The sequence below is a fragment of the Engystomops pustulosus genome, chromosome 7, assembly GCF_040894005.1.
Source record: "Engystomops pustulosus chromosome 7, aEngPut4.maternal, whole genome shotgun sequence".
Taxonomy (NCBI): domain Eukaryota; kingdom Metazoa; phylum Chordata; class Amphibia; order Anura; family Leptodactylidae; genus Engystomops; species Engystomops pustulosus.
The window spans coordinates 23215660-23287748 of NC_092417.1; the positions used below are offsets into that span (position 1 = coordinate 23215660).

Consider the following 72089-nt stretch of genomic DNA (forward strand, 5'->3'; position numbering starts at 1 on the left):
AAATTTTGGTTCATCTCAAAGATAATTTGGGGCTCCAAACAATATTATGCATTAGCGCCCCCTAGCTAATAGCTCCCCTCTGAATGGTAGAGCAGGAAGTTTATACTGTAGCATCTTGCTCTTCAACTTCTTAAAACTTTATTGTCGTACTGACGACATCAGTAATGGGCCTCCTGATCTTTGGGGCTTAAAGGAAACCTACCACCATGGATCTACCAATTAAGGTAGATCGGGTGGTAGGTGCCTCTATTGTACATGCGGATAGCCCTTTTAAGGGCTATTCCTCATGTCCCCTGTATCTTTTTCTAACTTTTATTGCTCTAATATGCTAATTTTCTAAAGAGGCTACTGGGACGTGGAGTAGCTGGAGCTGAGGATACACGGCGCGGCTACTCCACGCCCCAGTGGTCACTTTGATCCTCCTACCGGCATATCTTTGGTGGGCAGCTGTAAGGAGCTGTGCACCCTCGTCCGCGAAGCCGGAGCTCTGCGCATGCGCAGTAGCTCCGGAGCAGTGACCGTGCAGCTGCGGGCCTGGGTTCTGTGCATGTGCAGAATGCCGGCTTCGATGATGAGGGTGTACAGCTCCTCGTAGCTGCACACCGAAGATATGCCGATTGGAGGATCAAAGAGGTTACTGGAGCGTGAAGTAGCCGAGCCGTGTAGTCTCAGCTCCGGCTCCTTGTCGCCCCAGTAGTCTCTTTAGAAAATTTGCATATTATGACAATAAAAGTCAGAAAAAGATACAGGGGACGTGAGGATAAGCACTTAAAAGGGCTATCCTCACGTACAATAGAGGCACCCACCACCCGATCTACCTTAATAGGTAGATCCGTGGTAGTAGGTTTCCTTTAAAAGGGTTGGTCACTATCACAGAACTTTACTAGGGTAAGAATCAGAACTTAATAGGATCACCAGTACATGGTAAAGTTGGGACAACTTGATCCACATGTAGTAGAACTCAATGATAGGAAGTAGGACTCTCTATGACAGGAAGTAGGGCTTTCTACCACATTTTGTGTCCTGTTGCCTTCCATTGGACAGAGGGGGTGTGCAATTACTGTATGCACACCCCCTCTGGGATAAACACTTCCATATAAGAGGTTGGAGGGGTATGGGGGTATCCTTGGTCAACCATTGATATGGGAATGCGGAAACAGGGGCGAGCCTGAACTTTCTGCTGTCTGAGGTAAGCTATAGAACAGCATCCCCTCTACCCCATCCAGTAGTTCTGTTTTGTAATGGGTGACTGCTCCCCTAATGCTACAGCCATCTTGCTGCACAATGTGCCACCTAAGGCAAAAGGCTCAACTCGCCTCCATATCTTGTGAAGTCTTTTATATAATGTGATGACAGATAAACCCATTTTAACTAAGGTAAAGTAGGTCAGATCTATATAAACGACACAGATATTACAATGTTCCCTGTAACCTCAAGATAAATAGATTTGTTGTACATTATTTGTGTGGTTTTTACACTATTCTGGCCACTTTAAACCTGATTTTCTACAGTTGATGTCCAATGTAGAAATTTTTTACGGCACTTTATTCCAGAATAAAGTCAAAGAAGCTTTTTCATTTCTAGATTTTTCTTATATGCTGAGCGCAGAACTCTCTGGAGGTTTCTATACTTCTTCTATCTTCCTATCAATCTAAAAGACACAAAGTCAGAAATATTCCATTAAGATGAACACCACTTCACCTTATTAACATATTTCTACATTCATGTTTTTCACCCAAAACCGAATCTGTTCTGGCTTATTGTAGTAGTGAAGTAGTGATGGGTCAGTGATGTTTATATAGAGGTCATTATACAGGGAGGAGGAGATAAGCTGTGACATCATCTATTGTCAGTAGTGATGTAGTGATGGGTCAGTGATATCTATATAGAGGTCATTGTACAGGGAGGGGAAGGAGATAAGCTGTGACATCATCTATTGTCAGTAGTGATGTAATGATGGGTCAGTGTTATCTATATAGAGGTCATTGTACAGGGAGGGGGAGGAGATAAGCTGTGACATCATCGACTATCAGTAGTGATGTAGTGATGGGTCAGTGATATCTATATAAAGGTCATTGTGCAGGGAGGGGGAGGAGACATGCTGTGACATCATCTACTGTCAGTAGTGATGTAATGATGGGTCAGAGTTATCTATATAGAGCTTATTGTACAGAAAGGGGGAGGAGACACACTGTGACATCATCTACTATCAGTAGTGATGTAGTGGTGGGCCAGTGATATCAATATAGAGGTCATTGTACAGGGAGGGAGGAGGAGATAAGCTGTGGCATCATCTATTGTCAGTAGTGAAGTAATGATGGGTCAGTGTTATCTATATAGAGGTCATTGTACAGAGAGGGGGAGGGGATAAGCTGTGACATCATCTATTGTCAGAAGTGATGTAATGAAGGGACAGTGTTATCTACACTCACCAGCCACTTTATTAGGTACACCTGTCCAACTGCTGTTTAACACTTAATTTGTAATCAGCCAATCACATGGCGGCAACTCAGTGCATTTAGGCATGTAGACATGGTCAAGACAATCTCCTGCAGTTCAAACCGAGCATCAGTATGGGGAAGAAAGGTGATTTGAGGCCTTTGAACGTGGCATGGTTGTTGGTGCCAGAAGGGCTGGTCTGAGTATTTCAGAAACTGCTGTTCTACTGGGATTTTCACGCAGAACCATCTCTAGGGTTTACAGAGAATGGTCCGAAAAAGAAAAAACATCCAGTGAGCGGCAGTTCTGTGGGCGGAAATGCCTTGTTGATGCCAGAGGTCAGAGGAGAATGGGCAGACTGGTTTGAGCTGATAGAAAGGCAACAGTGACTCAAATCGCCACCCGTTACAACCAAGGTAGGCAGAAGAGCATCTCTGAACGCACAGTACGTCGAACTTTGAGGCAGATGGGCTACAGCAGCAGAAGACCACACCGGGTGCCACTCCTTTCAGCTAAGAACAGGAAACTGAGCCTACAATTTGCACAAGCTCATCGAAATTGGACAGTAGAAGATTGGAAAAACGTTGCCTGGTCTGATGAGTCTCGATTTCTGATGCGACATTCGGATGGTAGGGTCAGAATTTGGCGTCAACAACATGAAAGCATGGATCCATCCTGCCTTGTATCAACGGTTCAGGCTGGTGGTGGTGGTGTCATTTTTGGGGAATATTTTCTTGGCACTCTTTGGGCCCCTTGGTACCAATTGAGCATCGTTGCAACGCCACAGCCTACCTGAGTATTGTTGCTGACCATGTCCATCCCTTTATGAGCACAATGTACCCTGTAACATCTGATGGCTACTTTCAGCAGGATAATGCGCCATGTCATAAAGCTGGAATCATCTCAGACTGGTTTCTTGAACATGACAATGAGTTCACTGGACTCAAATGGCCTCCACAGTCACCAGATCTCAATCCAATAGAGCATCTTTGGGATGTGGTGGAACGGGAGATTCGCATCATGGATGTGCAGCCGACAAATCTGCGGCAACTGTGTGATGCCATCATGTCAATATGGACCAAAATCTCTGAGGAATGCTTCCAGCACCTTGTTGAATCTATGCCACGAAGAATTGAGGCAGTTCTGAAGGCAAAAGGGGGTCCAACCCGTTACTAGCATGATGTACCTAATAAAGTGGCCGGTGAGTGTATATTGAGGTCATTGTACAGGGAGGGGGAGGAGATAAGCTGTGACATCATCTATTGTCAGTATTGAAGTAATGATGGGTCAGTGATATCTATATAGAGGTCATTGTACAGGGAGGGGAGGAGATAAGCTGTGACATCATCTATTGTCAGTAGTGATGTAGTGATGGGTCAGTGATATCTATATAGAGGTCATTATACAGGGAGGAGGAGATAAGCTGTGACATCATCTATTGTCAGTAGTGATGTAATGATGGGTCAGTGTTATCTATATAGAGGTCATTATACAGGGAGGAGGAGATAAGCTGTGACATCATCTATTGTCAGTAGTGATGTAATGATGGGTCAGTGTTATCTATATAGAGGTCATTATACAGGGAGGAGGAGATAAGCTGTGACATCATCTATTGTCAGTAGTGATGTAATGATGGGTCAGTGTTATCTATATAGAGGTCATTGTACAGGGAGGGGGAGGAGATAAGCTGTGACATCATCTATTGTCAGTAGTGATGTAATGATGGGTCAGTGTTATTGGTATAGAGGTCATTGTACAGGGAGGGGGAGGGGACAAGCTGTGCCATCATCTATTGTCAGTAGTGATGTAATGAAGCCCTTTAATATTACATGATTACCTGGAGGCTTTTGCGCTGGTTTAGTTTTAGGCACTGATAAAGCATCTTTGTCCTTCTCGGTTGAGGATCCATTACCTACAGATTGGTTAAAGCCTATGTGAAATATAAAAAAATATATATACATGTTGTTATATCAAAAACAAACAACAATTTGTCAACTTTCTAGAACTTGGACCATGGCATTATATGATCTACTTTACATTGAGGAACATGGGCTGTGGAGACCCACTCAGGGGCAATGCTTTCTAATAGCAGTTTATGAAAAATAGATTTAGTGGGGGGGGGGGGGGGAATTGCCTAAATTGTCCCCTTCAAGATCCACTAAGGAAGAACATGCTGGAACCAGGAATTAGTACTCATCCTCTACTAATGAGAATCAGGTTACACCTTGAGATGTCTTGCAACCAAACCCAATGTAACAACAAAAACTGCAGCCCGAGTACATCTGAGATCAAGTTATCACTTTTCTGCCCTTAATAGTGGAAGAGGAGAGAATCGACCATCATGGAGTCAACACTGATTTCGGAGTTTTCTGGGATTTAGATATTGGGGGTCATTTACTAAGGGCCCGATTCGCGTTTTCCCTGTATTGTCCCAGGATTTTGGCGCACGCGATCGGATTGTGGCGCATCGGCGCTGGCATGCACGTGACGGAAATCGGGGGGCGTGGCCGAATGGAAAGCCCAACGGCTTCGGAAAAACCGCCGCATTTAACAAAAAAATAAGGTTGCGGGACTCGCGCTTACCTTCACCAGGAATAGGCCGGTGAACTTCAGTGCATTCCAGCGGGCCTCGGGGAACTTCAGCGCAGCAGCGCCACCTGGTGGACGTCGGAGGAACTACCTTAGTGAATCCCGGCCGGACCCGAATCCACCGCAGAGAACGCGCCGCTGGATCGCGAATGGACCGGGTAAGTAAATCTGCCCCATTGTCCTAGATTTAGGTGTCATCTATATAGAGGTCATGGTACAGGGAGTGGTAGTATATATATGATCTACTGACCTCATATATTATCGGTATATATGTAGAAATGAACCCCCCTTATATAATATGATTACCTGGAGGCTTCCGTGCTGGTTGGGTTTTTGGAATTGAAGTGGAATCTTTGTTCTTCTCTTTTGAGGGGGTATTACTTACAGTTTGGTAACAGCCTATGTGAAATATGAAAAAAAAATTAAAACCTGTGTTATTTGAAGGCCCGGTCCTTTATGTCAACTTTCTAGAAGTAAGGTTCACAGCAAGCCATGTTCTACTGGAGGGTGTTGTGCTACATTAGGAACATGGGTTGTGGGATTCCATTGAAGATCCATCTCAAGAAGAACTTTTTGAAACCTGAACCTCAACAAACTAAGGACCAGGTTACACCTGCAACCCAACCCAATGCAACAACTAGAACTCCAACCCGAGTACATCTGAGATCCAAGTTGTCAGTTATCTCTATTTTGCTTTTAGTAGTGGAATTGGATAGAGTCGTCCATCCTGGAGTCACCACTGATAAGACACCTGAGATCCATGTGGAGCTCATCCAAGGTCCTGTTCTGGACACCTTGACCAGTGATCAGGGGTGGCAGCATGACTATATAACACTGATATTACCGGCCCGTTTTTCTGTGAATCTCATCTTTTGGCGTGGTTCCTTGTAGGGCTTTCTATATGACGGGCAAAATTCTAAAAAAAAAAACCCAAAATGTTAATTTAAAAATATATATAATTTTAGCATTTTCATCAAGAAAAGACATCTTATAAAATATCCAAAATTCAGACCATGTCTATTGTTGTCTACGGAAGTCACATGGCTTATTTAATTCTTCAAATTCCACATTACACACTACTCACATAAAGTCAGGGATATTTGGTATGAGAGTAACATTTAAGGAAGAACCCCAAATGCCCTCTGCCCTTTACATGTGAAGTTAATGTGACCTTCTCTAAACTTGTGAATTCACATGTCTCACTGTTCACTGTTTCATTACTTTTTCTAATAAACAGCTTAACATAAAAATCACAACATGTGTTTGATCCATGAATCGCCAAATAGATTTCCTGGTTCATTTAAAATTGGCATTTAGACAGTCCTCCTCATCATGCTGTTTGCATTTTGACATCACAAGACCAAATGGCATCAAATATCTGACAATACGTCGCCATCGTAATGCTTCTGGATGTTCTCAGATGGAAGTGACCATGGAGCTTAGAGAATCAAGAGTGTCATCAGCAGACTGCAGAAGAAAGACTAGAAGAGTCACATAAAGACAGAGAAGTAGATGTCACTTGTCCACAAGCCCCTTTAATAAGAGATTTAGATATTATCCTAAATAAAGTGGTCATCTATATACAGTTGATTGTACAGGGAGGGGGAGGAGATAAGCTGTGACATCATCTATTGTCAGTAGTGATGTAATGATGGGTCAGTGTTATCTATATAGAGGTCATTGTACAGGGAGGGGGAGGAGATAAGCTATGACATCATCTATTGTCAGTAGTGATGTAATGATGGGTCAGTGTTATCTATGTAGAGGTCATTGTACAGGGAGGGGGAGGAGATAAGCTGTGACATCATCTATTGTCAGTAGTGATGTAATGATGGGTCAGTGTTATCTATATAGAGGTCATTGTACAGGGAGGGGGAAGAGATAAGCTGTGACATCATCTATTGTCAGTAGTGATGTAATGATGGGTCAGTGTTATCTATATAGAGGTCATTGTACAGGGATGGGGAGGAGATAAGCTGTGACATCATCTATTGTCAGTAGTGATGTAATGATGGGACAGTGTTATCTATATAGAGGTCATTGTACAGGGAGGGGGAGGAGATAAGCTGTGACATCATCTATTGTCTGTAGTGATGTAATGATGGGTCAGTGTTATCTATATAGAGGTCATTGTACAGGGAGGGAGGAGGAGATAAGCTGTGATATCATCTATTGTCAGTAGTGATGTAATGATGGGTCAGTGTTATCTATATAGAGGTCATTGTACAGGGAGGAGGAGATAAGCTGTGACATCATCTATGGTCAGTAGTAATGTAATGATGGGTCAGTGTTATCTATATAGAGGTCATTGTACAGGGAGGGGGAGGAGATAAGCTGTGACATCATCTATTATCAGTAGTGATGTAATGATGCCCATTAATATTACATGATTACCTGGTGGGTTTTGCGCTGATTTAGTTTTGGGCACTGGAGTGGAATCTTTGTCCTTCTCTGTTGAGGATGCATTACCTACGGATTGGTTACAGCCTATGTGAAGTATAAATAATAAAACATGTGAGTTATTTCTAGAACCTGCTACACTTTGTCAATATCTATAACTAGGACAATGACATTACAGGGTCTACCGTCATCAAGTGTCTTGTCTTATACATTGAGGAACACGGGTTGTCGAGTCCCATGTGAAAACATCTCAAGAAGAACATGTTGGAACCAGGACCTTGCACTGAGCGTGTGCAACTGTGCACCAAGTTACACCTTGTGTCTTGCAACCCAACCAAATTGAACAACAAGAACTGCAACCCAAGTAAATATGAGATCCAAGTCATCACTTATCACTTTCCCACCTTTAATAGTGGAAGGGGAGAGAGTCAACCATGGAGACAACACTCAGAAGACACCAGGGATCATCATGAGGGAAAAGGCTCCGCCACGGTCCTGTACTGTACATCTTGACCATGGATTTTGGGGGAAGGGGGGCAGTAAGACCATATATTAGTGATATTACCAGGCCTCTTTTCTGTGGCTTTGATCTTTCTTCCGGGTACATTATAGGGATTTCTATATGGACAGTCATTTTCTGGAAAAAAATTAAAGTTAATAAAATAAATATTTTGTCATTTTAAGAAAGTGAAGCCATAGTATAAAATATCCAAGGTCTGTGAAGACATAAGCATCATGGCGTCTGCTGTCAGAGGATGTCACATGAGTGTAGGATTTTTGAAAGTAAAACGAACACCTTCGATTTCCACCAGAAATATCTGAGAATCTGAAATTAAGTATCTTCTCCCTCCTGGTTTATGAGTCCAGTGGTCATTGTACAGGGAGGGGGAGGAGATAAGCTGTGACATCATCTATTGTCAGTAGTGATGTAATGATGGGTCAGTGTTATCTATATAGAGGTCATTGTACAGGGAGGGGGAGGGGATAAGCTGTGACATCATCTATTGTCAGTAGTGATGTAATGATAGGTCAGTGTTATCTATATAGAAGACATTGTACAGGAAGAGGGAGGAGATAAGCTGTGACATCATCTATTGTCAGTAGTGATGTAATGATGGGTCAGTGTTATCTATATAGAGGTCATTGTACAGGAAGAGGGAGGAGATAAGCTGTGACATCATCTATTGTCAGTAGTGATGTAATGATGGGTCAGTGTTATCTATACAGAGGTCATTGTACAGGATGGGGGGGGGGATAAGCTGTGACATCATCTAGTGTCAGTAGTGATGTTATGATGGGTCAGTGTTATCTATATAGAGGACATTCTACAGGGAGGGGGAGGAGATAAGCTGTGACATCATCTATTGTCAGTAGTGATGTAATGATGGGTCAGTGGTATCTATATAAATGTCATTGTACAGGGAGGGGGAGGAGATAAGCTGTGACATCATCTATTGTCAGTAGTGATGTAATGATGGGTCAGTGTTATCTATTTAAAAGACATTGTGCAGGGAGGGGGAGGAGATAAGCTGTGACATCATCTATTGTCAGTAGTGTTGTAATGATGGGTCTTTGTTATCTATATAGAGGTCATTGTACAGGGAGGGGAGGAGATAAGCTGTGACATCATCTATTGTCAGTAGTGATGTAATGATGGGTCAGTGTTATCTATATAGAGGTCATTGTACAGGGAGGGGGAGGATATAAGCTGTGACATCATCTATGGTCAGTAGTGATGTAATGATGGGTCAGTGTTATCTATATAGAGGCTATTTTACAGAGAGGGGAAGGAGATAAGCTGTGACATCATTTATTGTCAGTAGTGATGTAATGATGAGTCAGTGTTATCTATATAGAGGACATTGTACAGGGAGGGGGGAGATAAGCTGTGACATCATTTATTGTCAGTAGTGATGTAATGATGGGTCAGTGTTATCTATATAGAGGACATTGTACAGGGAGGGGGGGAGATAAGCTGTGACATCATTTATTGTCAGTAGTGATGTAATGATGAGTCAGTGTTATCTATATAGAGGACATTGTACAGGGAGGGGAGGAGATAAGCTGTGACATCATCTATTGTCAGTAGTGATGTATTGATGGGTCAGTGTTATCTATATAGAGGTCATTGTACAGGGAGGGGGGGAGATAAGCTGTGACATCATCTATTGTCAGTAGTGATGTAATGATGGGTCAGTGTTATCTATATAGAGGTCATTGTACAGGGAGGGGGGAGGAGATAAGCTGTGACATCATCTATTGTCAGTAGTGATGTAATGATGGGTCAGTGTTATCTATATAGAGGTCATTGTACAGGGAGGGGGAGGTGATAATCTGTGACATCATCTATTGTCAGTAGTGATGTAATGAAGCCCTTTAATATTACATGATTAGTATATATTTATATAACTATATGAAAGGTCCATAAAAAAGTAATGTGTAAAGTTGTTCCATATTTAATCAAATTAAAAAATGAGGGGGCACTGTCTCCTTCAGGAGAAAACAAGGTTTAATCACCAGAGGCGACAGGGCTTTTTTACTATGAGAACTGTCAATCTGTGGAATAGCCTGCCTCAGGCGCTGGTCACAGCAGGGACAGCAGAGAGCTTCAAGAAGAGTCTAGATGCCTTTTTACACCTAAATAACATTGATGGTTATGTTATATAGAATTGATTCACCTAAAACCCTTCCTCATCCAATCCCTTCCCTTCCTTGGTAGAACTTGATGGAGAGGTGTCTTTTTTCAACCGTATAAACTATGATACTTTATGATTACCTGGTGGGTTTTGCACTGGTTTAGTTTTGGGCACTGATAAGGAATCCTTGTCCTTCTCTGTTGAGGATGCATTACCTACGGAGTGGTTATAGCCTATGTGAAATACAAGAATAATGGTATTACATGATCTCCTCTTATAGAGGGTGTAACACATTACATTAAAGAGTAACAGTAAAGGTTTTTTATTTTTTACAAATCAATAGCTCTTGGGATGTAAAACAACTTTGCCTATTATCTTTATTATATATATATATATATATATATATATATATATATATATATATATATACAGTAGTTTCTTTGCTATAACCCTCAGATTACCTCAGTGCTGCTATGGCTACCTCCTCTCCATGTGTTAGTCTTATGAATCCGTAGTTTGTTTACACTTTGTTTCTGGACAGTTTCCTGGGAGGAGGGGAGGAGCTACTGCTCCCTGCTCACAGGGGAAGAGGTCAAGTAACAGTGGATGCAGCAGAGCTGGATGTGTATTCAGATGTCTGTCTCCTGCACAGAATAGTGAAGTACAAGATCTCCCTTGTTCCCTGTCAGTCCCTCCATCCCAGTATGTGATTCTACAGAACTTTGTCTGTCTCTGCTCTTCTCGCTGCTCACTCTCCCCACCTTGTCATCTGTACTTTGTGCTCTGTGTAGATAAGCTATCAACCCTTACTGCTCACACAGCACAGGCTATAGACCGCATGTACTGGATTTCTACCACTTATTACTGTTCCCTGCTCCTCCATGTGATGGAAGCTGCCAGGCTGTCACTATGTACATCCTGTATGTGCTCTGTACATTTCCCCTGCTCCTCCATGTCTCCATGTGACGGAATCTGCCAGTCTGTCACTATATACATCCTGTATGTGCACTATGCAGTGTTCACTGGATTTACTTTTGGGAAACTAAATGGATTTGCTGCTAACTTACTGGGAGCGAGAACACAAGGTATCATGGGATGTGTGGGCAAGCTAACTGGCCTCAGACTGAGGGCATAGACAGACAGAAAGACATTAGTCTCCGCCCACTTCACTTCTGGTAAGAAAGAGTTTTGTCAATCACTTTCAGAACAGAAAATGCCATTACTTGGGAAAGAAAAGTACAGGTAGCACAAAGTAGACATCAAAGTGGGAATCACAAACCATAATTTGGTAAAATCACTATAGCTTTACAGTTACATTTTAAGGAACTTAGGTTGTGGAGTCCCACCTAAAATCTATGATTATACAATAGTTATTTTACCAGTCCTCTTTTCTGTGGTTTTGAACTTTCGGTGGGGCTCATTATAGGGCTTTCTATATGTATTTTCTGGAATAAATAAAGGTAAATGTAATGTATACAGGCGGTCCCCTACTTAAGAACACTCGACTTACATACGACCCCAAGTTACAAACGGACCTCTGGATATTGGTAATTTACTGTGCTTTAGTCCTAGGCTACAATAAACAGCTATAACAGGTATCACAGGTGTCTGTAATGAAGCTTTATTGTTAATCCTGATTATTATGGCAACCCAACATTTTTAAAATCCAATTGTCACAGAGACCAAAAAAGTTCTGTCTGGGATTATAATGATAAAATATACAGTTCCGACTTACATACAAACTCAACTTAAGAACAAACCTACAGACCCTATCTTGTATGTAACCCGGGGACTCCCTCTGTATATATATATATCAAAGTAATAATTTTTTTCATCCACTTAAAACACCATGAAGATCTTACTTGTTCGGTCCTGTGGATCAGAAGGTTGCCCATATTTATTCTATAAGCTTATTTATTTACGTATGGGAATTTCACATGTCGCATTTCTCACATATGGGGGCACATTTACCAACCTGTCCTGTCCCTAAAGTGCATTGTCCGACCGGAATGCACATCTGCCCAGATTCAAGAAGATGTGAAACCGGTTTCCTGCTGGTGTCGCTTCCCCGCTCAGGTCCGCCGGAGTTCACCATCTTCTTCCTGGTGCATGTAAGTGCAGTGTCATGCAACACAATTTAAATGTTAAATTCCGCGCTCAGTCCGAATCAGTCGGATCGTACGACGGCTCACCACCCATTTTCTGTCGCATGAAAGCCGGCGCCAATGCGCCAGAATCCGATCACGTGCGATCCGGGAAAACGTCAGGAAACCCAATGGAAAGGTGGCTACAGGACCCTTAGTAAATAAGCCCCATAGTCTGGAATATTTAGCTTCTGAGTAAGATTTCAGGGTGAACCCAAAATGTCCTCTAGCCTTTACGTGTGACCTTAATGTGACCTTCTCTAAACTTGTAAATGCACATGTTCAAGTGTTCAAGGATTCATTAGTTTTTACACAAATCGCTGTTCGCTAACCAGGAGCTAAACAGCAAAACTCACAACAGGTCCATAAATCAACCTCAATCAATTCAATTTCCTGTTTCATTTTGAATTGGTATTTAGACAGTCCTCCTCATCATGCCTTTCATATTTTGACTTTAGTTGGACTTTGCATGGATTGGACAGGTATTTAACAGGGGTCTGTGCTGGGATTGTGTCACACACGATCGGTTTTTGGCGCAGCTCCACTGGTTTTCATGTGGTACAAATCAGGGGGCGGTGCCATTGGACGATCCGACTAATTCGGACTGAGCACGGGATTTTACTTTCAAATTGTGTCGCAAGACAATGCACTTACATGCACCAGGAAGAAAATGGTGAACTACGGAGGACCTGAGCGGGGAAGCGACACATGCAGGATATCAGGCACCCGATCTTGGTGAATCGCAGCACAGGGCATTATCGCCGGACAATGCACTTTTGGTGAACTCTGTGGACCTGGTAAGTTAATGTGCCCCAAAAACAACATCTAACAATTGATTAACTATTGCAAGGTTTCAAAGATGTTCTCAGATGGAAGTGACCACTAAGAGGGTCACATGGAGTCATCAGCAGGTTGTACCAATAAAAAGAATGGATGAGTCACAGAAAGACATCCTCTGGGATTTAGATATAATCCTAAATTTAGAGGTCATCGAAATAGAGGTCATTGTACAAGGAGAGGTAATATATCATTGTAGATGGAGAAATGAAGCCCTCATAATATTACATGATTACCTGGTGGCTTTTGTGTTGGTTGGAATTTGTGCCCGGAAGTGGAATCTTTGTTCTTCTCTGTTGAGGACGCATTACTTACAATTTGGTTACAACCTTTGTGAAACATAAACAATGGAACCATGGGAGTTATTCCTAGAACCTGTTACACAACATTTATAACTAGGACAATGGAATTACATGATCTACTGTCATAAAGGGTGTAACGCTTTACCTTTAGGAACATGGGTTGTGGATTCCTACTTAAAAACATCTAAAATACCTAAAAATGTATGTGTTATTTCAAGGACCACCTACCCAATGTCAACTGTATTGATCTGGGTTCACAGGATTGGATGTTCTACTGTCATGGAGGGTGTTATGCTACATCGGAACATGGATTGTGTAGTCCCACCTAAGATCCATCTCAAGAAGAACTTTTTGGGACCAGGACCTCTCACTGAACATCTACATCTTAGGACCAGCAGTGGTGTGGGTGGGCGGCACAGTGTGGAACAGGGGTTCACTGTGCTGCTACTTCCCTGTTTGGATGTTTGTACATCTTAGGACCAGGTTACACCTTGAAATGTCTTGCAATCCAACCCAATGCAACAACAAGAACTGGAGCCCGAGTACATCTGAAATTCAAGTTATCAGTTGTCCCATTCCACTTTTAGTAGTGGGTCGGGATAGAGTTGTCCATCAAGAAGTATCATCCAAAGTCCTGCAACGTACCCCTTGACCAGTGAGCGGGGGTGGCAGTGTGACTATACAATAGTGATATTACCGGTCCTCTTTTCTACAGCTTTGATCTTTCGGTAGGGTTCATTGTAGGGCTTTCTATACGAGTCATTTTCTGGAAATAAATAAATTTCAATTTAAAAAATTATACTGTATATTTATAACTTTAAGCAAGAAAAGACACATAAAAAATATGAAAGTTCTCCTGTCATTGCCACATTGTATTCCGGAACATTCTATAAAATTGCAAAGAAAATTCTGACATCAAGATAATGTAAATAGTAGGGAGTAGAGATGATTGCACCCAAATGTTTAGTTCCAGTTCAGACTTTGGGGACCTTTCACCCAACTTGGGCATAATGTCAGATTGGGCAACCGATCCGGCAAATTTATGCCCCTAGCAAGTATCCATGTCTAAATCATAGCAATGGCTTGGAGCAGTACTGTATTCCAAGATAGACAGTTTTGGGTAGGCTGGGGACTAAGCCAACGAGAGGGCCCATGCCCACCAAAACCAACCACCAAATTTTATACTGAGAAGGACCTTCACCCATGAAATCCTCGTACATCTGTTCCTGCTCTCAATGCACATGTGTATGAGAGGCATTTCAGGACCTGTGACGGTCTTACAAAGGTCCTGAAACTGCAGATCGAAAACAGGCACAAGGGTTACATTCTCCATCCCCCCAAGAAGCTTGATTCTAGTCATGTATGGAGGAAGTGAATTCCAGATTTGTAGGGGCTATGGCTAAGGGCCCATGGCAGTTCTAATCCGCCACTGGCTAGCAGCTTTAATTTGGGACAATAAACTGCTGGATTGGCTCAGCAGCCAATCCCTCAAAATGTCCAGGACACGCGGAACACCCCGAACCATGGACACAAAACATTCAGGACTACTTATCTTTAATAGGGTGCTCCAAATTCAGCTCACATCAATAAGGCACAATTCACACCATTGATGTCTTGAAAATGTTTTTTACTTAAACTTACAGATCTTACATCCATTTGATGCACCTGGCACAATTAAGGTGCAATATACATAGAAAGTCCATAAAACGATAGAAACACAAGTCCCGTGTATATCATCACATTACAACAGAGTTAGTTTAACAGATCTAGACCCACTACCAGGAGGAAGAGGTACCTCAGGCCGCTGCCTGATACCTGAGGGCAAGTCAGGAGACTTAAGCCCCAGAACTAAGGTCCCCATCTGAACTCGGCATCATCTCTATCAGCCCAGCCTGCAGTTACTACCAGGCTGTGTGTACCCTTCCTGTGGACGAGCTCTCCATGACTCCTCCAGCTTGAGAGTCTGCTGTTACCCGTTTGGCCGTTGCCTGCTGTTCCAAAAGAACTGTAAGTTGATTTGCACAACATTTTCTCTTTCTGATCCCTGGATACCGCTGTTATCACCACGGGCTTCCCCATCCATTACCCAGGGACCTATCTCACAGACTCTCAGGGGTTGCCCCAGGGAGAACCAGTACATCAGCCTCTCCCTGTAAGCACCATGACAACAGCAGCCACTCCGGTATTCTGGGTCCCGGCTGCCTCCAGGCCCAAGAAAAGGCTAGACCCCGATGCGGGATGTTGCGCGGTAAGACAACAAGTGCTCACTGCAATGTGACCGTTTGCAACCATGATACGGCTGCAAACTGCATCATGGGCCCCATGGGATGTGTGCATGGGGCTTTATTTAATATTTACATCTTTTTTTTTTTGCAGTGTAGCCTGACATAAGAATATCTATAAATACATACAATTTGTATCACATCATGTTACATTTATCTAACTATATACACAATATACAAAATACAGAAAGAATTTATAGGGCATCTACCACCAAGATAAAAGACTGTATGCAAATGAGCCTGAGGGGCTCCATTATCACCTATGGAGCCTGGAGCCCCTCAGGCCTATTTGCATAGAGTCCTTTATCCCGGTGATAGATTCCCTTTAACCCTTCGGGGTTCGATGCATTCATTGTCACAATTCAATAAATGTGTTGTCACTGGAGATCTTTGCTAGTGTTGTAAGTTGCAGCAGGACTGTGAAATATAGATTTAAGGATATTTAAAAGGGGTTTGCCCATGAAAGAAAATTCAACTCCCTAGAAAAAAAGATCTTTTATAGCTCTTATAACTCTCTAAGCAGACACTTCATGATCCCTCTAGTACTGTGAGATGCTGTGTGCTGACAATGTGCTTAGATTATCAGGGTACAAGGTTTATATACCCTTTCATTTACCTTCTGAACATTCACTAGTATCTGACACATAGAAAAAGAGAGGTGCGACAGATCAGAGATGAGAGATAATGGGGCACATTTACTTACCTCGTCCCTGCGCTATCCCCGAGGTGCGAAGTCCGCCAGAATGCATGTCCGCCCGATTTCCTGCATGTGTCGCTTCCCCGATCAGGTCCGCCGGAGTTCACCATCTTCCTCCCGGTGCATGTTAGTGCATTGGATGCGACACAAATCGATTTGTTTAATCCCGCGCTTTGTCCGAATCCGTCGGATTGTCTATTGGCCCCCCCGATTTGTGTCCCGTGAAACCCGGCGCAATTGCGACACAATCCAATCGTGTGCAGCGCAATCCCCGGCGGGATCCCCGACGGAAATGCGGCCGCGGGACCTTAGTAAATAAGCCCCAATGAGCTCCATTAGCTGCATATAACACACAATGACATTATCAGCTCTGCTATAACAGCCATAACATACACTGTCAGATCTGCTGTGCCTGTTCCCTAGATAAAGACCTTATCTGCCTGTAGCTTGTAGATTTACTCTCCTCACGCTGTTGCTTGCTGACAAGGGTGAGGGCTGCTGCAGAGAACAGCTCAGTGCAACGTCAGACAGGAGAACAATGGGGCAGATTTATCAAGTGTCTGAAAGTCAGAATATTTCTAGTTGCCCATGGCAACCAATCACAGCTCAGCTTTCATTTTACCAGTGCTCATGGCTGTGATTGGTTGCCATGGGCAACTAGAAATATTCTGACTTTCAGACACTTGATAAATCTGCCACAATGGGGGTCATTTACTAAGGGCCCGAATCGCGTTTTCCCGACGTGTTACCCGAATATTTCCGATTTGCGCCGATTGTACCTGAATTGCCCCGGGATTGTGTCGCACGCGATCGGATTGTGGCGCATCGGCGCCGGCATGCGCGCGACGGAAATCGGGGGGCGTGGCCGAACGAAAACCCGACGTATTCGGAAAAACCGCCACATTTAAAAACCGAAAAAGTGTCGCTTGGGGACCGCTTACCTTCACCTGGTCCGAGGTGGTGCATTCCGGCGCGTGGAGATGATTTTCAGCGCAGCAGCGCCACCTGGTGGACGGCGGAGGAACTGCCTTCATGAATCCCGTCCGGACCCGAATCCAGAGCAGAGAACGCGCCGCTGGATCGCGAATGGGCCGGGTAAGTAAATTTGCCCCAATATGTCTTCCCAACCTTAAAGTTAGAAGATTAATGTGCGGATCCCAGGGCAACCGAATGGTGTACACCAGGTAAAGACTGATAAAGACAAATTAGAATTATATCTGTGAAATGCTGTATTTTTGTTAATAACAGTGAATTAGAGAATGTGTTATTTTGTTATCTTGAGTAAATTTAAGAATCCTGTCTTCATGGGAATACCCATTTAAGGATTGTAGCTGGACTTGAAGCACTATTTGGGTGTCCTCACACTGCTGTGTTTTGTGATCTTTATATTCAAACAGAGGGGAGAGGCTGTGCTGTGTTCAGTGAAAAGATCTCACATACCAGTCCAGCTACAATCCTGGAAAATAAATATATTGTTCACATATTGTTCACAGTTCTGCTGCTACAGTCCATACAAAGGTCTGATTATACAAATATCCAGTTTTTATGGTCAGAATTGCTTTAAAGATGGTCTCTTTACAAAATTGTAATCTAAAAAAAACCCAAAACCAACAATCATGACCTATCAGCTTGTGGTCCTTATCATTTTGCGGCATCATTTCTTTCTTTTTCTCACCGAATCTTCTCTTTTGGTAGGGCTCTGAAAACAAAGCGGATAATGCATAATGAATGCACAAAGATAGAGGAATGCTGACCCATAACTTTATATTTGTCTGAAGTGCCAATATCAATGTACGTCCTATTGTGCCACATGTGGACAAACCTCATGGCTACTTTCAACCTATCAACAGCTTTCGAGTTGGACTGGCCCACCGGAGGATCGGAGGATCCTCTGGAGGGCCCAGGCCAAAACCCAATAATGAAGCCTAGAAGACAACCTACTTTAGCGGCTACTAGGATGTGTGTACCAAGAATAATTCTATTTGGTGGGCCTAAGGCACTACCACATTTAATAGCATCATATCACACATAGGTTGTGGCATCTACTTCACACATGAAAAGTCAAGGCGTTTGTCACAATTACACTGAGAGGCACAGAAATTCAGAAATTTTATAGCCCATCATCCTCATCCAATACATAAAGAATAGCAGAAAATACTGGGTACTTTTGTAGTGTCCCAGTAGTGGCCTCCTCCAAGCTACTGGAGAGTATATCTGTAGGAGTGTCTAGAACTTTCTGAAGGAGGAGTCTCCAAGGTCCATTCTCTAAACCTGGGGGAGGGCCCAGTTCTGACTGGAATCGGGCAGACCAGTCCTTGCAGGTGCTGAGGACACAGATCCTTCTCCAGCCTAGGCCCCAATTCACAGTTCTTTGCTCTACAAATCTGCCTGAAACAAAACTGAATCGTTACGTCTTTGGAGCTCCATGGTGATCTTTCCTAAACTGCAAGGGTGTAGCTACAGGGCTAGCTGCTACGGGGCCTGCTTCATCAGGGGGCCTGCTCATTCAAGCTGACGCACTGAAGAATGAAGGATGCTGGACATTGCACAGCATAATGGGGCACATTTACTTACCCGGTCCATTCGCGTTCCAGCGGCGGCTTCTCCGACGAGCGTTCGGGTCTTCCGGCAATTCACGAAGGTCCTGCGCCCGATGTCCTCCAGGTGTCGCTGCTGCGCCGAGGTCCGCTGAGTTGCGTCTGAGTTCACTGATCTCTTCCTGGTGCATGTGAGTACGGCCCGTGCGACCAATTTTTTTTTTAAATGCGGCGTTTTTTCCGAATCCGTCGGGTTTTCGTTCGGCCACGCCCCCCGATTTCCGTTGCGTGCATGCCAGCGCCGATGCGCCACAATACGATCGCGTGTGCCAAAAACCTGGGGCAACACAGGGAAAATCGGCGCTAATCGGAAATATTCGGGTAACACGTCGGGAAAACGCGAATCGGGCCCTTAGTAAATGACCCCAATATGTACATAGCAGTGCACATCAGCTACAGCACACAACTGAGCTAGCAGCTCAGAAAGTAATGTTGGGGGAGGGGGTAGCAGAACAGAAGGACTAGGAATCTCTCATCCCTACTTCCTGCCATCTGCTTTCCCCATGTGGTCAGCAGCTGTATGTGTGTGTATATGGTGTATGGTGTGTATATACAATACATGTGTGTATATATTGCTATATGTCTGTATATGGTACTGTAGGTATTTGTGTAGATGCTGTTTTTGTGTATTTATAGTATGTATATGCTGTATGAGTGAATAGTGTATATACACTATATGTGTGTGTATTTGATGTGTATACTATATGCATGAGTGTATAAATATATATATGAGTACATAGCTGTGTATAAATGTGTGTGTATGAAAGTAGAATAGTATGTGTGTGTATATGAGTATATAAATGTGTTTATATATGGGTGTATACATTTGTGTGATTGTATAAACATGTGAGTGTACAAATATGCATTTTCTAAGGGGAAGGGGGGCCCCATTCAGAAGTTTGCATAAAAAAATTCCAGTCATGTGAAAATGAGATGAGCCAAGTTTAGAGGCCAGAAGCGGAAGAGTCACTTTAGAAGCCCCTATCTTCAGTTCGATAGCTCCTAGGAACATGTTTTCACAGTAAAGATAAGAATCTAATCTTTTAGATCACATCGGGCCTGTGGCTCTGTGATCTACAGAACCAGAGATGCAGACAGCTGGCCGGAAATGAGAGCTGCAGATGAAGATCCAGTTTCTGCATTTTTGATTCTGTAGCTCACAGAACGACAATCCTGATGCCATCTGAAAGAATGAGCTTCTTATCTTTAATATGTCACCAAAAGCAGAACCGGAAATAGAGTGTCCAAAGTGACCCCCCCTGCAGCCTCTAAACTTGACTGACCTATGGAAAAATATGACTTTTCCCTATTTCTAGGTAATTAATAGCATCATCCTACAAAATCCTCCTAATAAAAAAGGGACCCCTGTTAGTCTGATAGTCCGTGAAAGGGCATTCCAGAGAATTGGTGTGGCTCGGGAGAAGTCCTGTAGATGTGCATGAGAGGTTCAAATTCTTATATTTGTTACCCGTGGGCTCCTTGCTTTTAAAATCAACTTATGAAATTATGTTAATGAACCTGAAGAGCTCTGGGGCAGTGTTACCAGGGCCCATGTGTGCTGTAACTTCACTGGCTGTTAGACTGTACAGGAAGCACTTTCCTCCTCCCACCGTGTGAGATTGCATCAGGCTAAGGGAGGGGGGAAGTGCTGAGGGAGCAGGGGGAGATGGATTTTGATGGTATATTTCCTTTAATAGACACTTGGTGGCGCTTCAGGGAAATCAGAACAGTTAAATCTGTTGAAATATTAGAAAACTCTCAATGTGCCTGCTGTATGGTCTGCAGATAGGATGATGGACCACAATTGGTGAATGGATTAGTGTTATATTATGTACAGTGTAAAATCTATAAAATAGTTGTGATCACGCACCATGACGCCAGTTGTCCCCCTGCTGGTGATGTTGGGCACTGTACTGGGGTTTGGTAGTCAGCCCAAGGCCTGATGGTCTGTCGTCCCCTGAAATGAAATCACATTTTAGATTCATTACATATCCTATATAAATATATATGCACATATATAGGACCAGAGCAATGGAGGAACTACCCCCATAGCAGCCATAGCGGCACCTGCTAAAGGGGAAGAGGTGGAGTGTGCAGCAGATATGTGTGAGTATCTGGCTGCAGGCAGGGCACAGCAATGAGGTCTAGCAGAGCCCCTGCATACATGTTATCTAGCAATTCACATTTATTATCTGCTACACAGTCTCTTCAGACTGTTAGCCCCGCCCACACAGCAGTTTCTGCTGTTAGCCACTCCCACACAGCAGTTTCTGCTGCTAACCACTCCCACACAGCAGCTTCTGCTTCTAGCCACTCCCACACAGCAGCTTCTGCTGCTAGCCCCGCCCACACAGCAGCTTCCTCTCCTGACTACGCTTCCCCACCCCCTGTGAAATGCTGTCACAGACCTGTGCTGTAGTCAGAGGAGAGAGAAGGAAGAGGAAGCCATGGAAGACACAGAGAAGACCCCTGTCCACTTCCCCTATAACAATGGACTATAGTAATGTGATATAAGAAGCTGCCTGAATGCAATGATAAAAAACCTGGAGGGGGTGTTCGGCCATGTACAGACATTACGCTTAACTTGCATTTGAAACGCATTGGGAGTTAGTCTTCCCCAAATTTACATGCATTAAGACCTAAACTTTTGCCTCCTGGAGGGCTAACTGTCCCCTGTGGTGCCCAGTATATTGGCACATCACTACAGAGGTAATGCCCTGGAGTTGGGGTGTTTATGCTAACTGGACCCAGTTTGGATTGATCATTGTAGCAATTCAGGCATTCATTCTACTGGCCAGCACTCAACCAAGTGTCGTGGACACAAAGAGATTGCATTAAATTGGACTGCCCATGCAGCAGAGCCAATCCGGCTCCTCTACTGAAAGGACATTGATTCCAGCCACACAACCACCGGTCCAAGGCTGAACATATAATACTAACACAGCCACCAGCTGACAGACCTGCTGCCCTCCAGGGTTACCAGCTTGTTACCCTGTTGCCATTGGGGTTCGTCACAATAAACTGAATTGTGAGTTATTTAAAAAACCCTCTTCATTGTCTTGCTTCACCCTGCTGGCCCATGATGAGGGGTGGATGAGGCCTACCGCGATACACGCTTTAGACCACTGCCAAGCCAGCCACTCCCATCCTAGCCTAAAAACTGCCCTCCATCTGCACACATCTACATCCATGACCTGTCAGCCCCGGTTTGCATATACTGTACAATTACTGGGCGTCCCAGAAAAAAAGGTTTGCTACGGCCAATATCGTATGGATAGGGCACCAATATCACCAACACGCAAAAACCCCTTTAATCGTCATAGACTGTAAAGAGTCTATTAAGAGTCGCTATTGGTTTGGAGGCCCTCTCCTGTGTATTTATCTTACTGGACACTGTGTAATTCTTTATTTGTCCAGTGGTGGCTCTGCAGGGCAATCACAACAGTTTACTATTAGAAAGCATTCTCACTACCTACTTTAAGGTTAGTATGATGGATTTGTTCTATATTATGTTTTATTATACAGGCAGTCCCCGGGTTACATACAAGATAGGTTCTGTAGGTTTGTTCTTAAGTTGAGTTTGTATGTAAGTCGGAATCGTATACTTTATTATTGTAACCCCAGTCAAAAATTTTTTGGTCTCTGTGATAATTGGATTTTAAAAATGTTGGGTTGTCATAAGAACCAGGATAACAATAAAGCTTCATTACAGACACCTGTGATAACTGTTATAGCTGTTTATTGTAGTCTAGGACTAAAGTACAGTAAATTACCAACATCCAGAGGTCCGTTTGTAACTAGGGGTCGTATGTAAGTCAGGTGTTCTTAAGTAGGGGACCGCCTGTACTTTATGTACATTGTAAAATCTATAAAATAACTTACCATGGCGCCAGTGCTTCACCTGCTGGTGATGATGGACACTGTAAGGGGGTTTAGTAGTCAGCCCAAGGCCTGATGGTCTATCATCCTCTGAAAGGAAATCAGCTTGTATTTATTACATATCCTCACTATGTATATATATAAATACATACAATGTATACATGCAGAGTCCCTGATGACCAAGAGGTGAGGACTCACATTACACCAGCCCCCAATGTGTGAGAGGCGGAGACTCACATAACACCAGCCTCTGATGTATGAGAGGAGGGGGCTTACATTATACCAGCCCCTGATGTGTGAGAGGCGGGGACTCGCATTACACCAGCCCCCGATGACCAAGAGGTGGGGACTCACATTACACCAGCCCCTGATGTGTGAGAGGCGGGGACTCACATTACACCAGCCCCCGATTTTTAAGAGGCGGAGACTCACATCATACCAGCCCCTGATGTGTGAGAGGCGGGGACTCACATTACACCAGCCCCTGATGTATGAGAGGAGGGGGCTTACATTACCCCAGTCCCTGATGTATGAGAGGAGGGGCTTACATTACACCAGCCCCTGATGTGTGAGAGGCGGGGACTCACATTACACCAGCCCCTGATGTATGAGAGGAGGGGGCTTACATTACACCAGCCCCTGATGTGTGAGAGGCGGGGACTCTCATTACACCAGCCCCTGATGTGCGAGAGGTGGGGACTCACATTACAAGAGCCCCCGATGTGTGAGAGATGGGGACTCGCATTACACCAGCCCCCGATGACCAAGAGGTGGGGACTCACATTACGCCAGCCCCCGATGACCAAGAGGTGGGGACTCACATTACACCAGCCCCTGATGTGTGAGAGACGGGGACTCACATTACACCAGCCCTCGATGACCAAGAGGTGGGGACTCACATTACACAAGCCCCTGATGTGTGAGAGGCGGGGACTCACATTACACCAGCACCTGATGTGTGAGAGACGGGGACTCGCATTACACCAGCCCTCGATGACCAAGAGGTGGGGACTCACATTACACCAGCCCCTGATGTGTGAGAGACGGGGACTCGCATTACACCAGCCCTCGATGACCAAGAGGTGGGGACTCACATTACACAAGCCCCCGATGACCAAGAGGTGGGGACTCACATTACACCAGCCCCCGATGACCAAGACGTGGGGACTCACATTACACCAGCCCCCGATGACCAAGAGGTGGGGACTCGCATTACACCAGCCCTCGATGACCAAGAGGTGGGGACTCACATTACACAAGCCCCTGATGTGTGAGAGGCGGGGACTCACATTACACCAACCCCTGATGTGTGAGAGACGGGGACTCGCATTACACCAGCCCCTGATGTGTGAGAGACGGGGACTCGCATTACACCAGCCCTCGATGACCAAGAGGTGGGGACTCACATTACACCAGCCCCTGATGTGTGAGAGACGGGGACTCGCATTACACCAGCCCTCGATGACCAAGAGGTGGGGACTCACATTACACCAGCCCCTGATGTGTGAGAGGCGGGGACTCACATTACACCAGCCCCTGATGTGTGAGAGGCGGGGACTCACATTACACCAGCCCCTGATGTGTGAGAGGCGGGGACTCACATTACACCAGCCCCTGATGTGTGAGAGATGGGGACTCACATTACACCAGCCCCCGATGTGTGAGAGATGGGGACTCACATTACACCAGTCCCTGATGTATGAGAGGAGGGGCTTACATTACACCAGCCCCTGATGTGTGAGAGGCGGGGACTCACATTACACCAGCCCCTGATGTATGAGAGGAGGGGGCTTACATTACACCAGCCCCTGATGTGTGAGAGGCGGGGACTCTCATTACACCAGCCCCTGATGTGCGAGAGGTGGGGACTCACATTACAAGAGCCCCCGATGTGTGAGAGATGGGGACTCGCATTACACCAGCCCCCGATGACCAAGAGGTGGGGACTCACATTACGCCAGCCCCCGATGACCAAGAGGTGGGGACTCACATTACACCAGCCCCTGATGTGTGAGAGACGGGGACTCGCATTACACCAGCCCTTGATGACCAAGAGGTGGGGACTCACATTACACAAGCCCCTGATGTGTGAGAGGCGGGGACTCACATTACACCAGCCCCTGATGTGTGAGAGACGGGGACTCGCATTACACCAGCCCTCGATGACCAAGAGGTGGGGACTCACATTACACCAGCCCCTGATGTGTGAAAGACGGGGACTCGCATTACACCAGCCCCTGATGTGTGAGAGGCGGGGACTCACATTACACCAGCCCCTGATGTGTGAGAGGTGGGGACTCACATTACACCAGCCCCTGATGTGTGAGAGGCGGGAACTCACATTACACCAGCCCCTGATGTGTGAGAGATGGGGACTCACATTACACCAGCCCCCGATGTGTGAGAGATGGGGACTCACATTACACCAGCCCCTGATGTGTGAGAGGCGGGGACTCACATTACACCAGCCCCTGATGTGTGAGAGGCGGGGACTCACACTACACCAGCCCCCATTGTGTGAGAGATGGAGACTCACATTACACCAGCCCCCGATGACCAAGAGGTGGGGACTCACATTACACCAGCCCCTGATGTGTGAGAGGCGGGGACTCACATTACACCAGCCCACGATATGTGAGAGGCAGAGACTGACATTACACAGGCCCACGATATGTGAGAGGCAGAGACTGACATTACACAGGCCCACAATGTGTGAGAGGTGGAGACTGACATTACACAGGCCCACGACATGTGAGAGGCGGAGAATGACATTACACAGGCCCACAATATGTGAGAGGCGGAGACTCACATTATACCTGCCCCCGATGACTAAGAGGTGGGGACTCACATTACACAAGCCCCTGATGTGTGAGAGGTGGGGACTCACATTACACCAGCCCCTGATGTGTGAGAGACGGGGGCTCACATTACACCATCCCCCAATGTGTGAGAGGCAGGGACTCACATTACACCCGCCCCCGATGTGAGATAGGCGGAGACTCACATTACACCAGCCTCTGATGTGTGAGAGGAGGGGACTTACATTACACCAGCCCCGATGTGTGAGATGCAGGGACTCACATTACACCAGCCCCCGAAGTGTGAGAGGCGGGGACTCACATTACACCAGCCCCTGATGTGTGAGAGGCAGGGACTCACATTACACCATCCCCCAATGTGTGAGAGGCAGGGACTCACATTACACCATCCCCCAATGTGTGAGAGGCAGGGACTCACATTACATCCGCCCCTGATGTGAGATAGGCGGAGACTCACATAACACCAGCCCCCGATGTGTGAGATATGGGGACTCACATTAAACCAGCCCCCAACGTGTGAGAGGCGGGGGCTCACATTACACCAGCCCCTGATGTGTGAGAGGCGGGGGCTCACATTACACCATCCCCCAATGTGTGAGAGGCAGGGACTCACATTACACCCGCCCCCGATGTGAGATAGGCAGAGACTCACGTTACACCAGCCTCCGATGTGTGAGAGGAGGGGACTTACATTACACCAGCCCCCGATGTGTGAGATGCAGGGACTCACATTACACCAGCCCCCGATGTGTGAGAGGCGGGGACTCACATTACACCAGCCCCTGATGTGTGAGAGGTGGGGACTCACATTACACCATCCCCCAATGTGTGAGAGGCAGGGACTCACATTACATCCGCCCCTGATGTGAGATAGGCGGAGACTCACATAACACCAGCCCCCGATGTGTGAGATGTGGGGACTCACATCACACCAGCCCCCAACGTGTGAGAGGCGGGGGCTCACATTACACCAGCCCCCAACGTGTGAGAGGCGAGGACTCACATTACACCAGCCCCTGATGTGTGAGAGGCGGGGGCTCACATTACACCATCCCCCAATGGGTGAGAGGCAGGGACTCACATTACACCCGCCCCCGATGTGAGATAGGCGGAGACTCACGTTACACCAGCCTCCGATGTGTGAGAGGAGGGGACTTACATTACACCAGCCCCCGATGTGTGAGATGCAGGGACTCACATTACACCAGCCCCCGATGTGTGAGATGCAGGGACTCACATTACACCAGCCCCCGATGTGTGAGAGGCGGGGACTCACATTACACTAGCCTCCGATGTGTGAGAGGCGGGGACTCACATTACACCAGCCCCCAATGTGAGATAGGCGGAGACTCACATAACACCAGCCCGCGATGTGTGAGATGCAGGGACTCACATTACACCAGCCCCCAACGTGTGAGAGGCGGGGACTCACATTACACCAGCCCCCAACGTGTGAGAGGTGGAGACTTACATTACACCAGCCCCCGAAGAGAACACAAAACTACTACTTCCATGTTGTTGTTCCTGGCTTACACTGAATATAGTTTCTACATTAAAAATTTGATTCTCCCACCTCGCCCCTGGAGGTGAAAATACAGGGTCAACTTTAGATTTTTAAGACATAGTCATCACATTTGGTTTTCCATCCGATATGTATTTCTCAAGATATTCCCATTTTTAAACAATTTTTCCCCATATTGATTACAGCGCCAATCATCAATGAAAATGACAGGAACTGTAGTTTGAATAAATGCAATTTTCCCCTGGGGAATCCAAAATAAAATATGGCAGCTCCCAATTAAGATTTAAAAGATGCTGACCACCCACCCCACGTCCAGGTAGCGGGGTTAGAGGGCAAAGTTTGATATCATTGGACAGAATTTAGAAAAATATTTCACACATATATTTTTAGTTTTTCAATCCAATGTGTATTTCGCAAGATATTCCACCGTCCCAACCTTGTTGTTACACCCTGTCTATATGGCACCAGTAGATTGGAGAGATCACTATACTATACTACAGTGTATGTAAGAATAAATATAATACCGTCATGATCCTCTTCACACTTCTCTTCATACCTCTTCCTCCATCCTTTCTTATATGGCATGCTCCATGGTGGGTAGTCATCTGAAAGAAAGGGTATATTTATATATATGTATAACTAGCTGTAGGTCCTGGCATTTCCCAGGATGGTAAATAACTCCTCTTAGCTATACCAAAATAGAATGGGTTAACACATTCTATTAGTTAGTCTTTCTGACTACATCTGACTCACTGTTTCTGTCTCTCTCTGACTGTCTCTCTGACTGTCTCTCTGACTGTCTCTCTGACTGTCTCTGACTGATGGCCTCTGATTTACTGTCTTTCTCTGACTGCCTATCTCTGTCTGTCTCTGACCATGTCTGACTGTCTCTAACTGTCTCTGACCGTTTCTGTCTGACTGTCTCTGACCGTATCTGTCTCTGAATGTGTCTGACCATCACTGACTGTCTCTGAATGACATTGGGGGTCATTAACTAAGGGCCCGATTCGCGTTTTCCCGCCGTGTTACCCGAATATTTCCGATTTGCCCTGAATTGCCCCGGGATTTTGGCGCACGTGATCGGATTGTGGCGCATCGCCGCTGGCATGCACGCAACGGAAATCGGGGGGGGGGGGGGCGGGCGAACAAAAACCAGACGGATTCCGAAAAAAAGCGCATTTTAAAAAAAAAAGTGGCGCTTACCTTAACTCGGTCTGGCTTGGTGAAGATCAGTGCACTCCGGGGAACTCCACCGCAGCAGCGCCACCTGGTGGACGTCGGAGGAACTGCCTTAGTGAATCCCGGCCGGACCCGAATCCACCGCAGAGAACGCGCCGCTGGATCGTGAATGGACCGGGTAAGTAAATCTGCCCCATTTTTTTTTTTTTTAATGCGGCGGTTTTTCCGAATCCGTCGGGTTTTCGTTCGGCCACTCCCCCGATTTGCGCCGCGTGCATGCCGGCGCCGATGTGCCACAATCCGATCGCGTGCGCCAAAATCCCGGGGCAATACAGGGAAAATCGGCGCAAATCGGAAATATTCGGGTAAAACGTCGGGAAAATGAGAATCGGGCCCTTAGTAAATGACCCCCTTGTGTAGTCTGTAGCAATAGAAGCGCATGGAATGTACATGTATGTAAAGCAGCTAAAGTTGTACATTACCAAGTCTATGGTAGAAGAACGCTGCTCTGCCGCCATCTAGTGGCTATTTTGATAAACTACAAATTTAGTATGGAAAAGAAATAAATTACTTACTTACCATAGAACACGTCATGATAACCCTTGTCTTCCGGGTAATATCGGTCATAGTCTGTGTACCAGTATTTTCTCCTCCATCTCTGTCCATCTTTATGATGATCCCCTGAAATGACATTGGGGCTAATTTATTAAGAGTCGCCCTACTCACTTTCATCAAACTTTGTGGCGTTTTTGGGGGTTTGCGCGGCTCGAGCAGGTATTTAACAGGTGTCTGCTGTGAGATTGTGTTACACTTTTTTTCACTGTTTTGTTTTTGCACCTCATTTGTCTTTGGTCGTTTTAGCTCTTTGTCAAATGCAGGGGTTTTTTTTATTTGCTAATTAAAAAAAAAGGCGCAATTTGTTGCGCAAATCATACTATTGCCATTCCCAAGCATGTTCAGGACTGGCGTGTTAATGCGCAATTATTTGTGCCCATAGTATATTAAATCGGGCACATACATCTGTAAAGAGGCGCGATGTAATGACAAATAGGACGCAACGACACACGGCAAATTGAGGCGTAACATGCCTAAAAAAACCCCGCAAAGTAGGCGGAAAACAGCCATTAAGCAGCAAAAAGGCGAAAAAACACCAACAGAAGGAAAAGATAAATGACCCCCATAATACTCATTCCATAATGCATTTCATTGTATTCCCGGCCTTGGGTTGGCGTGCACCCTCCCCCGCACCCCACCCATATTGGGGATTATAATTGTGCTGCTTGAAACTTTCTTTATGTAGATAGACAGGAGTGAATGTAAGAATGAATGTAATACCATCATGCTCCTCTTCACACTTCTCTTCATAACGCTTCCTCCATCCTTTCTTATAGGGTGTCCTCCATGGTGGATAGTCATCTGAAAGATCACATATATATAATGTACTCGCTGTCTTTCTCTCTATATCTGACTGTCTCTGTATCTCTTTGTCTCTGACTGACTGTCTCTGACCGTTTCTGTCTCTGACCATCTCTTTCAGTAACTGTCACTGACCTTTTCTGTCTCTGACCTTCTCTGTCTCTGACCATCTCTTTCAGTGACCATCTCTAACTGTCTCTTTCAGTAACTGTCACTGACCGTCTCTTTCGGTGACTGTCTCTGACCATCTCTTTCAGTGACTGTCTCTGACCATCTCTTTCAGTGACTGTCTCTGACCATCTCTTTCAGTGACTGTCTCTGACCATCTCTTTCAGTGACTGTCTCTGACCATCTCTTTCAGTGACTGTCCATGACCATCTCTTTCAGTGACTGTCTCTGACCATCTCTTTCAGTGACTGTCTCTGACCATCTCTTTCAGTGACTGTCTCTGACCATCTCTTTCAGTGACTGTCTCTGACCATCTCTTTCAGTGACTGTCTCTGACCATCTCTTTCAGTGACTGTCCATGACCATCTCTGTAAGTGACTGTCCATGACCATCTCTTTCAGTGACTGTCTCTGACCGTCACTCACACATAAGTGTCTTATTCTCATTGCCTACAGTAACCAATCAAAGCTGAGAGCTCATATGGATGACCTGTGGCAAAACAGCAACCAATTATGGCTTAGCTTCCAACTGCCACAGTAGCAGCAGCAGATAATGGCCCCTGTGTATGGTGGTTAATAAGTGAATTTTGTAAAGCGTTGGGGGAAAAATTTGGCTCAAACCCTAATCTATGACATTCCCTGAGTCCCTGAGAGCGTCTGTGCAAAATTTGGTGATTGTAAATGTATTGGTGCAGATTCCTTTACCAGTCATACATACATACACATAAACACACATACATACACATACACACACATACATACACATACACACACATACATACACATACACACACATACATACACATACACACACATGCATACACATACACACACATACATACACATACACACACATACATACACATACACACACATGCATACACATACACACACATGCATACACATACACACACATACATACACACACATACATACACATACACACACATACATACACATACATACACATACATACACATACACACACATACATACACATACACACACATGCATACACATACACACACATACATACACATACACACACATACATACACACACATGCATACACACACACACATACATACACACACATACATACACACACATACATACACATACATACACATACACACATACACACATACATACACATACACACACATACACACACACACATACATACACATACACTTAGCTTTATATATAAGATGAGTAGTGCACATCTGTAATTGTACACAATAACTAAAGCAGATAGAAGTAACACAGCAAAGAGAGTCCATTAGTAGTTACTTGTCAGACTGCAGGATCTGACTACACAGAGTTTGTTTGTAGTCTGTGGCCATGGAAGCGCATGGAATGTACTGTACTATTCACTATCAATGTATATAAAGCAGCCGCCACCAGTTCTCTCTATAGTCGGCTATAACGCTGTTCTGCCGCCATCTAGTGGCTATTTTGATAAACTACAAATTTAGTATGGAAAAGAAATAAATTACTTACTCACTTACCATAGAACACGTCATGATAACCCTTGTCCTCCGGGATATATCGGTCGTAGTCTGTGTACCAGTATTTTCTCCTCCATCTCTGTCCATCTTTATGATAATCCCCTGAAATGACATGGAATTCAATACTAAACTGATATAAATTGATAGATAAATAGATAGTTGATAATAATAATTCCTTTATTTATATAGCGCACACAGATTATGCAGCGCTGCACAGAGCTTGTCAGATCAGTCCCTGTCCCCAATGGGTCTCGCAATGTAATCTACCTACCAGTATGTTTTGGAGTGTGGGAAGAAACCGGAGGACCCGGAGGAAACCCACGCAAACATGGAGAGAACATACAAACTCTTGGCAGATGTTGACCTGGATGGGACTTGAACCTAGGTCCCCAGCACTGCAAGGCTGTAATGCTAACCACTGAGCCACCGTGCCTATGTAGGAGATTATCTAGTAATCACCTACCTCTGTAATGGTGCTTCGGGTAGGTGGTTCTCTCGGCTTTAGCTGGTGGATCATGAGTTGTTGTTGGACTCTGGCTGCTCTCCCCTTCCGTTCCATGTCCCGGAGTTGGGTTGCTCTCTGCGGATATTTGTGCTCCTTGTCCTGTAAACGTTGTAGGATTGAAAAAGTCACCAATATCAGTAAATCCTTGTTCTTCTGAAAGGCTCCTGATACATCTGTCACATGACATGGAGGATCGGGAAGGACACATCCTGTTAGTTGCACTTTGGGGCAGATTTACTTACCCGGTCCATTCGCGATCCAGCGGCGCGTTCTCTGCGGTGGATTCGGGTCTTCCAGCGATTCACTAAGGCAGTTCCTCCGACGTCCACCAGGTGGCGCTGCTGCGCTGAAGTCCGCCGAGGTCAACCGGAGTCCACGATCCATTGCTGGGTGAAGGTAAGCGCGTGTCCAGCGACACTTTTTTTTAAAAATCCCCCCCCCCGATTTCCGTCGCGTGCACAATCTGATCGCGTGCGCCAAAAACCCGGGCCAATTCAGGGAAAATCGGCGCAAAACTTGACAAATATTGCTACTTCTACAATGGAATCATTGCTGAGCGCGGCCCCCTATAATGAGGGGTACGAGATATAAGTACCTGGCTCATGGGCGGGTGCTGGCTGTGACTGACCTCCGCTCTTAGGCTTCTCCTCTCCAGTGTTGTCACCAACTGCTAGGGAAAAAAAAAATCTTTTGCATTTTTATTGTACTTTTTTGAGATTCAGCATTGTGTTACATCTTATATCGGCCCCATGTGTGGAATTAGGAACAATTTTCATTGCTAGTCCCCAAATAACTTATGTGGCTAAATATAGGTCAATCTGTGTGCCCTCTGTCCTGAGCACTGATGTACAGGTGCTCCAAAACTATCTGTGTTCAGGAAGGGAAGGGGGAGTACCGTGACTGCGGAGCCAGGGCCCCTATCCTGGCTGGGCCTGTGACTAGAGTCCCACTATTCCCCTCCTCTGTTTGTAACATTTCTCACAACTAAATGAAAATTTGCATAATTTATGCGTAATGGAGACACTGGACACAGGTATGACAGAAGGACAGTGAACCAACCCCCCAACAGCTCTGCCAGCTTTCCTCTGGATATTCTAGGGAGACGAGATAATCACAAAGACAGCCCCTCTCTGCACCAAATTGTGGACATGTAACAAGGCAGACAAACAAATAACACAAAGGGAAGGTCGTCAATATAGGTCACAACAGAGATGGTATATAAAGAACAGAATCGTATAAACAGAAGAATAGTCAAGAACGTAAGCCAAATGTCGAATAACAAGAAGTACAGACGTGTAGCTAGCAAAGAGCAGACAAGAAAGCTAAGAAGAAAGTCTCTAGCAATCAGGAGAGTGCACACAAGTCATTTATTAGAGGGGCGGAGCTCTGGGAATGAGAGAGTTAACCCTGAGAGAGCTTTTTGAGATTCAACAAGCAGTCTAGCCATAGAGCACTGTTCAGACTGCAGAATTAAAAGGACCAGATAGAATTCAGCATCTTCTCAGCCCGACCGTATGAAGTGCAGAAGACACTGCCGTAACAGTGCGCCAGTCCTAATCATTGGTAGTGCTGGAGGGAGATGCCCAGGTCCTGCATGTTGGAATACTTGGTGGCCAAACTAAAAACGGGACTACAACCTAATGATAAATAACCACCTGTTTTTATAACAGGAGATATAGAAATCCATCCGCATTCACTAAGCCTGGGGGTTGCAGGTGACCATAATGTAAAGTTCTATTATGGACCATCGGGGACCACCACCAAACTGTGTGTGGTGAGCTTAAAGTCAGACATCACCAACAATCTGCTCTACAGTATATTATCTATACACACAACACGTAAACCGGTTGTTACCTCCACAGATCACTTCTTTGCGCTTTTCATCATCGTCACAGGTAGCCATCTTTGATACACCACCTACACATGAAGGTATAACTTTTAGTAAACTTTACACTGAAAAGGTGATGCCATCTATTTTTGTGTATTGCCTGGATGTAGGGATGACGGCTGGTGGCCTGTAACCTCTCTTGGCAGGCCACAAGTTTCCTTTCTCCCTATCCTGGTCCCTGTTTCCTGTACTCTTGGTTAGCAGTTTACCAGAGCTGGACCTTGTTATACAACCTGTGGTTGACCAGTGGCTATGCTATACTAATCACTAGTAATAACCCTTGCTTGACCTGATCTTAGCTGTCCACCCTTGCCTACAGCTTTTACCAGGATCCTGCTTGACCTCTACTTGCCCTAACCTTGCCTGTCTTAGACTACTCTCTAACTTACCCCTGCTGCTTTGTGCCATTGCTGCCTAGGCTAGTTGCAAGTAATAGTACTAATCCTGTGATCTTGTGACAGAAAAGTCAAGTAGACCCCTCTATAGAGGTAGAAGGGTGGTATGGATGTTATAGAACCTGACTATACCATACCTGCTACATCCTTGTAAAAGTACATAACACTATATATACCCTAAACCAGTGGTGGCTAACCTATGGCACGGGTGCCAGAGGTGGCACTCAGAGCCCTTGCTGTGGGCACCCGGGCCATCGCCAGAGTTGACTCCAGGTATCTTCCTGCAGTCCCAGACAGCCCAGGACTTGCTGTGCACAGAGCTATTATAAAGTGACAGGACTACCTGGGACTACTGGAGGAGTGGGAAGGTGTGGGCAGATCTGGATTATCATGGTAGCTCCTGCCCCGGCCCTGACAATTCTTCCTGTTTATGGGACCTTGGAGGGAAGCTACAATGATCATCCAAATTTCTTCTACTTTCTGCTTTATTGGTGTCCTCAGGGTGCTGATGTGAATGAAAGCTGTGAAAGAAAAGGGAGTATTAAATGTGTTGGCACTGTTGCGATAAATAAGTGGGACTTGGTTGTAGTTTGGGCACTCGGTCTCTAAAAGGTTCTCCATCACTGTTCTATACCTTCAGGAGTCTCATCTTCACGCATTTCATTTTCTTCACAGATTGAGATCTTATAAATGTCTCCTAAAAAAAGAAGACAGACCAGTATTAGCTTAGGACTGTCCTAGTTTAATACCATAGAAGGTGCCTGAGTTATTAGCATTATCAATGTGTATAGTCTTTGGTGCATCAGACATGGATTTAAAAGTTGACCCTCGATAATCTAAACCAAGGATTATTACATATAAAACCAAAGACAATGGGGCAGATTTACTTATCCGGTCCATTCGCGATCCAGCGCCGCGTTCTCTGCAGTGGATTCGGGTCCAGCCGGGATTCACTAAGGTAGTTCCTCCGACGTCCACCAGGTGGCGCTGCTGCGCTGAAGTCCGCTGAGGCCCACTGGAATGCACTGAAGTTCACCGGCCTATTTCTAGTGAAGGTAAGCGCGAGTCCCGCAACACTTTTTTTTTTAAATGAGGCGGTTTTTCCGAATCTGTCGGGTTTTCATTCGGCCACGCCCCCCGATTTCCGTCGCGTGCATGCTAGTGCCGATGCGCCACAATCCGATCGCGTGCACCAAAATCCCGGGGCAATACAGGGAAAATTGGCACAAATCAGAAATATTCGGGTAACACGTCGGGAAAACGCGAATCGGGCCCTTAGTAAATGACCTCCAGTGAGTAAGCCGGGACTTACTGTTGATGGCACATCTTAATGTTCACTGTCAATAGTTGATCACTGGAAGGCCACAACCCTGCCCTTCCAACATTCAAAATAAATACCCATACCAGTAGTAAATACCTACCTGCAGATCGGCAGACGGCTAGGATGGCTTTCTCCTCCTCTTCTTCTTCTTGGGTCTTAACTCTTTCCTCCATTATAACTACAGAGTAATAAAAAATGTCAATGAAAGGTTCTAACTTGTCATCACAAACCGTCCTCTCCTACACAGAGGGTCACTTTTTTAGTACAGATATGGTTATAACTATCAACCCTCCAGCAGGATAGTCCTGGATTTGGGATCTGTCCTGTTGTCTCGGGCCAAGGGAGGAATATAGGTGTGAATGAAATGGTGATGCAGGGAGTTGACGATTCCATGCATCACCATGAAGCCTTTGCTGGTGCTGTTTGCGGCAGGGACTAGTAGTTGTGATGATATCATCCCACCTGGTGGCTTCAGAGCAGCGCACAGCAATTACTGATAAAGGAAGGGCTGCGGGGGAATGGGGAATATTGAGTATGTGATTTTCTTTTATTGTACAGAAACAAGGAAGGGAGGGCACAATATGAGGGGGACAAGAGAGGGGTCACAATGTGAACAGGGTGTGGAGCAATGAGTGGGAGTGTATAGACAGGTACAAGAGAGGGGAAGCCAAGAGAGCAGAACACAATGAGAGGGAGAGCAGAGAGGGGGGAGCACAATGAGAGTGGGGTATCACACAAAAAGGGCATTACACATTGTGGGGGCAATTGCTGTGGGTGTTGCATTGTGTGGGGATACTAAGGGAGTGGGATAAAGGGCAATAAGCCTGGTACAGCCAGGGGCACACCATCCTTGAGGAAAGTTGAGAAGATTGCCTCAGGCGGCACACCCTGCTGAATTCTGGGGGGCGGAAACTTAGAAGTTAGCATTCAAGGCAGCCAGGACATGTCACTTTAAAACAGTCCTGGCAGCTTAGAATTTCAGGAGGAGACGTCTGAGCAGAGGAGAGGGGGAGGACTTTCTTTCTGGCCTTCTTTCTGCTTATTCCAGACACTGCGTACTGTTCAGCGTCAGGATGTTCTGTGGAGGTAGAGATAATACAAAGTGTAATGCTGTAATGAGGTCTGTGAGGGTGCACTCACACGGCACATTTAACGCATGTGTTTCATAATGCAGAGGATCAGCTTAAGAGAAATTTGGCAAATTAAACGGCTGCTAACATTTGTGTATACAAAACGCAACCATACGTTTACAAAAAACATGTGCAGGAGGCGCCAGATTCATGAAGAACAGGCACCAGAAATCCTGAAATCCATAGTACACACTGCACATGGTATACACTGCACATGGTACACACTGCACATGGTACACACTGCACATGGTATACACTGCACATAGTACACACTACACATGGTATACACTGCACATGGTATACACTGCACATGGTACACACTGCACATGGTACACACTGCACATGGTATACACTGCACATAGTACACACTACACATGGTATACACTGCACATGGTATACACTGCACATGGTATACACTGCACATAGTACACACTACACATGGTATACACTGCACATGGTATAAACTGCACATGGTACACACTGCACATGGTATACACTGCACATGGTACACACTGCACATGGTATAAACTGCACATGGTACACACTGCACATGGTATACACTGCACATGGTATACACTGCACATAGTACACACTACACATGGTATACACTGCACATGGTATACACTGCACATGGTATACACTGCACATAGTACACACTACACATGGTACACACTGCACATGGTATACACTGCACATGGTATACACTGCACATAGTACACACTGCACATGGTATACACTGTACATGGTATAAACTGCACATGGTACACACTACACATGGTATACACTGCACATGGTATACACTGCACATAGTACACACTACACATGGTATACACTGCACATGGTATACACTGCACATGGTATACACTGCACATAGTACACACTACACATGGTACACACTGCACATGGTATACACTGCACATGGTATACACTGCACATAGTACACACTGCACATGGTATACACTGTACATGGTATAAACTGCACATGGTACACACTGCACATGGTATACACTGCACATAGTACACACTACACATGGTACACACTGCACATGGTATAAACTGCACATGGTACACACTGCACATGGTACACACTGCACATGGTATACACTGCACATAGTACACACTGCACATAGTACACACTGCACATGGTACACACTGCACATGGTACACACTGCACATGGTATACACTGCACATAGTACACACTGCACATAGTACACACTGCACATGGTACACACTGCACATGGTACACACTGCACATGGTATACACTGCACATAGTACACACTGCACATGGTATACACTGCACATAGTACACACTGCACATAGTACACACTGCACATGGTACACACTGCACATAGTACACACTGCACATAGTACACACTGCACATATCCAACTGATTCAGACTGAGCGCAGGATTTAACTTTCAAATTGTGTCGGACACCCTATGTTAAAGGTGCACCACAAAAAAGATGGTGAACTCCGGCGGACCTGAGCGGGTAAGCGACACATGCAGGATATCGGGCGCACGATCTTAGTGAATCGCCGCACACTGCATTATACACGGACAATGCTCTTTCATTGAACTCCTCCGCACCGGGTAAGTAAATGTGCCCCAATATATGTCCTCAACTCTTCCAAGCCAGTAGGACTGATGGACTGACATAATCTAGGCCTATATAACCCAAGTTAGAGATATATGCACAGAAATCTTGTTAGTAGCAGCAGGACTGTGTCATTTGGATTTAGTTTAGTTTGTAAGTAGCCCTGGTGTAATGTGGGAGCGAGCTCACACTGCTGTGCTCTTATCTCTCTGCACTGAACTGTCCATAGCTCATTGCTATAGTATTCAACCATAAGTCAGGAGGAGTAGCCGAGCAGCTTAATGCAGAGAACTAAGAGCACAGCAGTGTGAGGAATCACAATTCTATCATGTAATAGTTTGTGACATAAACATTTTTAAGATTTAGAAAAAAAGATGAGGCATTTACTGTCATCCAGTTCTTCTTCCTCCTCCTCCTCGTCTTCTTCATCCAGCAGGGGGATAATGACTGGCGGATGTTGGGGGGTGGTGATGTCGCTCTGCTCCTGGAGCTCTGACCCATACAGAGGGAGATAGTATCAGACTATGTATGATCCTTTCTGCAACTACTACTAGGGTGGGCACAGAGTACATTTGCAGTTTATTAGGCAGAAGCCTTAATATAAGGTAGGTAGATATTTGGAATTCTCTAAAGTTCCCAATTTCTTGATATTAGCTACATCAGTCTAAATCAAAAACTCTTCTAAAGGGGGTGTCTCACTTTCCAAAAGTTTTCAAAAGTTTCCAAAAAAAAGATCCAGTGACTGTGATAATCGTTTATCCATGGCCTCCTTCCTTCTAAGGTCAACTCTTTAAATTATGCTAATGAGCCAGAAGGGCTTTGTTAGTTGTTCGCAGAGCCCCTCCATGTGGTAGCCTTAAAGGCTGTTACACTGTGCAGGAGCACACCCCCTCCCACTATGTGAGATTACAGCAGGCAAAGGAATGGGGGAAGTGCTCCTTGCACACTGTAACAGCCTGTGAAGCTGCAGCACAGAGGGCCTAAGTAACACCCCCCCCCCCAGAGCCCTTCATCCTCATTAGCATAATTGTAAAAGTTGATTTTGAAAGGAAGGAGGTGATGGATAACAAATATAAGAACATTAGCACAGTCTCGGTGCCTGGATCTGTGTAATGTCCCTGTTTTATCATGATGGATTTTGATGGAAACCTGTCACCAGGGACCTCATTTTTCACTAAAGACAGATTGTAAAAGCCCATGACACCTGCAGTGCAAATCTGCCTTTCTGCCTTTTCTAATTTACATTACAATATAATTGTGTGTTATAACTTACTCTTGCTCCATGACAAAATCCTGGGGTAGTCACAGGGGTTGGGCTTTGGTTTGGATGCATTTCAAAAAACAACATGTGACTTGTCTGAGCTGCAGGCTGCCTCCATCTTTGTGCTCCTGTACAGCTTGTCCCTCCCCCACTGATGTCAGGCTCACCAGGCTGTGACCTCTGAGAAGAAGCAGGAGGTGGAGCTAGACAGGAGCACAAAGGTGGGGGCCAAGCTCTGAGGAGGGAGTAACACAGACAAGCCACATGTTGTTTTTTGAAATGCATCCAAACCAAAGTCCAGCCCCTGTGACTACCTCAGGATTTTGTCAGGGTTCAAGGTAAGTTATAACACACAATTATGTTTAATGCAAATGCTTAGAAAAGGCAGAAAGGCAGATTTGTACTGCAGGTGTCATGTGCTTCTCTATCCTGTCTTTAGTGAGAAATGAGGTCCCTGGTGACAGGTTCCCTTTAAGTAGAGAAACTAAAGTGCAGTACCAGACACATCCTGTTAACAAGCGGGGGCGATGTTTTGGTAAAATAAAACAAGCTGAGCATCCTTACCACTAGTCGGTGGGATGTACAGACCCTGTATAGTCCTTGGCAATAGATGATAAAAGCTACATGACTTTTTCTGGCACCCGATCTGCCGCGTCTCCCAGTAGCACTGCATTATGGGAAGAGATGATAGGTTAAGACAATTTCCAGAAAGACTGAATGCATAGTGTAATAATTATATAACAGGGGGAGGGAATTGTATACAATGCAGGTTTATAAAGAATGTGTGTGGGGGAGGAATAATCCAGCATGTGGATACATTGTAGCTTGCAGGATAACAGCCATATGATTGTATAGTGAGTTACTGGTCCGTGTCGTCACCTCTGACTTTCCCTTTAAGTGATGCTTCTCCGGTCAAATCTGATTCTTTCCTTCCTACCTGAGAGCAGTGCATTATGGGAGCCCGGATGGCAGTTACACAGCCAGAGCTCAGACACTTGGGCGCATGACTATAACTGTACACCAAGGGAGAAACCTACAGCATGTCCAGCAGGAGAGCGGATAAGTATATGCTGCAAGCCTACTCCCTGTATTGAGTTCCCCTATTACCTCTCTATAGAGTCCCCCTACTCCCTCTCTATAGAGTCCCCCTACTCCCTCTCCATAGAGTCCCCCTACTCCCTCTCTATAGAGTCCCCCTACTCCCTCTCTATAGAGTCCCCCTACTCCCTCTCTATAGAGTCCCCCTACTCCCTGTATGGAGTTCCCCTATTACCTCTCTAAAGAGTCCCTCTACTCCCTCTCTAAAGAGTCCCCCTACTCCCTCTCTATAGAGTCCCGCTACTCCCTCTCTAAAGAGTCCTCTTGTCTCTCTCTATTGAGTTTCCATATTACCCCTTTATAGAGTCCTTCTACTCCCTCTCTATTGAGTCCCCCTACTGCCTATCTATTTAGTTCCCCATTTTACCTCTCTATTGAGTTCCCCTATTGCCTCTCTATAGAGTCCCCCTACTCCCTCTCTATTGAGTTCCCCTATTACCTCTCTATTGAGTCTCCATACTCTCTATTGAATTCCCTAATATCTCTCTATTGAGTCCCCCTACTCCCTCTCTATTAAGTCTCCATACTACCTATCTATTCAGGCCTTCTACTCCCTATCTATTGAGTTCTCTTATTACCGCTTTATTGATTTTCCTACTGCCTCTCTATTGAGTCCTCCTACTTCTTATCTATTGAGTCCTCCTACTTCTTATCTATTGAGTCCCCCTACTCCCTCACTATTAAGTCCCCCTACTCCCTCACTATTAAGTCCCCCTATTCCCTCACTATTGAGCCCTCCCACTCCCTATCTATTGATCCCCCCCCCCTTACTCTGTTTACATTGAATTCCCTTATTTAACTCTTTATTGAGTCCTCCTACTCTCACTGAATTTAATATCAAGTGCATCCTCACTCTATAAATGGTAAGACTAGGTAAAATGATCTAATTAAATATTTTCACACTCTATACTCAATTTCCAACATGTTACTTACATGTTAGTGACTCTGAACAACATATTATAAGAACAAATTCAGTGGTAAGACCAAATCATCTCTATGTTATTTGTTATATAACCCATATTGTGGACTGTGCTGTAGGGGAGCTGCTGCAGGGAAACGGGGAAAGGTGAGTATCTGCGTTTATTATTTTACTGTGGGGGCACAATATGAGGGGGAACTGCTGCAGGTAAAATAGGAGGGGGAATCTGCCAGAGGGGAAAATTAGAGAGGGAGCTTTTGTAGGGTTAAAAAGAGGTGGAGCTGCTGGGAGAGGCAAAATATATGGAAGTTGCTGCTGGGGCAAAATGAGAATGGGGGTTGCTGGGGGCACAATTTGAGGGGAAGCTGCTATGGGATAACAATAAGAGGGGGAGGTTCTGAGGGGGGTCACAATAAGAGGCAGAGTAGCTGGGGGCAAAAAATAGGGGGAACTGCTGGGTGGCAAAAAGAGGAGGAACTGCTGGTGCACAATATAAGGGGGCTTTGATATTCGGGACCTGGGGGCACAATATTGGGGCTACAAAGTGACAGGGAGCTGGGGGGACACAGTTTGAGGCGGAGATGGAGGCATAATGAGGGAAATTATACTGTGTGGGGGTGGAGAAAGGCATGGCTAAGGATAAAAAATTTCACCGGCACGTATAGAGCACCACATCTTTAGTCCCTCTTTCTCTGCTATGAAAGTTGGGGGGGGGGGGGTATGCCCATGGTTTGAATTTGTGAAACAGTACTGATTCTTTAATGTACAATATATGACAAACTCAAAAATTATAAAAAAGGCAATATTTTTATTAGTATATAGTATAGGATAGGACAGTAGACCTCCCCTTTAAGAAAACTGGATACCACGTGACTACTCACATTTACATATATATTCTGTACAGTCAGTCCTGTCATTGGCCCACAGCACTATGTGTGTAATAGTCAGTAGGGGGAGCTCTACAGGAGAGCAGTTTAGTCAACGGTTCCGGAATGTGATCTGCACTCGGCTCATCGAGTCTGACTCTCAAGGATTATGACATATCTGATGATGTCATAATGTGACAGATGGCATTTGATTTTATCTCCTGACATCAGTTTTATTGCCACGAATTATCACTTCTTATAACTTTGTGCTGTGTAGGTCCTTGGCTACTCCTCCTACAAATGTTAGAATAAATTAACAAGTGGGGTGTTATATTTTTGGAAGTGTGTCCATACAAATGTCCAATCAGTTGTGAATTTGTACAGACAAACCACTGTGATAATGGTGAAAGGTTACACCCAGTTGTCCATTAGTTAGTAAATCTGCTTAACCTACTCTGGCTCCTGTTTCCCATAACCCTCCAGTCCTTCCCTTTTTAGGGTCTATATACAGCTGGAAGATTGGGGAGTCATGAGACCCGTTTCCAATGAGCGGCTTCCATGGACCATTTGGATGTCACTTTCTTTGACCAAGGACATGTCACTTCCTTCGTTGTAACCGTGCGGGAGGAGGTCACATATCAATGTTCCCAGAATTTCCAGCTGGACGCAGAGCCGGAAACATAATGCAGCAGTCAAAGCCCTTTAAGTTTCTGAAATATTGGGGGTAATTTACTAAGGGCCCGAATCACGCAATTACGTCGGGTATCCCGACGATTTCCGATATGCGCCAAATTCCTCCGGGATTTTGGCACGCGCGATTGGATTTCAACGGGTTGCCTGCAACGGAAATCGGAAAACCCGACGGATTCAGAAAAACCGCAGTATTTAAAAAAAAGTGTGGCTTGACACGTGCATACCTGCACCAGGAAGAGGATGGTGAACTCCAGCGGACCTCGGCACAGCAGCGACACCTAGTGGATATCGGCGCATGGACCTTAGTGAATCCCGGCAGAACATGAATCAGCGTCGGAGAACCCGCCGCTGGATCGCGACTGGACCGGGTAAGTAAATGACCCCCATAATCTGGTATTATAAAGTAGTGCCCCTCTTGTGTAATGGCAATGCTTGGTACTGCAGCTCATTGTTAGCTGCCAACCCTAAAGCTATTCATGTAGCCTGGTTTATAGCAGAGCTGCAGCATAAGAGGGGTTAAAGGGGTTGTCCACTTTCAGCATTTGATTAATATGGTTTGTGTAATTTTCCAATATACTTTCCGTATTAATACCGCAGGGTTTTCTAGATCTCTGCTTGCTGTCCTGCTATAGGAAGCTTCTAGGTTTACTTCCAGTGAATAGAAATCTGTCCCTGGTGATGTGATGGACATGCGGGTGCACGAGCCGTTATTATCACTGAGAGTAATAGGAGTTGTGTGATAATTACGGCTCGTGCACCAGCATGTCCATCACATCACCAGGGACAGATTTCTATTCACTGGAAGTAAACATAAAAGCTTCTTAAAGCACAGCAAGCAGAGATCTAGTAAACCGTGAGGAAATGATACAGAAAGCGTATTTCAAAAAGTGAATTGTATAACTTTTCATTAGACAAGCCATATCAATTATTGGCTGAAAATGGACAACCCCTTTAAGGCAGCCCTGTGCCAGTGTCTCTCGTGTGTCAAATGAAATAAGAAATAATAGAATCTCGGCGATACGGATTAAGGGGGCTGCAGTGCACCTATTGGGGCTCATTTACTGTGGGTCTGCGGACCGCCTTTTCGACGGGTTTCCCGTTGATTTCCGATTTGCGCTGCATGGGTTTTTGGCGCACGTGGTCAGATTTTGGCGCAATCGCTCCGACTTTCATGCGACGCAAATCGGGGGGTGTGGCCGACGGATTCAGACAAAGCCCAGGATTTAACATTCAAATTGTGTCGCAAGTCAAGCACTTACATGCACCGGGAAGAAGATGGTGAACTCCGGCGGACCTCAGCGGGGAAGCGACAGATGCAGGAACTCGGGTGCACGAGCTACGTGAATCACACCGGACTTCATCTTCGTCGGACCGTCTGGATCGGGGATTGTGACAGGACCAGGTAAGTAAATTTGCCCCAATGTGGGAGTTTCACATCTGCAGCGCTCTCCATAACTCGACACGTAAAACAGCCTCATATTTCGATGCGTATGAGAGCAGAACGGTTTTAGTTGCCAAAGGCGACCAATCAGCGGACAGCTTATATTTTATAAACAGCTGTGGGAAAATGAAAACTGAGCTCTGATTGGCTGCTATGGGCAACTAGAACAGTTCTGCTCTCAGACACTTCAGATAAATGGCCTCTAACGGGTGTAACATTATGGAGATTCATCATTCTTTATCATACAGATCCGGCCTGGAAAATTTATGATAAAAAAAATGTATTCATTGCCTCTGACAACCAATCACAGAGCAGCTTTCATTTTGTGTTGTCAATTGTTACTATGGGCAACAAAGATAGTTTTACTCAGACAATCTTAGTAAACATTAAGGGGTTGTCCATCATAGACAATTTATTTTTCTTAAAATCACCCCCTGATGATAAGGTGATTCAGGGCCATCATTGATTGTCGCACATTTTTTGGCTGTTTAGGCCCAAAACTGCATCATTTTCTGTTTATAGGAGGGCATTGGGTCTCCAGGGTCTCCAGGGTAATACTCCAGGGTGTTCCCATTACAGCAAATAAATGTTATTGTTTGAATAATTAAGTTATATAATTTTCCAATACAGGCGGTCCCCGACTTAAGAACACCTGACTTACAGACGAACCCTAGTTACAAACGGACCTCTAGATGTTGGTAATTTACTGTACTTTAGCCTTAGGCTACAATGATCAGCTATAACAGTTATCACAGGTGTCTGTAATGAAGATTTATTGTTAATCCTGGATTTTATGACAACCCAACATTTTTAAAATCCAATTGTCACAGAGACCAAAAAATTTTGGCTGGGGTTACAATAATAAAATATACACATGCATCATATACATAGACATACAGCATATACACATCACATATGCAAACACATTTAGAGCATATACACATCACAAATACATACATATACCATATTCACACCAAATACCCCATATGTTGGGGCCCTCTGACACTGTGGGCCCCATAGCAGCTGCTATGGCTGCTACCCCTGTAGTTACGCCCCTCCTGCAAAACCCATCTTGTATGTAATCCGGGGACTGCCTGTATACATTCTGAATCAATTCCTCACAGTTTTCTAGATCTCTGCTTGCTGTCATTCTATAGGAGATTTCATTTTTTGTTTCAGCTGGACAGAAATCTGACCATGGTCACACAGGTGCACGGCTCGTTATATAACACGGCTCTGATTACTCTCTGTGATACTAATGAGCCGCGCACCTGTGTGACCATGGTCAGATTTCTGTCCACTGGAAATAATCATAGAAGCTTCCTATAGAAGGACAGCAAGCAGAGATCTAGAAAACAATGAGAAATCAATACAGAAAGTGTACTGGAAAATTGTATATTTTTTCCTTGTACAAACAATAACATGGGAACACCCCTTTAAGTTTAAGCGAGGGTTGACGCTCCCTGTCACCTTCCTGTCACCAATCACCGTTTATTTCTAATGTGGCCTGAAGCCCACCACACAAGTACAGTACAAGATCAAAGATTGGACAGATTTGAAGCTCTATTAGCAACTTGGATTTTTTTTACAGGAGGTTTTTTTGGAAATGAACCAGGGATAGTAAAAGGGGTTTTCCAATTCGGTGTGGGGGAAAAAAGACCAGGGAGCAACACAGAATGTACTTCAGACCCAAAAACCTGAAGTACCGGAGTGATGAGCAGGGTAAGTATGCCACGCCCTGTTATTCAAAAACTTAAAAAAAATATTTCACTGTATAAAAATGACAACCAAAAGTAGTAGTGTTATTTTTCATTATACCAAATTCAGGTTGGAGTAACAGAGTACCGTTGATAGGTCCAGACTGTGATGAAGTTATGGACTCAGTGTCGGACTGGCCCATCAGAGTACCAGAGGATCCCCCGGTGGGCCACTGGCTCAACCCAACACTGAACCCCAGAAGTCCATCAGAAAACACTACAATTTGGAGGCTGCTAAAGTATATTTCCTATGGAATAATGAAGAATGGGCCCCCAAATTGATTTTCTCTGGTGGGCCCAAGGAAACCCAGTCCGATACTGTATGGACTCCATGAAGTAATGTAGTAATGACTGGTCCCTATCTAAGAAACCAGTCCCTGTTCAAACCATAATGGAATAATCTCAGTAGTTCTCAGCTCGGACCTTCCATAGCAACATCACCACAGAATTGAAGATTCCTACTGTACGTAGCCCTTCCCTTAGAGTGGCTTCCATTCCTGTTTGGTTCCAGTCCTGCTTGTCTCTGTCCGGCATGAAGGATATACTAATGGAACGTAGAGCAGAAGACCAAGACTGTCCTGGATGGTGAGAAACACTCCCTACCTAGACAAGTACAGCCGGAGAGGTAATAGTTAATTTAATAGTTCCCACAGCTATCCAAAATTTCAATTGAAGGGATTCATCGAAGCAAACTATAATTCAATTATCATTATCACTGAACTTCGGGAAGCGAGCGCCGAGATGTAGTCTGAAGGTGACCTCAGGACGAGACGTGAGGAGATTCAATGGGCTACCTAAGATTTTTAGGTAGAGCACAAATGTTCTCTTGTTTTGTAATGGAGGGTCCAGTATTTTATTGCAGATTGGCTGGATTTAAGACACATCTAAAGATCCTATAAAAACTTTTGTGTCTCCACGGTAACAGACTACAGACTACAGTGTTGTCTGGCTCTGCAGTGAAATCGACATTCATGTCCTAAGATTATAAATATCCTCTCTCATCCCACCAGTATAGTGGGATAGTCCTATAGCCCAGGTCCCATTATATGCCACCTTTGGGACTCCACCAGCCTCTTAAAGGGGTTGTACCACTACAGACATTATACCCAGTGCACAGTATAGGTATCAGATGAGTGGGGTGTCTAACCACTGGTACCCCAAGCCATCAAGAGAATGGGGAATTGATAGCCTTCTTGTTAATAAAGTACCAGAGTAATTGTGTGACAGGTGCTCCATTCATGTTCATGAGGCTGTTGGAGGTCACCATCTCAGCCGTCTCATATGGTCCTTTATAGGGAGTCTCCCAGATCCCAAATTCCCTCACAAATGAAGTAGGCCGCTTTCTAAGCTTTGCAGACAAAACTTTCCCATTTCCCAAAAATTTGTCATTCAAAACAAAATCCAGAATGTTATGCAAATTAGCTTCCTGGTGCACCAGGGGCGGGCCTTAACCTGCAGATGCACTAGTTTTCTTCTCTTCACACTGCTCAATGACACCTCACATTAATACAATAGTTAATACTCATTATCGAAAGAAGCTGTAGAAAATGAGTGCACAGGAAGAACTGGCCCCTCCCATGGTGCACTCAGCAGCTAATTTGCATAAAAAATAAAAATGAAATCTCCTCAAACATGACATATTGCTGGGAAATGAGAAAAGTATTTTGGGGAATCTTATATAGTGCCCTACACAATAGCGATTTCACTTGAAGGAGGATTTGATCGCTGTTAGACTCACTTTAAGGAAAATTCTAGCTGTGCACTATTTGGCGCCATTATTTGTACACTTCACAGTCATTGTCCAAACTTGCAGAGATATGAGGTGGATGGTAGATCCATGGTCTGATGATCCGGCCCCAGAAAGGTTTCTGAGATGACCCCCGAACCTCTTGGGGGAGATTTATCAGAAGTGTTTGAGAGCAGAACTGTTCTAGTTGCCCATGGCAACCAATCCGAGCTCAGCTTTCATTTTCCAGCAACAGTTTATAAAATTACAGCTGATCTCTGATTGGTTTCCGTGAATTACTAGAACAGTTTTACCTCAGACACTTCTGATAAATCTCCCCCATTGCGTGTGTGTTATTTTCCTCTTCTACTATACTGTTACTCCATGATGACATAACATGAAACATTTCACGCGCCACTGGACCGGCTATAGTATATTAGGGCTAATTTACGCCGCGCTGTAATTATATACATGTACGGAGACGTGTACATGGAGGATGTGATCATTTACATGAATCCGCCAAACTGTGCAATTAATTTCCACCGTCCTACATTCCCCGGAGGCTGAAACTGAATCCAGGGTAAGATCACAGGATAAAGCAGTGACAAGTCCGCTCCGTACCCTCCGGAAGAAGCTCTCCACAGAGAGTTCAACCTATTTATTACAACTTTATAATTATAGAATCCGCGGTGACAACTGGTAGCGTAAGTTTTTTTCGTAATCCCCTCCCCCGTGCCTCATGAGTTCTCCTTTGCTTTAATTAAAGGCCTTGATGTTGGCTCAGTCCCCGGAGTCATTAGGCGAACGCAGGCTTCAAGGATAACAAGGCCAGAGGTGACAAACTGCCATTTTGCCCCCGTGGAGAGACACAAAGCGAAACGCTGCAAACCAGGGCAGATGGGATTAACCCTCGGAAGCTAATTATGATGAGCTACCTCATCTTGTTCTTCAGCGGCGGCTGGGGATGAGAGCGCTGCTCCGGATGCAGGTTTCAATATGTTTCTCTAAACCAAAGTGACGGGATGACAGTGACGGCTTTGTAGAGAGGTGTCACTTCTGACAAAGACGTGATTAAAGTATCTGATAAAACCCAGGTGATCGGCGCGGGAGCCTTGTGAACCGCACATCACAGTAGTTGCACTCATTATCTGAAAATTCTTAGATTAGTCTTTCCATCAGAGGTTTTTTGGAGCCAGATACTTATCCCCCTATCCACAGAATAAGTATATGATCCACGAGGGTCTCACTGCAGGAGCCCCCAGCGATCTCGAGAATGGGGACATCCAAGTGCTTTACATGAATAGTAATATGCATGCTACCCCAAATCACTCCTCCTTTCATGCTTCTTTAGGTCCCCTCCCATTTTTCTGCTCAATAGAGGTCTCAGCAATTGGACCCCAAGAATCAGACACACATTAGGTAATAAGTGTGTATGATAGAGGTAATGTAAGTGCACTATTGTTTGAAGCTGAGAACTGCTACAGTAGTCTACAGTAGTCATTCATGCTTGGAGGCATAATATGGACACGACAAGTTATCCCATATCCAAAGGATTGGAGATAGTTTGCTTATCGGTGGGAGTTCTAGCGGTGGGACCCACCAATGAAGAAATTAATAAGTGGCAAGTTGAGTGTGTGCTGCCGAAAGTAGTCATGAAGTTTGATCAAATATCCTAGACAGTTACCACAAATAATAGAATTAAACTTTCCTAAAGTGTTGCACAATTAGCACCTAGGAGCTACCTACGGTTCAGGACCGGTCCATTAAAAGGGACCTAAAATACATACAACAAAAGAGAAAATATAGTTTTCAACTCAGACCGGAGCTCCAGAGGTTTTCTATACGTTTTCTTTACATTCTTTAAATTTTCTATACATTTTCTTATCCTTCTGACAGCAAAGGATAACAAATTAGTTAGAAGGTAGCTTAATAGAGCTGTTTTAGTATTGACCCGTCCGGCGGGCCATTACAGTGTCCATCAACAGTTGCTGCTTGGTACTTTTGCTGTATCTCTTACTGATGTTCCACACACCTCTACAGATCCTCTGATAAAGATAGGTCACCATTCAGACCAATACCAACGCGTTTTTGTTCTTCCTTTATTGCTTTTAATCCTGGTAACGGATCACTGGAAGAAATACGTGCATGGGTAGTGTAGTATATCTATACAAGGTAAAGTTTATTCAACTTGTATAGAATTTTATTCAAATTTATTCACCTTAGCTAGGAATGATTGCTCAGGCAGTTTCCTACAGGAGAAGCTGCCTGATATCGGCCACTGGAGCTGGGAATGGACTACAATGTCTTTCCAAGTGTTTCCATTTGTGACTCAAGAGCATTCTTTATGCTTACAATTAATTTAATGGTCACTGTAATGCTGCATTTTGCCTTTCAGGGTTTTGAAGGGTAATTGGACACCTGATGAGACAACTGACATTATTACCAGATGATGGTCAGCAGTGATGGTCTTATCGTTGGGGAAACTTTCAAAATACAATTGCCCAAAGTGAACAACCAGGTCAGGCTTCAGTAGGCCCCTGGGCGACAGAGCCTCAGTGGGCCCCTTTGTAGAGAACTAAAAATCCTGAAACTAAAACAGTCTCCTGTTTCCTAAAATATTCCCTAGTTTATCATCCCAAACAGCCCCCTCATGGTTATATTATATAAAGCCCTCCCTCACCCCTATGGATTCATTAGAAACAGCCCCTGGCACCCCCATGGATTCCTTATGTACAGTGTTTTGTGCCCCCCCCCCCCAGCAGGCCAGGGCCCCGGCACTTGCCCAGGTATGCCCAGTTCTGTAGCCGGCCCTGTGGACAACCCTCAAAATGGTTGTATTAGTAGCCAAAAAATCAATATACGATCCAGTGATCCAGACCCACGTACAGAATATTGGAGTCTATTTCACAGTATTTTTAGAGTCTTGCGAAAAAGTAAAGTTCCTCACGTCGGGAGCATTTGTTCCAATCCTAATAGGTAATGTATACAGCGTGGTACAAGGGCAGAACCCGCCATGCGGCGGCAGGAGTTTTGTGTCTGCTTTTTTTTTTGCAGAGCTAAATTTAATTTGTTGGTTTAGAAATTTCCTGGTTTCGCACCTCTGCAGATAAACACAAATGAGACCAAAATAACTGCGGGCGACATCATTAAAATTGCCTACGTCCTGTCTTCTCTGCAACAAACACAAAATCATAGAGATTGATAAGAGATGGGAACGTCCTCCACCCCGGGCGCTAGAAGCTCTCTATCCTATTTGATCCTTTTGACAACTTTAATACTTCGAATACTTACGCTTTTTTTTTAATGTGAAGGCCTTCAGGACGTCTATCCATGTTTCCTTCTCTCCGCTTAACTCGTTCATGACCGGGGGACTTTATGCTAAGAGCAACATTTCACCTTCATTTCACCTATATATATATATATATATATATATATATATATATATATATAGATATGTGTATATAAATATACTGTATATTCACTGCTCAAAGGGAACACTAAAATACCACATCTTAGATATCAGTACATGAAATATTGCAGTGTATTCATTAAATAGTGGAATGTGTTAAGAACAATAAAACAAAAATCAGCAAAACGAACATCCCATGGGGGTCTGGATTTGGAATGATACTTAAAATGGAAAATCAAATTTCAGGCAGATGGGCAACATCCATCCACAGGGGCCGGACCGTAGTATGAGGCAGCTGGATTGCCTGGCACCTGAGTGTCTGGCTTGGAACGCCAGGAATATGGCACAATGGCTTGGTCCAGGAGAATAGGCCTCATCCACGCTTATCAGGGCCAGCGGGGAGATGCAGGAAGAGGGGGAGGGTGAAATACACTGAATTGATCCCCCTGTGACACTCCCGGTGTATGTGTAGTGAGAGATCACTGGACAGATGGTGAAGGAGAGGACAATGGTGTTAGTGGCAGCCAGGGATCACACGTGGAGACAGAAATATTTAACAAAAACTTACAGTCTCTTTAATGGCACACAATCCAATGAAGCAGCAGGTAACAGGCTGTAATGTAAACTTTCCTATCTGCAGACTCCCACAAGGCGGTGGATTGGTTGGCTGTGAATTTGTAGTTTTGGAGCATATCTCTGGGGGTTCTGCAGGAAAAATAACAAATGTTGCAGCATCCTACGGTGAACCCTACAATCCTATAATACGCTTCAAAATATGGTACAGCAGCACTTAGGATTCCTCCACACGGATAATTCTGTTAAAACCTACTTTATTGCATCACGAATAAAACATGGATGGATACAGAATGGACCAAAAATCCTATAATACTGCAAATCTCATACAATCTTCTGACAGCAAAGGATAACAAATGAGTTAGGAGGTAGCTTAAGAGAGCTGTTTTAGTATTGACCCGTCCAGCGGGCCATTACAGATCGAACTTTAGTGGAAATGACTCAAGACAAAGGAAGAAGGCTCAGTAGCCTCATGTGCCTGTATCACGCCCTGACAATATCTAGGGGTGCTTCTGATGAGCCTCAGTAGCATGTGTGGCCTTTTTGTGTCTGTACGACCTTCCTACAACACCTGCGATTGTTCTATATGAGGTGGAGGGTGTTCTCCAGAGGGATCTCCTCCCAGAACTGTACAGTTGAAGCACCATTTAACACTGGATATTGTAGACAAAGGCTCATATTACCTTATACAAAATTGATCAAACAAGAGAAATGGTTTGTGGTCACCACCTACAGAACCACGTCCTTGCAATTTGCACAACTGCCAGAGAAATTGATTCACAAACAGTATTGATTCATAACTGGACAGGTTGATTTCAGAGAAGTGTGAGTGACACTAATTATTCATGCTGTTGATGTCCTGACAGACTCTTTTTTTAAAGCACATCCAATATGGTAGTTTTTGGACATTGACTGAGACCTCAAAAGAAATTTATATTTATGAGCACCCCCCATCCTGCCTGGACCCACTTAATTATTGAAGAAGAAAATATAAACTGTTACTTTCAGTCTGAATGAGCCCTGCATCTTGCTTTCTGGGTTCAGGACCTGCATACACATGATCACATGACCTTTATCAGTGCAGGTCCTTTTACAGTAGCAAGACTTTCACAAATGGTCATGATATACCTGTACAGATATGTCCAGCACACATTCAGGGACCATATTAGGGAAGTGTCAAAGAAAAAACTATGAGACCACCACATTGGGGCAGATTTACTTACCCGGTCCATTCGCGATCCAGCGGCGGGTTCTCCGACGCTGATTCGGGTCCGGCCGGGATTCACTAAGGTCGTGCGCCCGATGTCCACCAGGAGTCGCTGCGGCGCTGAAGTCAGCTAGAGTCCACCGAAGCTCACTATCCTATGCTGGGTGCATATTTTTTAAAAATACGGCGGTTTTTCCGAATCCGTCGGGTTTTCCGATGGCCACGCCCCCCGATTTCCGTCACATGCATGCCGCCGCCGATGCGCCACAATCCGATCGTGTGCGCCAATAACCCAGGCAATTCGGCGCAAAATGGTAATATTCAGGAAACCCGACGGAAAAACGTGATTCGGTCCCTTAGTAAATGACCCCCAATGTGTCACATTTCTTTGAGTACTAGGGGTTATGCACAACCTAGAAGATCATAGTGTAATCTACCATTGACCATCTTGAAGGAACAGTGCTAGAGTAATCCCATATTTCTCCAATAATTGTAAAGCTTCAATATACAGATCATCAGCATCAATAGTAACATAAAAAAGTAGTAATGCCTATTAAATTTATAGCATCGGACGGAAACTCCGAGCTATCAACTACAATTTGTCCACTCATAAAATAAAATCCTATCCATCCATCAATTGTAACATTGAAGAGGTCAACTCCTGAAAGACAGGAACAGACGATGATTAAGATGATCCCTTGAGACTACCTGTTCTGATGATGACCTCTTGATGCCCCAACACGTCGGCCAACAAGGAAGCTCCGAGAATGCCTTAATGAAATTTCCATGATAAGTTGGTTCCATTAATGGATCTCAGAAAATGTTCTCATAATTCTCTGAAGTAATATTGATCCTTAATGATGTTCAGCTGAAGCCATGAAGGTGCCCGTGAAGTGCCCAGTGGTGCCCTAATGAATACTTTATGTTACCCTGACGTCTTGGTTTCTGCTGCCGATGTCCGTAGACATTAAAATTCTAACTCTCAAGAGATGATGACCCATGAATTTTTATTCAAGGTACTTCAATTATTTAATAACTGTGGATTAACTTCTGACTTCATGTTACTAGGTTATAGTCAGTGCAGATCTCACCTGGAAAATGAACTTTAGGTACCTACTATGTAAATCAAAAAAGGTCCACCTCAGTCTGAAAAAATCTCTCGTGAAGGACTTTGCCCACCAAAGCATCTTAGTGTCGGCAACCTGTTCCTACAGATGTTCTCCACCTCTGGCAGGCACAACCACTAAGGTACCTTTCACTCTTGCTGTATTTGTCATCCCCACCTCTTCCCTTTGCTTTTTCCAGCCCGATTGGTCATGAACCCATCTTTTGGATTCTTATTGAGGTAGCACATGTCCCTACTGATCTACCAAGGCCAATTGGTAGTGACCCCTGCTTTTAAAAGTCCCTATCCCCACAGTAAGAGCATAAGTGATTAGAATCCTAGTTTGTTCCTCAAAGGTATCCTAATTCCTGCTGGTTGAGTGACTTCCTGGTTCCTGACCTTTGACTTGTTCTTAGCAATAACTGTATATTTTGCTCCTGATCTGCTGTACTTCTTTGAAGACCTGCAGTATTATCCTGATCAACTTGTCTATATTAGAAACAGGGCCGGCTCCATGTTTTAGTGGGCCCCTGGTCGACAGAGCCTTAGTGGGCCCCTTCGTGGCCCACACTGACCCGCCCCCTCCCCCTGAGGACACACTGAACTGCCCCCTCGCCCTGCGGGCACACTGCCCCCCCCTGCGGTCACACTGCCCCCCCCCTGCGGACAAACTGACCCCCTCCCTCCCCCTGCGGACACACTGACCCCCTCCCTCTCCCTGCGGACACACCCAGCCCCTCCTTCCCCCTGTGGAGACACTGCCCCCCTCCCCCTGTGTACACACTGCCTCCCCCTCCCCCTGTATACACATTGACTCCCCCTCCCCTTTCTAACCACCCACAAAAAATATACACAGTGTCAGGCCAGAGAAGATTATCTCCATGTTATACTGAGCACTTAACTCTGTCCTTGACTTCAATTACTTAGAATCAGAGGGGTAACTTAAACCCCCCCACAACTTCCTGTATGGTACGTATGGTATGTAAGGTTTATGATAGTGTTATTGGATTTTTAACTGAATGCAACCTCTGAACATCAGAATCTGTGAGGCCGTATTGCAATTTGTATCTGCGGCCTGGTGGACATTGACTGACCACGTGGTAGTGATCCGCCTCCCATTGTGATGACATTTTGAACAACTTTATTAGTTGAAAAATAAAATGAACACAGTAAATATTCTAAAGTCTTCTAAAGCGATTCACCATAACATTTAATAAATGCGCAAAAAAAAAAAAACGAACAAGAATATTTTTAGTTTTCCTGCTGTTCGGTGTGAAGATTCCCTGACAGGAACGTATTGTAACGTTATTATCCAGGGTTCCTGGGTGATTTACTCGCATATTTCCATCTGGGGCCGACTGATAGAGCGCACAACTTAAATCACCCCAATTAGTCAGATATTTGTGGTAGGAGCTAGAGGTAAGGAACAGAGGATTAAAATAAATCAGGCAATTATGAGCCATTTTATATTTTTCCTTATTGAGTGAAAAAATTCGCCATAATATATTAACGCCGCCTAAAATGGATAGGAGGCTTTACAGATGCCAAAAGGCGTCGACAGGGGGAAAAAAAACGGAGCGCGGCATAAATTAGAGCTCGCAGTACTGATTATCATATAAAAAAGACACAAGACAGAAAATTACAGACTTGAAAAATCAGAAGCTGACACTAGTGTTACAAATGAGGAGAACAAGCAAAAGTGTACAAATGGCAGGAAATTGTTCCAGCCGAATGTGTCATTATATTGTTACGCTTATTGTTAGACACTTCTGAAAATTTTATGTAGAGCACCGCGGATAATGCTCCAGGCGTTGGGGGAAAACTATGGCAAATTAAGTCCTGACAGAGGCCTAAGTGATACATTTCTATGGTGATAGAAGTAGCAAGAAGGTTGCTGGACTTTTTGTTCTACCACTATTAGTCCCTCCCATGAGTAGAGGGCAACACCCCGGGTGACTGTCGGAAGCTGCAATAGAATTTCCCCCCAACCATAATACAACACATGTTTATATCTAAGAATAGTAGGTAGGAGTAGGAATAGACAATACATTTCTAAGTTGATAGAAGTAGCAAGATGGTTAGTGGACTTTTTGTTCTACCTATGTTAGTCCCTCCCATGAGTAGTGGGCAACACCCCAGGTGACTGTCCAAAGCTGCAATACAATTTCCTCCCAGTCTTATAAAATACATGTTTATGTCTAAGAATAGTAGGAATAGACAATACATTTCTAAGTTGATAGAAGTAGCAAGAAGGTTGGTGGACTTTTTGTTCTACCTCTGTTAGTCCCTCCCATGAGTAGTGGGCAACACCCCAGGTGACTGTCCAAAGCTGCAGTACAATTTCCTCCCAGTCTTATAAAATACATGTTTATGTCTAAGAATAGTAGGAATAGACAATACATTTCTAAGTTGATAGAAGTAGCAAGATGGTTAGTGGACTTTTTGTTCTACCTATGTTAGTCCCTCCCATGAGTAGTGGGCAACACCCCAGGTGACTGTCCAAAGCTGCAGTACAATTTCCTCCCAGTCTTATAAAATACATGTTTATGTCTAAGAATAGTAGGAATAGACAATACATTTCTAAGTTGATAGAAGTAGCAAAAAGGTTGGTGGACTTTTTGTTCTACCTCTGTTAGTCCCTCCCATGAGTAGAGGGAAAATCCCCAGGTGACTGTCCAAAGCTCCAATACAATTTCCCCCCAACCCTAATACAATACATGTTTATGTCTAAGAATAGTAGGAAAGATTAGGAATAGACAATACATTCCTAAGTTGATAGAAGTTGCAAGATGGTTAGTAGACTTTTTGTTCTACCTATGTTAGTCCCTCCCATGAGTAGTGGGCAACACCCCAGGTGACTGTCCAAAGCTGCAGTACAATTTCCTCCCAGTCTTATAAAATACATGTTTATGTCTAAGAATAGTAGGAATATACAATACATTTCTAAGTTGATAGAAGTAGCAAGATGGTTGGTAGACTTTTTGTTCTACCTCTGTTAGTCCTTCCCATGAGTAAAAGGGCAACACCCCAGGTGACTGTCCAAAGCTGCAATACAATTTCCGCCCAACCCTAATAAAATACATGTTTATGTCTAAGAATAGTAGGAAGGAGTAGGAATAGACAATACATTTCTAAGTTGATAGAAGTAGCAAAATGGTTGGTGGACTTTTTGTTCTACCTCTGTTAGTCCCTCCCATGAGTAGAGGGAAAATCCCCAGGTGACTGTCCAAAGCTGCAGTACATACAATACATGTTTATGTCTAAGAATAGTAGGAAGGAATAGGAATACTGGTAATATTTTTGGCAAAGTTGAATTCTTGTTCTTCTATATTAACCCCACCCATGAATAGGGAACAGAGATCACATTAGAATGTGCGCCTCTGACCTTTCCCTTTGGAGGAGGAATCGCATAAAATGATACATGCTTACTATAAAAATATTGAAAAGCTTTGTGAAAGACATTGTGGAATTGATTTTTTTTTTATGTTAACTCCACCCTTGAATAGAGGACACCCCCCCCCCCCCCAAGTCACCATATTCAAAGCTCCAAAAGAATTTCCTGCATTAACCCTGTCCCATGGAGGAGAATAACTTAAGTTTTAAGTTAGTATAAGAAGGCTTGAGGTGTAGTTGAATTTTGGTTCTACAAGGTTTACCCCACCAATGAATAGAAGACATCCACCTGAGTTAAAAGTTCCAATCAAATTTCCTGCATTAACCTTGCCCTTTGTAGGAGAAGTCTCTTAAGGTGATGCATGTCTATGTTTAAGTATTTAAGGAAGTCTTGAGATGTGGTAAAATTTTTGTTCCTCAAGGTTCAACCCCCGAATAAAAGACAGACTTCTACGTAACTCTTACCGGCAACCGAGAATGGTCAGGAGTAAGCCAAGGTCATCAAAAAGGAAATAAGTATTTATTGTATGTATTGGTGGACAAATTATTTTAATCAAAATTCATTGAGTTAGATCTTTTTTATTTGTGCAGTAGATTCTGTAGCATATTCATCTTGAGATCTGTACTGACCATAGCTGGGTCCCTTCTTCCAAGGAGATCAGCCCTTCCCAGGATCTTCAGCTTTTGAATGGTATCTCAGGGTCAGGCTACCTTAGTGACTTAGTGACAACAAATTAACCAATACAGAACTGCACAAAGGTTTCAAGCCTGGCAGTTACAGATCTTGGCAGAGGTCCTACTTTAGCAGTGGCCATGGACCCAGCCAGAAGACTTCTCTCTCCTTTGTGGGAATGTTTCCCTTTAAAGGAAACCTACCACTTGTAGTGGCAGGTTTCCGATGGAAATACCGGGCACCAGCTCAGGGTGAGCTGGTGCCGGAGCTTATTTTAGTTAGTGTTTTAAACCGCGGTATCGCGGTTTAAAACACTTTTTAAACGTTATAGCCGGCGCAGGCAGGTACGCGCTCGGCGCTTACCGTGCACGCGGCTACATAGGAAGTGAATGAGAGCCGGTAGCCAGTAGTCACAGCACCTGACCTCAGTAGTCAGTAGTCATAGCACCTGACCCCAGTAGCCAGTAGCCACAGCGCCTGACCACGGTAGCCAGTAGTCACAGTGCCTGACCCCAGTAGCCAGTAGTCACAGCACCTGACCCCAGTAGCCAGTAGTCACAGCACCTGACCTCAGTAGTCAGTAGTCACAGCACCTGACCCCAGTAGCCAGTAGTCACAGCACCTGACCCCGGAAGCCAGTAGTCACAGCACCTGACCCCGGTAGTCAGTAGTCACAGCACCTGACCCCGGTAGCCGGTTTTCACAGCACTCCAAAGTCAATCTTTGCAGAAACAAAATTCTCTATCTTGTAATATTTTTCATAACTTTTTCATGCTTCCATGTATGGAGCTTTGTCAGGTGTCATTTATGTGGTATGAGCTGATGTTTTTATTTATACTACCTTGAGAACAGTATGGGGTTCACTTGGGATAATGTTTTGTATTTGTGATAGCTTGGGTATTTTAAGACATTGGCATACTTACAGGGGTTGGCCACTTTTCACGAAATCTTTTCCATTAGTCATATTGCTTCTTGTATATGTACCTGAGTCTTTGCCTCCTTTGAGGGCATCAGGAATAGCGTAAGTGGGAGGGAGCAGGGGGAGTCATACGTTTCCTGCTACAGCTCCTCCTATTCAGGTCAGAGATGTAAAGAAAGAATCACAGAGAGTCTGCACACAGTACAAAACTGGCCAACCCCTTTAACACTTGCTTATGACATTTTGCTATGATCTGAAGTTTTCAGTTTACAGCTTATATAACAGTGTAAATTCGGCGTGTCCTCAAAATTACTCAACACATAATCATAAATGTCCAAACTGCTGGCAACAAAAGTGAGTTAACCCCTTATAAAGGCCAAACTGTGCCCAAAGTGTAAATATTTTGGCCAACTACCAATATTCCGTCAGTTCCATCAGCTTCACGGGATAGAGCCAATGGAATCGTCATCCACTCCACCCTGACGACATCATGGAGCCGATAGATGCTGGAGATCTCCTTCTGTCTTAGAATGCCCCACAGATAATCAATAGGGTTTAGATTCGGTGACATGTTTACAGTGTTGGACTGGCCCACCCAAAACAATGCCTTAAGAGGGCCACCCATTGATCATTTGATTTTCCTCCAACATTGGATTCACACACTAATAGATTGTTCACTGTTGACTCAGTTAAACTCCCCTAATCCCAGTCTATTATACTTTATTACAGACTGTATTACAACGCTGCCTCTAGTGGTGGATCACAATATTTTTCTCCTTCTGAATTATTTGTTTTTTTTACGGAAAAACTCTCCTTCTGCTTCTTAAACACCGATTCAAATTACGCAGAACAAGTAGAAAGATTCCAAATGTAAAATGAAGGGCCGGCAATTATCTCTTATTGTACCGTTATATTAAACAAACTCCGGCAATAGTAGAGTCTACATTACTGTCCGTGCAGCCACGAAGAAAATAATTTGTCATAACGCATCCAGGGTCTTCAACTGCAAGTAATATTGTAAGATTTGCAGGTTTTTTTAAACTTAATTTTTTTTTTTTTTAGCTAATGCTTGACCACTAGATGGCAGAGTGGCACCAGCCATGGCGGTGAATGGCGGCACTTGGCTCTGCCGGAGAAGGTAATTCTCTGCAATTACAGTGACAAAAACACCACTAGACAAGATATATTAATAGGATTTCAGCCTGCGCCGAGGCGACTTAACCCTTCCCGCACCACATCTTTTTATGTGTCTGCACTAGACGAGGTTATACGGGGACATAGACATTTCCATAGTGCGATATCTCACATCCCAGAGATAAAACACTGCAAAATTCATTTCCTTAAACAGCGCCAATGTGGAATATGGGCTGTGTTTGGTATTGCAGCTCTTTTTATGTAAATGGTACTGAGCTGCAATTCCAGACGTAGCCTTAGGGCAAGGGTGGCGCTGTTTCTAGGTAAATTATACAACGAAGAATAACAGCAGAAGCAAACTGACTTCTCTGTCCGGTATTTGGCCCTGTCAATGGATTACTATAGATAGGTATAATCTGATAATAGATATTATATGATATTATATGGTGATGCTTATAGAAGAACAGAAGCACAAGTCTATGCTGTGATACATCATTGCGGAATCAAATCCAATCCGAATCTTTTCCGATTTGCATTGGAAGGGTCTTATATAAACTATAATAACAAATGGATATCTAGTGGATCCGCTAACATGTCCATTGCATTTAGAGGGAACTTGTCAGCAGCTTTGTCCCTATTAAACTAGCAGCCCCCTAAGGTGGGATATGGATTTCCTGTTTTATATAGAAATAAAATCCATTTACCTATAAAAAAAAAATTGTGTGACAATGAGCAGAGAAGAGTCATATTTCATTAGAGATGAGTAATGTCTAGAGCAGACACGGGCATTGTACGGCCTCCAGGCGATATCCGGCCCTCTAACTATTTCTGGCCTGGTCATATGTGATCGTTGAAAAATTTGAGCTCCCAGTCCCTGAATAATGATGCAGTTAGGTCCATATGTTTTATTGAATCCTTATAGTGTTTTAGTTACTGTGTTTTACGTAGGGATATGTTATATACTGAATACAGTATACCCCAAGATCAGTGCCCAAGCACTGGGCATACCTGTGCAAGTTTCGGGGCCCAGAGCTGCTGGGGGGCCCCACATAAGGCTGTACATAAGGAATGCATGAGGATGAGGGGGGCTGTATATAATGAATCCACAGGGTGTGAGGGGGGGGTTATATAAAATAACCATGAAGGGGCTGTTAGGGATGATAAACTAGAGAATATTTTAGAAAATAGGAGACTTTTTTTGTTTCTGAATTTTTAAAACTGCCACGTGAGTTCACTGCAAAGGGGCCCACTGAGGCTTTGTCACCCAGGGGCCTAGTGTAACCTGGAGCCAACCCTGCCCCGGATGAGTGCAGCGCTCAGACATGCGCGTCCAGGGTCGGACTGGGGTGCCTGGGGCCCACCAGAGGAATTGATTCTAGGGGCCCACCACACCGCTACCGCTGCATTGTGCTTAGCACTACCTTACCAATAAGAATAACGAACTATAACCCTTCACCTCCTCCGTATGTTCTCTGCACCACATAAGAACAAGGTACTGACATTATAGAAATAGTCTAGATTAGAGATGAGCGAACATGCTCGTCCGAGCTTGATGCTCGGTCGAGCATTAGGGTACTCGAAACTGCTCGTTGCTCGGACGAATACTTCGCCCGCTCGAGAAAATGGCAGCTCCCGCCGTTTTGCTTTTTGGCGGCCAGAAACAGAGCCAATCACAAGCCAGGAGACTCTGCACTCCACCCAGCATGACGTGGTACCCTTACACGTCGATAGCAGTGGTTGGCTGGCCAGATCAGGTGACCCTGGGATAGACTAGCCGCTGCCCGCGCTGCTCGGATCATTCTGTGTCTGGATGCCGCTAGGGAGAGAGCTGCTGCTGGTCAGGGAAAGCGTTAGGGTGTTCTATTAGCTTACTGTTAGGCAGGAGTGATTCTCAAAGAACCCAACAGCCCTTCTTAGGGCTACAATAACGTTCTACTTTTTTTATTTTAATTTGCATCTAGTACCATTTTGTGAGGAATTAGCAGGGGGACTTGCTACCGTTGTGTTTAGCTCTTAGTGGCGCACATATCCATAGCAAAGACCGAAGTGGGAAAATTTAGTAGGGGTTGGATTTCAATTAGGCACTAACTCAGTGTCATCTCATCTGGCATAGTAGTGTGCTTTGATACTTGGCTAGAAAATAGCCATAGGAGAATACAAAGAGCTTACTTACGCATACAGTAGCGTTCTATATATTTGATTTCTGGTTGATCTGCTGGTGGCTGTAGTTTCTGCAGTGCATGTACTAGCCAATTCTGAGCAATTTGTAGTGAGACTTGCGACCGCTGTGTTCTGCGCTTAGTGACGCACATATCCATAGCAAAGACCGAAGTGGGAAAATTTAGTAGGGGTTGGATTTCAATTAGGCACTAACTCAGTGTCATCTCATCTGGCATAGTAGTGTGCTTTGATACTTGGCTAGAAAATAGCCATAGGAGAATACAAAGAGCTTACTTACGCATACAGTAGCGTTCTATATATTTGATTTCTGGTTGATCTGCTGGTGGCTGTACTTTCTGCAGTGCATGTACTAGCCAATTCTGAGCAATTTGTAGTGAGACTTGCGACCGCTGTGTTCTGCGCTTAGTGACGCACATATCCATAGCAAAGACCGAAGTGGGAAAATTTAGTAGGGGTTGGATTTCAATTAGGCACTAACTCAGTGTCATCTCATCTGGCATAGTAGTGTGCTTTGATACTTGGCTAGAAAATAGCCATAGCAATAGGATAGCATTGTTTGGTTTTAAAAACTCAAAAAAAAACAAAAAACACAAAAAAAAAAAAAAACACAAAAAAAAACAAAAAAAAGTAAAAAAAAAAATAAAGTTATAACTCTCATTTTAAAAATGTTTAACCCGAGGGCTAGGGGTAGAGGACGAGGGCGGGGACGTGGGCGTCCAACTACTGCAGGGGTCAGAGGCCGTGGTCCTGGGCGGGGTGAGACACCACCTGCTGATGAGGGAGCAGGGGAACGCCGCAGAGCTACACTCCCTAGGTTCATGTCTGAAGTTACTGGGACTCGTGGTAGAGCACTGTTGAGGCCAGAACAGTGCGAACAGGTGATGTCGTGGATTGCTGACAATGCTTCGAGCAATTTGTCCACCACCAGTCAGTCTTCCACGCAGTCCACCCATGTCACCGAAATCGCCACTCCTCCAGCTCCTGCACCTCAGCCTCCTCCCCCCCAGTCTGCCCCCTCCCAGGAAAATTTGGCATTTGAACCGGCATACTCTGAGGAACTGTTTTCTGGACCCTTCCCACAGTCACAAACCACTTGTCCGGTTGCTGCTGAGCAATTTTCCGATGCCCAGGTTTTCCAACAGTCACAGTCTGTGGGTGATGATGACCTTCTTGACGTAGTGGAAGTGTGTAAAGAGGTGTCCGACGATGAGGAGACACGGTTGTCAGACAGTGGGGAAGTTGTTGTCAGGGCAGGAAGTCCGAGGGGGGAGCAGACTGAGGGATCGGAGGATGATGAGGTGACAGACCCAAGCTGGGTTGAGAGGCCGGGTGAACACAGTGCTTCTGAGACGGAGGAGAGTCCTCGACCAGAACAGGTTGGAAGAGGCAGTGGTGGGGCCAGACGGAGAGGCAGGGCCAGAGCTGGTGCATCAGCGCCAAATGTGTCAACTAGTGAAGCTCCCGTGGCGAGGGCTCCTGCGGCGAGGGCTAGATCTTCAGAAGTCTGGAGGTTCTTTAAGGAAACACCGGATGACCGACGGACTGTGGTGTGCAACATTTGCCAAACCAGGCTCAGCAGGGGTTCCACCACTACTAGCTTAACTACCACCAGTATGCGCAGGCATATGAATGCTAAACACCCCACTCAGTGGCAACAAGCCCGTTCACCTCCGGCCGTGCACACCACTGCTCCTTCCCCTGTGTCAGCTGCTAGTCAGCCCCCTGCCCAGGACCCTGCCACAAAAACCCCATCGTCGCCTCCACGATCCTCCACAGCATCCACCAGCGTTCAGCTCTCCATACCCCAGACGCTGGAGCGGAAACGCAAATATAGTGCAACCCACCCGCACGCCCAAGCCCTTAATGTGCACATCTCCAGATTGCTTAGCCTGGAGATGCTGCCCTATAGGCTAGTAGAGACCGAGGCCTTTCGCAACCTCATGGCGGCGGCCGCCCCTCGGTATTCGGTCCCCAGCCGCCACTACTTTTCCCGATGTGCCGTCCCAGCCCTGCACCAGCACGTGTCAGACAACATCATCCGTGCCCTGACCAACGCCGTTTCTGACAAGGTCCACCTGACCATGGACACGTGGACGAGTGCTGCCGGGCAGGGCCACTATATATCGCTGACGGCACATTGGGTTAACTTGGTGGAGGCTGGGACCGAGTCTGACACTGGGGCTGCTCATATACTGCCGACGCCGAGGATTGCGGGGCCTACCTCGGTCCAGGTGTTTCAGGCCTACTATGCCTCCTCCTCCTCCCACCCCTCCTCCACCTCCTCCTCCGAACTACCATCCGTGGGCACGGCGCCATCAGTCGGTAGCTCTAGGCACAGCAGCAGTGCCGTCGCTAAGCGACAGCAGGCGGTGCTCAAACTGCTGAGCCTAGGCGACAAAAGGCACACCGCCCAAGAGCTATTACAGGGCATCACGGCGCAGACTGATCTGTGGCTGGCACCGCTGAACCTCAAGCCGGGAATGGTTGTGTGTGACAACGGCCGTAACCTGGTGGCGGCTCTGCAACTCGGCAGACTGACACATGTGCCATGCCTGGCCCATGTGTTAAATCTGATAGTTCAGCGTTTCCTCAAGACATACCCCAATCTGTCTGATTTGCTCACGAAGGTGCGCCGCATCTGTGCGCATTTCAGGAAGTCCAGCCCAGATGCTGCCACTCTCAGGGCAGCGCAGCGCCGCCTCCAACTGCCCGCTCACCGACTGTTGTGCGACGTGCCCACGAGGTGGAATTCAACACTGACCATGTTATCCAGAGTTTACCAGCAGCGCAGAGCGATTGTAGACTGCCAGATGTCAACTTCCACCAGAACTGGTAGTCAGGTCAGTCAGCTTCCTCAAGTCTACAATGAGGAGTGGACGTGGATGTCTGATATCTGTCAGGTGCTGAGTAACTTTGAGGAGTCAACACAGATGGTCAGTGGCGATGCCGCCATCATCAGCCTCACCATCCCGCTGCTTGGCCTGTTGAAAAACTCTCTGGTCAGCATGAAGTCGGAAGCTTTGCGCTCGTCACAAGAGACAGGGGAAGAATATTCCCTTGTTGATAGCCAAAGCACCCTCAGGTCTGTTTCTCAGCGCATATCGGAGGAGGTGGAGGTGGAGGAGGATGAGGAGGAAGAGGAGGAGAATGTTGGTGAGACACAAGAGGGGACCATTGTTGAGTCCTTTACTGTTCAGCGTGTATGGGCAGAAGAAGAGGAGTTGGAGGAGTTGGAGGAGGAGGAAATGGACAGTCAGGCCAGTGAGGGGAGTGAATTCTTACGCGTTGGTACTCTGGCGCATATGGCAGATTTCATGCTAGGCTGCCTATCCCGTGACCCTCGCGTTCAAAGAATTTATTCCAGCACCGATTACTGGGTGTTCACTCTCCTGGACCCACGGTACAAGCAAAATCTTTCCACTCTCATCCCTGCAGAGGAAAGGAGTGTGAGAATGCATGAATACCAGCAGGCCCTGGTGCACAAGCTGAAACAGTATTTCCCTTCTGACAGCGCTAGCGGCAGAGTGCGTAGTTCTGCGGGACAAGTAGCGAGGGAGAGTAGGCGAGCAGGCAGCTTGTCCAGCACTGGCAGGGGTACGCTTTACAAGGCTTTTGCCAGCTTTATGTCACCCCAGCAAGACACTGTCACCTGTCCCCAGTCTCGGCAGAGTAGGGCTGATCTTTACAGAAAGATGGTGAGGGAGTACGTAGCTGACCATACCATCGTCCTAAATGATCACACAGCTCCCTACAACTACTGGGTTTCAAAGCTGGACATGTGGCACGAACTGGCGCTGTACGCCTTGGAGGTTCTTGCCTGCCCTGCCGCTAGCGTCTTGTCTGAGCGGGTTTTCAGTGCAGCTGGTGGCATCATCACCGATAAGCGTACACGCCTGTCGACTGACAGCGCTGACAGGCTGACGCTTATTAAAATGAATAAAGGCTGGATTTCTCAGAATTTCCAATCTACACCAGGTGAAGGAAGCTCAACCTGAATAATTGATCCACTCCTCCTCCTCCTCATTTTCCTCCTTCTCCTCCTCTTTGTACAGTAAAGCAGAGGAAAATGGCTATTTTTTGACAGGGCCCACTGGCTCTTGCTATAGTACTTCATGCATTTAATTTTTCTGGAGGGCCACCTACCCGGTCCTCTGTTTGAAACAATTTTTGTGAGTGCCACATACAGGCACTCAATCTATTCCATTTTACTGCAGGGCCACCTACCTGCTCCTCTGGTTTGAAACATTTTTGGGACTGCCACATACAGGCACTCAATCTATTCCATTTTACTGGAGGGCCACCTACCTGCTCCTCTGGTTTGAAAAATTTTTGGGACTGCCACATACAGGCACTCAATCTATTCCATTTTACTGCAGGGCCACCTACCTGCTCCTCTGGTTTGAAACATTTTTGGGACTGCCACATACAGGCACTCAATCTATTCCATTTTACTGGAGGGCCACCTACCTGCTCCTCTGGTTTGAAAAATGTTTGGGACTGCCACATACGGCACTATCCAAATTAAATTGTCTCCATAGCAGCCTCCACACGTTGTCTCCATTGCTACCTCCAAAAGTCGTCCATATAGCTGCCTCCATACATCGTCCCTTTATCAAACGAGGTGTGTCAGGCAGAAATTTGGGTTGTTTTCATGGATTCCACATCAAAGTTGTTAACTTTGTCGCCACCCTGCTGTGTTATCCACAAAATATACTGGCAAACTTTTACCATTTAGGGATATTATTTCAGCGCTTCTTGCGCATCTGTTTACATTCCCCTCACCCGGCATATCCTAAACTTATAAGAACGCTACTACACTTGATCTTATACAAAAGGTTCTTAGAAGTGCTGTTTGGGGAGTAGCCTAGAGACAGGGGCTTGAATTGGCGAAAGCTCGCCTGGCAGCGGAGCGCCAGCTCCATGCGCATCATGCGCTTCTTGCGCATCTGTTTACATTCCCCTCACCCGCCATATCCCAAACTTATAAGAACGCTACTACACTTAACTTGGTGCAGGCTGGGACCGAGTCTGACCCTGGGGCTGGTCATATACTGCCGACGCAGAGAATTGCGGGGCCTACCTCGGTCCAGGTCTCAAAGGCCTACTATACCTCCTCCCACCCCTCCTCCACCTCCTCCTCCTCCGAATTACCATCCGTGGGCATGGCGCCATCAGTCGGTAGCTCTAGGCACAGCAGCAGTGCCGTCGCTAAGCGACAGCAGGCGGTGCTGAAACTGCTGAGCCTAGGCGATAAAAGGCACACCGCCCAAGAGCTATTACAGGGCATTCCACATCAAAGTTGTTAACTTTGTCGCCACCCTGCTGTGTAATCCACAAAATATACTTGCAAACTTTTACCATTTAGGGATATTATTTCAGCGCTTCTTGCGCATCTGTTTACATTCCCCTCACCCGCCATATCCTAAACTTATAAGAACGCTACTACACTTGATCTTATACAAAAGGTTCTTAGAAGTGCTGTTTGGGGAGTAGCCTAGAGACAGGGGCTTGGATTGGCAAAAGCTCGCCTGGCTGCAGAGCGCCAGCTCCATCCCAAGATCCAACTAACATAGTTGCAGCACCTTTAATCTACTACTAGTTCACTGCCTCCATAATAATAATAATAATAATCTTTATTTATATAGCGCCATCATATTCCGTAGCGCTTTACAAATCATAGGAAACAAATACAAATGTAATGTAACAGAGCACAACATTTGTATGGAACAACAGGAGTGAGGTCCCTGCTCGCCAGAGCTTACGGTTTATGAAGATGATGGGGTAACACGAGGTAAAAGAATATTTAATGGTCAAGCCATTCTTCTTAGGGAATAGAAAAAAATATAATAAATGGAATTGCTGTCGCTTGAACCACTCAGCCGTCATCTTATATACCAGGTCCAGGGTGAATGGGACTGCAGAGAAGTCTGGTGCCTGTTGGTTGCTGGATAACAGATGGGAGGACGACACAGGACGGGTTAGTAGAAGAGTTAAAACTTCATGCAGTTAATGAGTGTTATAGGCTTGCCTAAAGAAATGGGTTTTAAGAGCACGTTTGAAACTTTGGAGGTTAGGTATTAGTCTGATAGTCCAGGGCAGAGCATTCCATAGAATTGGTGCAGCTCTAGAGAAGTCTTGGAGACGCGAGTGGGAGGTCCGCACTAGGGTAGAGGTTAATCTAAGATCACTGGCGGATCTAAGAGCACGGGTTGGGCGATAGACTGAGATAAGAGAGGAGAGGTAGGGGGGTGCAGCATTATACAGAGCTTTATGGATGAGGGTTATTATTATTTTAAACTGTATTCGAAAGGAGACTGGCAGCCAGTGCAGCGACTGGCATGAACTGTAAGCATACATGGTCCCCTTATCAAACGAGCTGTGTCAGGCAGAATTTTGGGTTGTTTTCATGGCTTCCATGTTAACTTTGTCGCCACCCTGCTGTGTAATCCACAAAATATACTGGCAAACTTTTATCATGTACCGATATTATTTGAGCGCTTCTTGCTCACCTCCTTTGGTTCCTCTCTGACACCCATTGGTTTGAAGCCTGAGTCCAATTAGGGTATGTCGCCATGCCACTCTCTAGCCTGCTGCCGCTGCCTCTGCCTCTGCATGCCGTCCCCTATAGTGTCAGGGTCAATTATTGGATGTTTTACATGCTATCTAGCTTCATTCTGTCACTCTGTCATGGCCATGCTGTTGCCCATAATTTCGGCATAATGGTGCGATTAAGCAGCCTCAGAGGCATCCATGCATGCTGCCCCTGCTGTTTCCTGTCCATTTCCGTGGTGTTTCCATCCTTTTCTGAGGTTCCCAGGTGTTTGGCCAAGCTTCCCTGTGCAGAGCCTTGGTCCCCTTGAAAAATGCTCGAGTCTCCCATTGACTTCAATGGGGTTCGTTATTCGAGACGAGCACTCGAGCATCGGGAAAAGTTCGTCTCGAATAACGAGTACCCGAGCATTTTAGTGTTCGCTCATCTCTAGTCTAGATAGTTAGCAATTACAGTTACCAGACTCAGAAGTGGGATTCAGTTCCTCACATGTCACACGTCTTCTCCTTTGAGTACTGAACTGCAGGACGATTTCTCCCTTTTTTTCTGAACAATGAAGAATTTTCCACCAGATATCTTCATCTCTGTGAGGCACATCTCCACACTGTGCAACTAAAAATATCACCGTCACTACAGCATATTGTCACTTGTATAACAATGTCCTACTCTGTGCTCCTAAATAATATCTACCACTCACGACACAACTGACCCCACTGTGCTCCACACAAATATCAAATATACCCCCATATCAAAAACCATACTGCCCCCTCTCCATAAATCAAATATTGCATTGCGACTCCTCAGTATATTACAATACACACCCCTGAGTAAATAATATGATACACCTAATAAATTAAATTGGACATAATTCCCTTTAATTACATAATATATCATTTCCAAATAATCATTTCATCTATACAGTCTTACAGTGCTCCTACTTATTTATGTTTTATTTAATGCTCTCCTTAGTTATTCTTCTACTGTTTAGTGCTCCTCTTATCAAATATTTTATATAAAAGTCCTAATAAATACTCCTATCCTGTATATATGGGCACAGCACAGTACTACTACTCCTATCCTGTATATATGGGCACAGCACAGTACTACTACTCCTATCCTGTATATATAGACACAGCACAGTACTACTACCCCTATCCTGTATATATGGGCACAGCACAGTACTCCTACTCCTATCCTGTATATATAGACACAGCACAGTACTACTACTCCTATCCTGTATATATAGACACAGCACAGTACTACTACTCCTATCCTGTATATATGAGCACAGCACAGTACTACTACTCCTATCCTGTATATATGAGCACAGCACAGTACTACTACTCCTACCCTGTGTATATGGGCACAGTACAGCACTACTACTCCTATCCTGTATATATGGGCACAGCACAGTACTACTACTCCTATCCTGTATATATAGGCACAGCACAGTACTACTACCCCTATCCTGTATATGTGGGTACAGCACAGTACTACTACTCCTATCCTGTATATGTGGACACAGCACAGTACTACTACTCCTATCCTGTATATATGGACACAGCACAGTACTACTACTCCTATCCTGAATATATGGACACAGCATAGTACTACTACTCCTATCCTGTATATATGGGCACAGCACAGTACTACTCCTCCTATCCTGTATATATGGACACAACACAGTACTACTACTCCTATCCTGAATATATGGACACAGCACAGTACTACTACTCCTATCCTGTATATATGGACACAGCACAGTACTACTACTCCTATCCTGTATATGTATATGTGCAATACCCCACCCCCCACCCTCTATTACATATTGTACCCCCTTACTATACTATATATTTCCCCTATATATTGGCCTTTTATATTCCTGTAACCAGTCCCATTATTGTATATAGTTTTCTAGTGCCCCATTGGAGGTCCCTTATTACGTGTTTTCCCTTACCACTGTGACCCCCTACGATATATTTAGTTTAGAAGAAAAAAATAATAAATTTCACTTACCTGTCGCAGCGCTCCTGCGTCCTCCGCGTCCTCAGCGTCTCTTCTCCTGGCGACCGGGAACAAGGCGCAGAGCAGCGCGGCAGCGTGAGTGCGTCATCCCGCTGCCGCACATCAGGGGTCACAGTGCGACGCGTGCCGGCAAAAAAATGGCCGCGTCGCACATTCACAGCAACAGCCGTATATTACTGGTACTCGAGTGGCCGCGTACGGCCACATCGAGTACCAGAGCTATCACTCAGTGGCAGGGGCCTCCATCCCGGGGTCCACTGTGGGGACGGAGGCCCCTGCCGTAGTGAAGGTATCGGGGGCCCACCGGAGGATTCTCCGGTCCTCCGGTGGGCCAGTCCGACTCTGTGCGCGTCCTGCTGCCCCAATCATCTTGGGAAGCATCAAAAATTCCGACTAGTGTACATTTGATCTGTGGGGGTTTGATCACTGAGACCCCCACCGATCAGCAAGTTAGGCCCTATCCAATGGATAGGGCCTAACTTGTTTCGTGGGAAAACCACTTTAAAGAGAAGAATGTCATCTTTCAGATTACATCAGGCTTGTTGTTCTGTGATCTACAGAACCAAAGGGCAGGAACTGGTTCTTTATCTGCTGCTCACATTTCTGACTATGACTATAATTGCCTGTGCCACCGGTTCTGTACATCACATAACCACAAGCCTGAATGGGGAGATTCTTATCTTTAATATGACATCAGCAGTATGTTTCTAGGTGCTACAGAACAGAAGATAGGGGCTTCTGAACTCACCATCCCTCTAAACTTAACTGCAGTAAAATATGACTCTTCTCTGCTCATTGTCACTTGACTTTGGAGGAGATTTTTTTATGGGTAAATGGATTTACACATAAGAGGGAATTCTAGGAAGAACAGAACCTGAGGGGGCTGCTAGTATAATGGGGTAACAT

General features: G+C 45.1%; 1 protein-coding gene across 1 annotated transcript; it reads right to left on the reverse strand.

Annotated features, from left to right (window-relative positions):
- Positions 1 to 991: 991 nt before the first annotated feature.
- On the reverse strand, positions 992 to 40557 carry LOC140070085 (uncharacterized). Its single transcript, XM_072116417.1, has 25 exons — positions 40452 to 40557; positions 40079 to 40181; positions 38641 to 38745; positions 35626 to 35703; positions 34839 to 34901; positions 33776 to 33838; positions 32517 to 32591; positions 31880 to 32020; positions 31417 to 31518; positions 29658 to 29738; positions 28902 to 29003; positions 27668 to 27748; positions 22806 to 22892; positions 20794 to 20880; positions 17948 to 18025; positions 14045 to 14113; positions 13282 to 13374; positions 11444 to 11509; positions 10205 to 10297; positions 7994 to 8065; positions 7423 to 7515; positions 5873 to 5944; positions 5335 to 5427; positions 4277 to 4369; positions 992 to 1651 (listed from the first exon to the last, which is right to left on the reverse strand). Exons 1-25 carry the CDS (start codon positions 40464 to 40466, stop codon positions 1647 to 1649), a joined length of 2010 nt encoding a protein of 669 aa, XP_071972518.1. The 5' UTR covers positions 40467 to 40557; the 3' UTR covers positions 992 to 1646.
- Positions 40558 to 72089: the final 31532 nt, after the last annotated feature.

Coding starts and splice junctions, on each gene's coding strand:
- LOC140070085 (XM_072116417.1), bottom strand. Junction 11,510..13,281: donor ACCAACACAAAAGCCACCAG/GTAATCATGTAA, acceptor TATTTATTCCAG/AAAATACATATAGAAAGCCC. Junction 5,945..7,422: donor ATCAGCGCAAAACCCACCAG/GTAATCATGTAA, acceptor TTTTTTTTTTAG/AATTTTGCCCGTCATATAGA.